Source organism: Macrobrachium rosenbergii, chromosome 52 (genome assembly GCF_040412425.1).
Source record: "Macrobrachium rosenbergii isolate ZJJX-2024 chromosome 52, ASM4041242v1, whole genome shotgun sequence".
In the NCBI taxonomy this organism is placed as follows: domain Eukaryota; kingdom Metazoa; phylum Arthropoda; class Malacostraca; order Decapoda; family Palaemonidae; genus Macrobrachium; species Macrobrachium rosenbergii.
In genome coordinates, this window is record NC_089792.1 from 15,482,090 (window position 1) to 15,554,178 (window position 72,089).

At 35.4% G+C, this 72,089-nt stretch overlaps 1 protein-coding gene across 4 annotated transcripts; it reads left to right on the forward strand.

The window, feature by feature from the left end:
* The first annotated feature begins 18,025 nt into the window (after window positions 1-18,025).
* On the forward strand, window positions 18,026-53,249 carry LOC136833713 (phytanoyl-CoA dioxygenase, peroxisomal-like). 4 transcript variants are annotated; one of them, XM_067095921.1, is made up of 8 exons: window positions 18,026-18,199; window positions 27,455-27,560; window positions 34,544-34,710; window positions 42,374-42,542; window positions 45,595-45,731; window positions 46,275-46,401; window positions 47,065-47,199; window positions 51,329-53,249. In XM_067095921.1, exons 2-8 carry the CDS (start codon window positions 27,498-27,500, stop codon window positions 51,521-51,523), a joined length of 993 nt encoding a protein of 330 aa, XP_066952022.1. In that variant the 5' UTR covers window positions 18,026-18,199; window positions 27,455-27,497; the 3' UTR covers window positions 51,524-53,249. The 4 variants fall into 4 exon arrangements, with proteins under 4 accessions (XP_066952022.1, XP_066952021.1, XP_066952023.1 ...); XM_067095920.1 differs by lacking the exon at window positions 18,026-18,199 and adding an exon at window positions 20,935-21,143; XM_067095922.1 differs by lacking the exon at window positions 18,026-18,199 and adding an exon at window positions 25,841-25,898.
* The last annotated feature ends 18,840 nt before the right edge of the window (window positions 53,250-72,089 follow it).

A 72,089-nucleotide genomic window follows, 5' to 3' on the forward strand; every position in this document is an offset into this window, starting at 1 on the left:
TAGATATATATTTATAATATGAGTGGCATTTGACCATGATTTGTCATTTTAATAACAGTTTATTGAAGAATATTGCTTATTGTTTATTCTTTACAATGATGCTACAATTGCAACCACTTCGCTTGCAAAACATGGTGCAACTTTTCTAAACATTGTCATAATAATTTTTGGTTCCGTTTTGTTAAAGTATTGTAGAAACTGAAAAAATAACTCTTTAACCCTCATGACCATGTGTATAATATCACCTTCCTTCTGCAAGGGAGAAATATTTCATTACAAATTCAAACAAAGGGAGCTTAATTCCTATCCCTTCTTGGCACCATTACACATCTAAAACCTGATAAACAGTATGAAATCTTCTACTTACACATATCTTCATGGCTAATCTCATATCTTGATAAAATGAAAACCAGTGTATTTTTTGTGGGTCACTGAGAATATTTTCATTACTGTATCATTAATGAGGGATATCAGTCATTACACCAGCTGTTCTTTTGCTATGATTTTGGTATTGCATTTCACTCTACAGTTTGTGCATTTTTTTTCTCATCAGTGTCCTTCCAATAATTTTGATGTCAGAAAACATGTATAAGATAGCCTTTAGGACCCTCCTGTGCTTTTATGTCAGCACTAAATAGGAACGTGCATTTGTGTAGCAGTTGCCCACCCAATGGCTACACTACTACCAGAAGATGACATACAACATGAGACAGACCAGCAATGATGCTGCAGATATGTCTGCTTTGGCTACTATGTTGTTTTCAATGTAATCGTAATCTTCCTCCTCCTTGGTAGTGGTAAAGGAACACCGGGCTTCAGATAATTAGGCAGTCCAGTCAGTCACCCAGGTGCAGCCAAATCTAGTGCTGGCCAGCTGAGCAAACTTACCAACTTGTCAGCTAATCTGTCAACTGCCTGATCACCATACCTACCTGTGCTGTGGAGGACTCTTTTGCTGCTTGCTGGTAGGAGAAATTGCTCTCTTTTGCTTCAGAACCTGATGCAACAGTAGTGAAGGGAGTTAATTGACTCCCTTCACTGCCACTACTGCAGCCAAGTCCTTCATCACAGCCTAGGCTCGTAAATATTCTGCCCCAGGACCCAGCACATCAACTCTCTTATATTAATGACCAAATTCATAATCTCAAATCAGGTAGCACATTAGCTGTGATAACCAGCAACCCAATGATGGTGACTACATAAGAAATCATGGCAGCACCAAAGCCCAAGCACTATATATCTAGCTGTGCACATCTTTCTGTGGGTAGAATCAAACAACTTTAAAGTAGTACCAAGGTTCATTTCAGCAGGTACATCTTGGCAGTCAGCAGTCTCATCCAGTAGAAGTTGGTTCTTGCATCAGAGTGATTGCTTCATCCAGAAATCTCCAAGAACTTTGGTTGAAGTGCTAGTGGGACATGTCTTTAGCGGAACTATTTACAGTGAACCTCAATTGCAAGTGATATATTCCTTTGCCCAGCAAAACCAAACAGCCAGATTATTAGAAATACTAATGCATTTCTGAGACACCTAGGGCATTCACATTCCTTCTGTTCAGATTCATCAGGCAGGTCCCAGACAAAGAATGTGATAATGACCTTCATTCATTCTCTTCTCTCCATTTAGCTGATAATCCAAGGGTATTGCTGTACAGCAGCCTTTTTTTTTTTTTTAGCAGCTTCTTCTCCATTTAGACAGATAATCCAAGGGGTAATGCTATGTGGAAGTTGTGTTTTCAGCAGCCTTTTTCCATTTAGACAGATAATCCAGGAACTGTGGAAAAGATGAATTGAGAGATGCAGCATCTAAAAACTATTAAGAAGTGTCAGAAGTAAAGTGTTTTTAGCAGTAGCAGCCAAAGCCATTGCCAGACCTTGCAGAGCTCAACCACCAACCTCAATGAACCAACTGAAGCAATTTCTGTATTTAGTGACAGGCATTAATCCAGTCTATTCATGTTTCACTTAATTGTGGTTGAATTTCCCATGGTGCAGTAAGAGGTTGATCAGTCTCAAATATCAAGGGCTATTGGATCATCTAAACCTCTGAGCTGTAACCTTTTCTCTGTCTTGATATAAGCATAATCTTACTGCTGGATCTCACACAGAAGACTGTTTTTCTCTTGGTATTTGTAAGTTTAATGTACTTTCTGGTTAAGTATCACATTTTAAGGGTAGAGCTTATAGAGATTTGTTGTTTTCAACTGATCCAGTGGAGATGCCAGTCTACTTTTGCAGGGTTTTAGCTTAGGACTTAAATGTGTAGTTGAATGGATAATATTCATTTGGACTAGGAATAATATTTTGCCACATTTCACTCAAAGGTGATACCTTAGAGGAACCATCTTCATCTTCCTAATTCTCTCACTCCTTATCCATTATAGCTATTGCATCTCTTATGTACAGCAGTAAGTGTCTTTGTTTTCTCAACTCAATTGATGCCTATACAGATACAAGTGCCTTACTTCACATTCTAAAGGGTCCCATCCCTATGTACAACAAACTCCAAGTTACCAGACCTTTGTTTCCTGACCTGTCTTGGTCTCCAAGTGCTTTTCTGTCCCCATGTCTTGGTTATAGCTCTGGAGCATTCAGCAGCTCAGTCCTTCCACCTTAATTGTGGTTCTTATAGGGTAACATAAATGTGACTGTGTTGAAAAAAGTGAATGTTTTTATAAAACAAAACTAGTTTTTTACAGACAAACCCATCACTCATGTATGAGTGTCCTTCTAGCCCCTTTGATGTTGCAGCCTCATATCAATAAAGGTGATTGGTGGGTACCTGAGGTATCAGATGGCACATGTGCCTTGCTACAAAACTTGTCTGTTGGACAAAAGAGTGCAGTGTCTCAAAATGTTTGAAGAACGAAAATGTGGGCATATATAAGTAATGGGTATGTATGGAAAACTATGGTGTGAATTTGTTTTACCTGTATATAAAAAAATCTGATTTTAGCCAAGTTCCTCTTGAAATACCAGGGTATGTTAATAACTACATTATAGTTTTCCAGCAGCAGTTCTGTTCTGTATAGTGATTTTATGTAACATTGTTCATGTAAGTGTTGGTAGCGTAATTGTAATTATGCACAGTCATGATTTTTGTATGATTTTTTCATCTGGTGCTAAAAATTGATGCAGAATGTGGTGTGGAGGAATTTTATGAAAAGGTCAACAGTGTGTGTGTGTGTAAAGAAACAGGAATATTGCTAATGTGTAGTCTATGGTAGTTTGGACACACAAGATTGTACACTATTCTGTTTTGTAGGTAATCTCTAGTAGCCTTAAGTTAGAAAATTGAATTTTGATTTGATGGTAGTGTTCAGTGTTAGGATAAATGTTCCCTTAAAGTCCTTTACATTCTGATATATATACACCAAACAAAGCTCTTTTGAATGAAAATAAACCTTGACCTTTCCAGTAAGCAGTAGATTCCAAAAATAATGGTTGTCATGCCTATAATTTTTTTAACTGGTGGTTGATTTCATGATGTGACATTTGTTCAATGAAAACAATATTTTCTGATTTGCCATTGTCATTGCTCTGTTACTTTATAAATGGTTCAAGAATTATTTTCGGTTTGATGATATTTTTGTTCTGTTCCTGAAATTTTGAATGGATGAAATATTGTTGCAATTGTTTTATTTTGTGCTTTGACAGATCAAGGCATTGCTCCTCTCTGCAGTCATAGTCAAATATTTAAATAGCATTCCTGTATTTTGATATAAGTTGATACCTATACAGGATTTCTTTTCAGAATTTGGAATCAGGAAATTAAATTTTATTCCTAACTGAAACAGAAAGTTCCATCTTTGGCTGTTTTTGTAATGTTAAGTATTGATAATTGTTATGGCTATGCGACTAAATTAAGTAGCTGTACTTACGAGTGTTATTTATTTCCTTGCAATTTATATTACGAAAGCAAATGCTCCTGAACCTCTTGACCAACATACAATAGCATATAAGACGAAAGCTCAAATTATGCAATTCATACAGCTGTCTCCAAATCTTAAGGTTTAGGATTTGTTGCCATATCATCTAAGCAAACAAAGCAGTGTTCATCACCTGGCAGTCCTTCTCCCCGCTCCCCACCACAGAGACTCTAGCCTGTCATAAGTGAGGGAATCAGAGAACAACCATGCAAGTTTGAAGAACATTACTCAGGTTTTTGTAACTGCTTTAGGTAGTCTTTCTGGTCTTTTACCAGCTCCCTTATTTCTTTCTTTTATCAGGATTGTTCCATCCCGAGAAGAACCCTAAAACAGTTCAGAGGTCTGATTAAACAAATCATTTATAACTAAATTATCAGGATTGACCCTTGATTGCTCTTCAAACAAATATGGAAAGAGGATATTTGAACAGAAGAAACTATCAAGACCCCATAAGGAGGTAATGCTGTCAGTGCACCTCACATGGCGAACTGTAAACATTATTAAGGGTGTTTGCAGCATCTGTTCGGCCCTCACCTACATCTACTTTTTAACTTCTACTTGATCTCCATTCCCAATTCCTGTCTTCCATCTTGATGTCCAGTCTCTCTTAACTATTGCCTCTTAGTGTAACTTTGGGGCGCTCTCCCAGTTTCACCTTCATATTCTTGTACGTTATCTCGTTATCTGGATTTCGTTATCTTACTGTCCAACCATTCCAGCTCCCTCTTTTCACTGCTAAGTGTTGAATGGTTGTAAGTGCCTTAGTGCTTGGCTTTATAGCATAAATTTCATGATTCATTTGTTCAAATTATGCCAAAAAAAATAAATAATGAAACAATACATAATAATAGCTGTTGAGCAAAGAAATGCATAAGGAAAAGAATGCTTTTGCATTGCACCTGGGAATAAGTAGAAAAGAGAATAACCTAAGAAACTAAGGCTGAAAAAAGAGCTCAGGTGCCACTGCAAAGGCTGTACTACATACCTCAGCTCAACTCGACTACTGCACTAAATAATACAGATAAAACTTATGAAGCCTGTTGGACACAGGAGGTCCAAAAAAAAAAACTAAATTTATTGGACTATTAGAGTTAAAGGAAATCACAGTCATGTGCAGTAAAGAAACAGATTAAGCACTAACATGACCCTTATAAATAATAATGTTTGTGGAAAGAGGCAGTGACTCGAGCGATAGGTATAAAAATTTTTATACCTTTTTCAGTCAAAGATGTTTAGTTCCAGAATTTTTCATGGTAGACTGCTCAATTTTGGTTCATTTTGCAGCTGAATGATTGTTCTTTACAATGGCATAAAATAGGCCCCCCAAAAAGCATTACGTACCGGGTGTTTCAAAATTAGAGCCCCCCCCTCCACAGAACAAATGGAAAGTTATGAAGTTTTCTGCTATAGCCTATCTCCAAGTACATTATTTTAAGTTTCTATTAAGCTATTTTTCATTTTACATTTCTTGTATTTTCAGACGGAGTTAGATACAGCCATGGCTAACGACTCGGAGGAAGTCTTGGATTGACCAAATCCGGGCTATAACCTTCAAAGAGGCAGGGATTTCACATTCCTGGATAGCTAAATACATTAAAAGAGTTAAATCCTTTGTTAAACTGGCACAAAAATCCATATGACTGTCATCACAAAAAGAGTGAGAATCTTGGAAGGCCTGAAGTCCTTTCTCAGGATTCAAAAGACATCATAGCGGAGGCAGTGGGTAGACCAAGAAAGTCTTTATATAAATTGGCGGTTGAACTAGAAACAAAAAGAGGAAAGAAGAGAAGTTATAGTGTTGTATATCATGAGTTGAAAAAATCTGGTATCAAGCCATTTCATGTTGTCAGCAAGCCCTTGGTTTCCTCCGGAAACCAAGGGGGTTGGTAGGGATGGGCATGGACATCCTTAGGGTGGCACTGAATGGATGGACAACCCTGGTTCCTCATCCACCTGGAAACGCCACTGCCATTTGATTTGTTTCCCCTCCCTCTTCCTTGCAATGCTTTACTTCCCTGATGCAGTTCAACTTGTATTTTAATATTTTATTTACAGTTTTATTTATTATTTTATTAATTTATCATACTTCTAATAAGTGATCTCCTCTTTCTGTTTCCCATTACCTTCTGTTACTTCTTTTGAATGGACACCATATTCTTTGGAAGCTTGAATTCCAAGTCGATGGCCCCTGTGGGCTTGTTCCATATGAGTAAGGTTCATTTTCTGAAAATAACAATAATAATAATTAATTAATTTTTTGTATGACATCTAAATCCATCAGCAGTAAGTCAAGGTGCTGAGGTGTTTTTACATTTCAGTATTTCCGAGGTAAGCCAGAGTTGATTTAACACAGAGAGTGTAATCTCAAAACAACCAAATTTATGCTTGTCAGTGTATATGTCATCAAATCATAAACAGAAATATTATAAGCACAAACTTGCCATTGATTGTAGTCAAGTCAAACCAGTCCGTCATTAAGTCACTTTCTTTTGGCCTTATACTAATTGCTTTCCAAAACTCTTTGGTTAACCCCCTCTCTCTCTCTCTCTCTCTCTCTCTCTCTCTCTCTCTCTCTCTCTCTCTCTCTCTCTCTCTCTCTCTCTCTCTCTCTCTCTCTCTCTCTCTACATACATATAAGAAGCGCTCGCAGGAAAAGGTGAAAGGAAAGATCATGTAGACGCTTGAGCTTTCGTCTTTATTTCAAGACCAGATCAGAGTAACAGTTGCTGTGATCATGTCTTGAAAAAAAGACGAAAGCTCAGGGTCTACGATCTTTCCTTTCACCTTTTCCTGCGAGCGCTTCTTATTATGCCACGGGACCATTGTGGTGTTGGATGAACACATACATACATACGTGTGTGTTTGTGTGTGTAGAGAGAGAGAGAGAGAGAATTAACCAAAATTAATAGGTTTAAAAAAAAAACAGAACGATATACTACAGTGAATAAAATCAAGAAAATCTGAAATGAAAGCACAAAGAAAACGGAAATAAAGCACCAGTTCCAGACCGGCTAGTTCCAATGCAAAGTCCCGTACTTAAAAAACAGAATAGCTGAAAGTCTCGGTACTTTATTAGAACTAGTGACGAAAAAATTGGGTTAAGTGTCAAAAAGTCCTCACGTCAATTACAGTTGAGGGTGTTAGACTAACAACATTGTCAAATGTATCATATAATATATTTATGGGAATCGTGCAGACAAAGCTAAATATGCACATCACAAACATTGCAAAAATACACGAACTTCTATCAGGTTTTGCAACACAAGGAAGAGGCATATATATATTCCAGAATTGTGTGCTTAAGAGACGAACAACATTTTGTTGTAATAAACGGATGTTCAAGAGGAACTTGACTCCGTAGACAGAAAAAAACCTCTAGAAGATATGATGAACTGCAAATTACATGAAGTAATATATAGAGCAGAAAAGATCTATACCAATGATAAAACCACACCATGTCAAAATAATATAGATCTGGAGGAACTACGATAATTGTAGCCTAAGCTATGAGGTAGAAACTCGTGGGACAATGACGGTATATTTTTATTATTTACACACATGGTATAAAAGCTAGAAAAGCAAAGCTAGCATCTAATAATGGCGAACTGATTCCAAGTCAGTTTTTAGAAGAGACGTCTTTATAACCGAGTGTAAATTAAATATAAATACAATATGATACCTAATGACTAATACAGTAGATATAGATGATGTATAAGATATTCAATAGCTGACGGCGCAAAAAGATAAAAGATAGAGCCAATAAATACTTGGTAGCTGACGCAGTATAGATATCTAAGTATTCAGTACACCGACGGCATAAAAACACTGAACAAATAAAATACATAGGTGTTTCTATTAATAACTCGAGTCTGCTTTAAAGAATACTTTACAGAGGCCATAGAAAGGCAAAATAGCAATCATGGCAAATTATATGATTGAAACAGAGTGCAGTTGATAACGCTAGGATGAAAAAAAAAAAACTAACAAATGGAGTTAAGCAAAAATGGGTAGCCAAAAGTGTAAAACAATAATGGCATCATCAAGTAGGCTGCAAGCAAAGCCCTAAGAACTAAGATATGAGCGCTATGTAGTTATCCAATGTAAGTATATATATGTCAAAAAATTGCCATTTATTCCCCTTGAATAAAATTTCCTAGTTTTCTTGAATACTTATTTTGATGTATTTCCCAGTTTCTATGAAAAAATACGTTGATGTGATTGTTTTGCTCCACAGAAGAAGTTTTTTATTATATTAACTATAGCAATGAGTTTGTATAAATTAGTACATTAATATTTAAAGTAGTAAAACACCTTTTTCGCAAATTTTATCCATCTCTATAAAATTAAATGACGTCTGATTGCAGTGTTGTCAAACTTCTTCCTGTGGAGAATGTATGTGTTATTTCCTTGTTGTAAGGGCACATGCCAGTAGTTTAAGCTTGCCTTCTGGACGAAACCCTTTTTTTTTGTATGTTGGGTTACGATTAAACAACTTAATCTTTGTGTTTTAGTTGATGGTTTGTTACGTAACCCTGTAGTTTTGTAGATGTGACAACTGTGCTATCCAATATACTCCTCCCGAGTTTTCTTCCAGGGTGAGAACATGAAGCTCTGCCTGTTTCGCAGCAAACTCCAGAAAGGCAAGTTAGAGAAGAAGTTCTCGTAAAATCCAGCCCCATCACCTCGTGAACTGTCGTCGCCATTGCAGTAATTTCTTCATAAGAATATTCTGAAATCCCCCCTTTTTTTTGGCTATTTATGTTTTTCCTCTATCGAAGTAACGTAACGTTTTTGTCAATGTTTGCAGTAATATGTTAATGTTTTCTTGCTTCTTAATGTAACTTGGATGATTGTTGTGTCCTTTAAATATTAATTATATGTGTTAAACTTTTTAATTGCGTATTTGTGAACCCGTGTGGCATCACCCAAAAAGAATTGGTGCAGGAAATATAGTTGATTGTTTCTCAACTGCACTTTGTTGGAAAGAATATAAAGTTTCTTGACTTCATGGTACATTTAAGTAAGTTAGTAAACTCCTCAGCACTGTAACTTGGTCTCATTCAAAGCTAGGGCAGGAGGGCTTAAGGTTGAATGAAATCGTACCGAATGTGGGCCTAAAACTTTAAAGTTTCACCACATTCTTTGCTAGTTATAGTAGTACTTTGCTTTGGTCCTTCGAACGAACCGGATGCCATAACGATTCACAAAGGATTTTTTGGATGTTAAAGATAATTTACGATAAAGTTCACGTTGGTGATGGATGGCTATAAAGTCATTTTAGTGTAGCTGGCACGTGTCCAAAGTTATTTGGTGAGCAGGGTAAGGTATTGAATTACTTGGAGTGTTTTACCAAGTAATCTATTGTTTATGGAACATTATTGTTCGTATTTAGTGATTACTCTGTGAAGAAATTCTTGTTGAATTTCGTAGCTATTTTGAACTTAGGTTTTCGTGACCAGATGTATTTTGTGAAGTGATGAAGAGCACGTGGTCAAATTATCTATCATTCAGTGAATGTTATTCGACCTATGAATAAGATTAGTTATATTTTCAATCAGGTTTAGATAATTTGCCATACATTTTTTTGATATTTGAGCAAGTTTCTTATTGATCCATTAACAAGAAAATGGATTCCAAGATTAGGGTAGTTATTGAAAGGGAAATTATTTCCTTACAGATTTGCTTGATGAGACAGATAACTGCATTGGTGATACTGATACACCAAAATCGACCCTTGTAATGTATGAACGTTGTCTTATTGAGGGTCTACGACGTTTTGAAGATAGTTGGTCACAGAATGTGACGATTATTTCACAGGATAGTGAATATGATAGTTTATGTAGAAGTTATAGAGCAATAACTAGATGTGTAAGGAAAGCTATTGCTACTGCACAGAAAAACTATGAGCGAGATTGACACGGAGATATAAATCAACAGCCCGCTTTGCCTCCTCCTTCGGCTCCCATTAACCCTCTCCCTCCCCCTAAACTCCCAGCAATTAAGATACCTGAATTTAGCGGTGGGGAAGAACAATGGCTTGCATTTTGGGATATATTTAACAGTTTAGTTCACGATCGTATGGATATTTCCAATGTGATTAAGTTTTCTACCCTCAGAGCTAGTTTAAAGGATAACGCCTTTAAAGCCATAGAAGGTTTGCCTGTCACTAATGCCAATTATTCAGTAGCTATTCAGACCCTTAAGGAGAAGTATGATAATAAGGACAAATTGAAACGTAGACTTATGTCCAAATTAACGCATTTAGTCCCTCCCAGTCATACAATAGAGGATTTGAACACGTTCAAATTGGAATATGAGAAGATTATCTTACAAATGAACACATTGAATTTAGATGTAGAGGCCATGAACCCCATTTTCTCTAGTATAATATGCGAGAAATTATCACCTGAAACACGTAAGGCTATAGCTAATAAACATAATAGTATGTCTCTTGATTTAAAGCAAATTTCCTCAGGTTTGAAATATGTTTGTGAATTAATGGAATTTTGTTACAAAGGTGAGAATTCTAATAAGAGAAAACGTGATCAGGGTAACTATTCTAAAGTGATTCCCTCAAATGTGCAAAACGTGCAGAGAGCACAACAAAGTAACAGTAAGCCTAGTAATAGTAGTTCTTACCATAATTGTGTGTTTTGCTCATCGAACCATGCCTCTCGCGATTGTAAGACTTTCAAAACCATTGATAGTAGAAGGGACAGAGTTAAATATTTAAGATTGTGCTTTGCTTGCCTCAAAGGAGGTCATTTATTCTCTGAATGTAGAAACAAACCGAAATGTAATATATGTGATGGGCCTCATTACCCGATGATTTGTAAGAAAACAGAAAACCCTGTTAATCCTGCTCCACCAAAGTTGAGTGTAAATAGTACTAATGTTAGTAAGTCAAATGTTAATTCTGGGAAATCTCATAATGATTCTAAAGGTGCTGTAAGTAAAGGTGATTCCCAGTAGTTATGACTGCTTCTTTGGGTATTGATCATTCTCAGACTAATAAGAGTTCTGTTTCGACTGCTCTTCCTACTGCTAATGTAATTGTGTCAGGAATGGACATCGTTCCTTTGGGAGAGCACTCTTTGATTCTGGTGCACAAAGAACGTTTATTGCAAAGGAATTAGCTCATAAGCTTAGCCTACCGTCCATAGCAACAGTAGCCTTAAAGGTAAAACCATTTTGGCAGTGATGCCATGAAGTCAATTGTAATATAGTAAGAGTTGTGGTGAGACTAGGTAAGATTCGTACTGTCATTAATGCCATTGCATTCGATAGAGTTAATTCCAGAATTTATTCTCCAGGTTTAAGTAAGTCAGCTGCGTTCTTGACGAGTAAAGGCATAAAATTAGCAGATAATGATTTAAATTCAGATGAAGTGAATGGTATAGAATTGGTCATTGGAGCTGATTACTATGGAAAATTCATTCACAACCGTCAAATTTGCTCTGGAATACAGATATTGAATAGTTCTGGCGGTGCACTAATTTTGGACCTCTTCCTAGTTGGTCTTATGACGATGTAGAATCTAATGAGATTACTACATCAAATGTATGTTGTTCAAGAATAGAAGTAGAGGAAATCCTATTAATTCTTGTTGTGAAGTTAGAAAATTATGGGATTTAGAAAGTGTTGGTATTCGTCAATCTGAAATTAGTCCTGAAGAAAGAGAATCAGTTAAGTGTTTTAAGGATAAAGTAAAAAGGGTTGACAATAAGTATGAAGTGTCCTTACCATTTAAAGATGAAAATAGACCGCCTGTCAACTATAGAATAGCCATTGGTCAATTAAATTCCTCGCTACATAGATTCAAATCTGACCCCTCCTTGTATGCTCATTATGATAAGATTATCAAAGATTACGTTCAGTCTGGGTTTATAAATTAATTCCCTCAGACTCCCTATTATAGGGCATTATTTACCCCACCATGCTGTATTGAAGGATTCAGAAACAACTCCCATTCGAATAGTTTTTAATGCTTCTTCCAAGGCTAAAGGAGAACTTTCCTTAAATGATTGTTTATTAACTGGTCCCTCATTAACTACTAAACTTTTTGATGCCCTGTTGAGTTTCTGTACAAACCCAGTAGCTGTGATTTCAGATATCAGTAAAGCCTTTTTTAAGGATAGGCATTTCACCTGACTGTCGTGATTATTGCAGATTTCTATGGATAACTGATCCCTCCGATTTGAAGTCTACTGTAACTTACCGGTTTTGTGTAGTTTGTTTTGGAGCTACATGCTCCCCCTTTCTCTTGCAGCAAACCCTTTTGCATCATTTATCTTTACATGATAATCCCCTTGCATCATCTCTGATGAAGAATTTCTATGTAGATAATTTTAGTAAAACTTACAAGGATGTGTCAGTCTTGATGGATGAGTATCCAGTAATAAATGAGATTCTTGAAGATGCTAATATGCCTCTACAAGAATGGGTCAGTAATGATTCAGAGTTTAACAGAACCACAGATGTTATCAAAGAAAGAGTGAACGTTTTGGGTTTAGAGTGGTATCTAACACAAGATGAGATGTCACTGAAGGAAGTAAATTGTGAGTATAGAGGACCTTTAACCAAGCGAAAGGTTTTATCAGTAATAGCTCGAATGTTTGATCCTCTAGGATTATTGTCACCAATACAGGTGAGAGGTAAATATTTTCTTAAATGTTTGTGGAGTAACTACGGGTGGGATGACCCTTTGCCAGAATCATTATGTTCAAGGTTTGATGAAATTTGCAAATGTATTAGAAATGTAGAAAGTTTAAAGTTTCCTAGGTTTGTTGTACATCCTGAAGGTTCCCACTTACATGTATTTTGTGATGCTTCTAACAAGGCATATGGAGCTGCTGCCTATGTGATTGATTTCAGGAGAAGTGTAAGCAGTTTACTGGTCAGTAAGTGTAAAGTTGCACCAAACCCTAAACAGACTATTCCGCGTTTGGAATTGACAGCCTTGTCCTTGGGTGCGAAACTTGCTGGAAGATTAATGCAGAATGATGATTTGAGATTGAGTTCTTGCACTCTCTGGAGTGACTCCATGGTTTTCTATTTGTTGGGTGAAGAACAATAATAGTAAAATTCCCTATGTACGAAACAGAGTCACTGAAATTAATGAATTCAAGTCTCCTCTACGGTATACCCCCCTCTAAGGATAATCCAGCTGATATTCTATCCAGAGGTAGTACTAGTACAGATTTAGCGCAAAATTCCTTATGGTGGAATGGCCTAAATGGCTTTTAACTGGTGATTATCCCCAATCTTTAGCTACAGAAACTGTGCATGTTAATGAAATTCTTTCAGAACCTAAGTTTGTTAACCCTCCAACACCATTAATTGACATCCCACGTTACAGTAATTTAAGTAAGCTTAAACGTATCATGAGGTCAATATTGCTTTTTCTTAATAAATGCAGTAAAGGTTCTAAGTTTGTTGTTAACGAAATGAAAGCACTTGTCCTCCTTGAACAGAAGCAACATTTTTCTACTACCAGAATGTACCTCTGTGATAAGAATTCACATGGAGTGTCCATGGATATTAAGAATTTCTGTAATCAGTTGAACTTATTTGTTGATGAGGAAAATCTAATTAGGTCTCAGGGTCGCATGAAAAACACTTCCATGTCTTATGATACTCAGTGCCCAATGTTATTGCCTTCCAGAAGTTATTTAACAGTGTTGATAGTTGAACATTTGCATAGACATCATCACCATTGTGGTGTCAATTCTGTACTGGTATTGTTGAGAGAAACTTTTTGGGTACCGAAAGCACGACAAGTTATCAAATCGATTCTGTCAAAGTGTGTTTTGTGTCAGAAGTTAACAAGAAACGGTTGTGTTTGCCTCCTCCTCCACCATTACCCACAGAAAGAGTGAGATATGATAGATCTTTCCAATCAGTAGGAGTTGATTATACTGGTGCTATTAATGTTTTGATCATGAGACTGGCTTGGAGGAGAAGGTCTTTATATGTCTATTTACCTGTACTACGAGCAGGGCAGTTCATTTTGAATTGACTCATTCCATGACTGCTTCCGATTTCCTACTGGCTTTTCGACGCTTTGTAGCATATCATTCTCTGCCGAGTCTGATTATATCTGACAATGGTAGGAATTTTGTTGGATTTAATAATTTCCTGAAGGAAATTATGGATGAACCAGAGGTAAAGTCATACCTTGAAGAAATTGTGTTAATTGGAAATTCATTACACCGCGAGCCCCTGGTCTGGAGGCTTTTATGAACGCCTTATTGGTGTTCTAAAGGGATGTTTGTCCAAAGCCTTATATCACAAACGTGTATCCTTTGAAGAGTTGAGAACTCTACTTGTTGAGTTTCAAGCTGTGATAAATTCTCGACCACTGACTTATCTCTCCTCTGATCGAGATTGTGAGGCTTTGACTCCCTCCATGTTACTTTATGGGCGAAATATTTGTATTTCCCCTCCTCTTAACAATTCAGCAACTGATGACCCAGATTTCATGAGTTCAAGTGATCTTAGAGAACAATATTTTAGATTATCATCAGTGCTAAGAAAATTTGAGAACTCTTGGAAAAGAGACTATTTAGTGTCCTTGAGAGAGACATTTTAATTCTAGTGATTATCTCTCTGCAAATGTGAAAGTTGGGGACATAGTGATGGTAGACTTAGATGATCATCTGGGGAAAGGCTATAGATCCCTCCTCTCATTGGGTAAGGTTACCCAGCTGTTTCCATCGTCTGATGGTGTGATTAGGTCTGTAGAAGTGAGAGTGAATAATAAACTATACATGAGATCAATCACAAAGCTCGTTACTTCTGGAATTACCTGAGAGGGAATTTGATAGTGTCGTAACTCAGGAGCCAGATAGTGTGCCTCTGAGTGGTACTAGACCTCGGCGTGCAGCAGCAATCCGCTGTGATCAAGAGAGAAAGGATTTAATTTCTATGGATGTACTCTAAAATGTATATTTGATTTAAATTTTTGATGTGTTAAGATGGTCACAGCTGCATAGCGTTATTCAATTGAATTCGCTCCTGGGTGCAGTTGTGATTACTTCTAATTATGATTCTTTCTTGGGGAGAATGTCAAAATTGCCATTTATTCCCTTGAATAAAATTTCTAGTTTTCTTGAATACTTATTTTGATGTATTTCCCAGTTTCTATGAAAAAATACGTTGATGTGATTGTTTTGCTCCACAGAAGAAGTTTTTATTATATTAACTATAGCAATGAGTTTGTATAAATTAGTACATTAATATTTAAAGTAGTAAAACACCTTTTTGCAAATTTTATCCATCTCTATAAAATTAAATGACGTCTGATTGCAGTGTTGTCAAACTTCTTCCTGTGGAGAATATATATGTTATTTCCTTGTTGTAAGGGCACATGCCAGTAGTTTAAGCTTGCCTTCTGGACGAAACCCTTTTTTTGTATGTTGGGTTACGATTAAACAACTTAATCTTTGTGTTTTAGTTGATGGTTTGTTACATAACCCTGTAGTTTTGTAGATGTGACAACTGTGCTATCCAATATACTCCTCCCGAGTTTTCTTCCAGGGTGAGAACATGAAGCACTGCCTGTTTCGCAGCAAACTCCAGGAAGGCAAGTTAGAGAAGAAGTTCTCGTAAAATCCAGCCCCATCACCTCGTGAACTGTCGTCGCCATTGCAGTAACTTCTTCATAAGAATATTCTGAAATCCCCCTTTTTTGGCTATTTATGTTTTTCCTCTATCGAAGTAACGTAACGTTTTTGTCAATGTTTGCAGTAATGTTAATGTTTTCTTGCTTCTTAATGTAACTTGGATGATTGTTGTGTCCTTTAAATATTAATTATATATGTGTTAAACTTTTTAATTGCGTATTTGTGAACCCGTGTGGCATCACCCAAAAAGAATTGGTGCAGGAAATATAGTTGATTGTTTCTCAACTGCACTTTGTTGGAAAAAAATATAAAGTTTCTTGACTTCATGGTATATTTAAGTAAGTTAGTAAACTCCTCAGCACTGTAACTTGGTCTCATTCAAAGCTAGTGCAGGAGGGCTTAAGGTTGAAAGAAATCGTACCGAATGTGGGCCTAAAACTTTAAAGTTTCTACCACAATATATTTATATATATATTGCCTATATATATAGAGACCTATATATATATATATATATATATAGGTCATATATATAGACAGACAATATATATAATATGTATATATGCAATATATATATATATAATATATATATATATGTATATATATATATTATATATATATATATATATAAAAATACATAGAACTGGTATAGGTTATCAAATCAATGAACAATCAAATAAATATACTGTAACCATTCAAAATGATGTAAAATTTATATTGACAGGAAGGATTTTTCCAAATTAGAAAGGTGCAGAACAACGACATTTTGACCATCTTAGGATCCAAATGTTTATCAAAAGACTGTACCGTCGTTAAACACTCAATCGTCTTCTATAAAAAAAAAAATGTTTATAACCTAGTTTGGGCAACTGGTTTTTCTCACTCTGTTTTTATTTATATATGTTAAGTCTTGCTCTTTCTTTCATAAAATTAGGTTTTTAAAGATTTTACAAAACTCCTTTTACTTATAAAGAATTTGTCTTTGAATGTGTTGTCTAGTTTTAAATGTTTTTACTTCAAAAGAGTTGCAAACCATTGCATTCTCCATAAATTAGAGTTATTAATTTCGCAAATTATATTTTTATAGCCTTGAAAATGCGACTTGGTTATTTTTCATAGAAATTACATTGTAAATAAACTGAAAATGATGAGGATGCCTTTGAAGAATCCTTCCTTCCTGGTGTATACTTCGAGCCTCATCTCCGGCCCTTATGTTTCATGTTTGACGTAATAAATTGATTGATATATAAAATATTATATATCAACATTATACATAAAACTACAAATATTGCATCTGAACAGTGTTTAAATGAAATCAATTAATTATTACCGAGAAAATTCAGTTAAAATCCTCCTTTTTATCTTAAAGATAAAACTATGATTCAATGCTTCATGCAAAAAACTTATCATGAAAAACAAGAAACGTATCATGTATGGGGGAACAGTTGACATTCTGTGGTGTGATTTCATTTCTTTGAAGTCAAGATCAGATAGTCTGAGAGAGGTTGTGAAGAACATGTACGCAAGTGGTGATGGTTGTCCCAGAGGAAAAGTTGCCAATAAAGCACCTCATGAAAATGCACTGTAACGGCAACAGGTTCTTTGAGCGTTATTTGATCCCTAGCTGCAAAAAGTTATTCTTTTTACTTTAGCTCCATTCATGTTCTTTCTTTCATCTTAACAGTTTCCATCCTCTTTAACAATTGTTTTTTATGCAAAATGCAAGGTTTCTTCCTGTTACACCTTTGTAAACAATGAAAATGTTTTCCTTTCAGCTGCTGAATGACCTGATAAGAAGAAATGAGGGCCTTCAGGCACCTAAATTATCGCTAGATATATTCATTCGATTCAGTTGTAAAGTGGTGGTCTACCCTTCAGTCGGAATTTGAGTCGATTCTTGCATGCTTCCCTTGTAGGACTGAAAATGTACTGAAAGGTTTTTATTATAAAGTGAGAGTCTAAAAATGGCAGAACTTTTGGCTCAAGTCTCTTTGATATATAAGCTGTACTAAAAAAATGTTACGTTACCAACATTAGTCATGCTAGCCAGAGCCTATAACAGTTTCGTTGAATTATTTTTTCTAGATAAATCAAAACTTTGCTCCTTAAATAACGATATATACATAATAGAAACCATCAGATTCAGAGCCCTGCCTAAAATCCAGATCTCTTATGATATTGGTCTGAAACTAATTGATTCTAGATAGCTCTTAATATCTCCCGAAGTTAAATTGGAAACTGTTTGTCTTTTGACGCCGCTTCATTTTTAAACAGTGATCACGGAAGACCCAACCTCAATTAACGTATTCAACTACCCCCTTAGTCGTTATCGCCTGCGTGGGTCTTCAGCTGACGTTGGAAGAACCTTGACGTTAGCGGATTTAGCCGGAACAGTAGAGGAACTAAAAATTTATAGAAAATAAAGGATACTGGTAACAGAGTGTTTCTCTGCTAATGTAATCTCACATTTTATAAAAATGGAATACATCATCCAGGAAGAAACTATGCCTTTCGTCGCGATCTTTCTCCACTTAAAGCCGTCGTCCCAGGATGAATAGGGGCGTCTCCAAAACTCAGGGGGAGTTTTTCTATAATTCCAAACTCATTTGCACGGATGATGCTGATCCTATGAAAACTGTCTTCCAGTCACGTAATTATTTTATAAATGTGTCCGAAAATTAAAAAAATTTACCTAAAGCTCGTAGGCTAAATGTCGTTCATGTATATCATAACTTTTTAGTGTCCGTGGACGTGGTTTTTGTGATTTATGCTTTGTACGTAAAATTTCCAAGGTATGAAATTGACAGATTATTCATATTGATGAAGACGGCCAGAATAGCACAAAGTTAAGTCCATATTTCTTAAATTACTACGTTTACTAAGTACATTCTTGTTAAAGCAACGTTTAATCATGCGCCGGCATTTGCTTTTCTTTGTTCTATTCTCCAGCCAACTTACGATTACTATATAAATTTAGATAGGATATTTATTAAATTGTTATATTGCCGAAATGTTGCCTTTAAGTCTCATTTTAACCTAATATTTTAATACTATGGTATTTATATGCCTATATTGTTTGGGGAGAACCGTTGTATATTTGTATTTAATACCATTTTAACAAGTAGAGATTTTTTTCATCAGTCTGCAGTTGGTGACGTTCATCATAAAGTCTTTATTCCTTGAATATTCTTTGTTAAGGTATTACCCTAACTGGCGACTGATTAATTAACGCCTGTCTTTGATGTTATTTTTTAAGGCAGGTTATATATATATATTATATATAGGGCTATATATATATTATATAAATATATATATAACTGATCATAAGACCATATATATATAATATATATATATATATATATATATATATATATATATATATATATATATATATATATATATATATATATATATATATATATATATATAGTACCTATATATATATATAACTAATATATATTCAAAATATATATTATATATATATAACTATATAACATATAATTATATATATATATATATATAAATATATATGATCCCTTAAGAAAAACTATATATATATATGAAAAATCAAATATATATATATAATATATAGGTATATATATAAACTAGATATATATATACTAGATAAGCGGATGTCTCCATAAAATTCAGCGCCTGGATGTTTTCAATCGTTTTTAAAAACATTGCCTGTTTTTCAATGCGCCTAAGATTATTATGTTTTTGAAAGTTAGCTTGTCTTCCAGGTTTCCCTTCTTTTGGAGGAAGGAAAATTTATATTACCCTAGAAAATAACACAATTTCAATTTCTCCAGGTTTAATTTAAAACAAAAGAATTGACCCAAGTGTTGCTTTAGCTATGTCATTTTAAGTGTTCCTCAAAGTAGTGTTCTCAAGAATTTGATTTAAAAGAAATACTAATGAAATGTGTCAAGGTCTAAAGAATAAAATTGATTTTGTTAAATGATAATGAAACTCTTCAAAATGTTGTTCCTTTGTTACCTTACATCTGTGGTTGAGAATATAAATGTTTTTAAATGGAGGAAAACGAATCCTAACCCCTTCTTCAACCCAAATGATAGTCAATTCAGAACACTTGCCGTTGCATCCTGATTTACGTTTAAATTCTGCGGTTTTAAATGTCAGTGCCTCTTTTATGGCTTTTAAGTCGCCTTTGATAAGAGAATATAGAGTTTAGGCCAAAGGCTAAGCGTTGGGACCAATAGGCTAAGGTCATTTAGCACTGAAACGGAAATTGACAGTAGAAAGGTTTGAAAGATGTAACAAGAAGGAAACCTAGCAGTTGCATTATGAATCAACTGTTAGGAGAGGGTGGAAAGTAAGATGAAGAAAGGGAATATGAACCGAGATACAGCGAAAGGAATGAAAGGGGTTGGAGTTAGTGGCTGAAGGGACGCCGGAAAGAACCTGAAGTGATGCTTACAGTGCACTGCATGAGATGCACTGATGACACCACCTTTTTACGTAGCACTTGAGAGAAGCGTATACGTAAAATGCTCATGAAGGGTGGTATTTTAACGCTTTTTACAAAACATTATAATTGTTTTAACTTCTTGTTTGGAGTCTTTCTCTCAGTGTGGTCTTCAGAAATCAGAACATCAGGTGCTGATTCTCATCTCAAACTCTAGGACAGTTAGGTCATCAGTGAAGATTTGCCAATCCCAAACTTCTCTAATAACAAACATCCTCTGTACTCTTCTTAACTTGACAATTGAAATGAAGTTTGCCTGGTGGAGTTGTGGACGTCTTCTTACTTCCAAATATCAAGAAAGATACTAAAGTACATTCCTATTTCTGATTGATGTCTCCTGAATTATCTATCTAAGTTATTTAATCATTAACCTTCTTAGGTCTGTTGACTGTCCATATGGTCATTTCAGATTTTTCTGGGTTTAACATAACAAAAAGGTTGAAATCTTAAAATTATGGGAGGGGTTGCAGCAAGGCCTATCATGTGGGGTTATATATATGTAAGCAACCCCTATAGATTTATAAATTTGGAGCATTTTGAAGGCATATATATATGTATTGAGTTAATATATATAAACAGGTGTACAATTAGGAACTCAAGATCATTATTATTATTATTATTTTATTATTATTAGATTATTATTATTAAACAGGGTAAGATCCTTGACAAACCAACACCTGAAGCTCAATCTCAGCCCCTCCCCCAAATAAATTCCCTGCATAAGGGTTTTCAGCAAAGCAACAAGGCAAAAGAAATCTGAAAACTGAATTCATGGGGAGAACTTTGTGTGGCCTGTCTACAGTAGTACTAATAATCAATTTAGTTTTCGCCTACCTAACTAGCCAGTAAGATAAAGAGAAAGTAAACAGTGATGACAAAAACGTTACTGCTTTTCCTAGCTCTGTCTGAGAGTAGAGAAACTAGAAAATAAAAAGTTTATCTAGATCATATATACAACCAGTTTAATACTAATACCTTGTATGAAATACATACATTGCAAACTATTAACTAAGGATCCAATCTTGGTTTTTACGAACGCCTAACAAACACTGAACTTTCCAATTCTAATTCCTGCAAGATTATATCTTCTACGTTTAAGTTAACTGTAGGCGTACAACTGACGCCCTTAAAAGTACAACGTCTCCGACGCACGGAGAAACTAATGACATAACAAATATAAGTTAATAAAATAAAGTGGGCTTGCATATTCAACTGGAGGGCCTCTCCCGACTCCAGATAGTCTAAGGCAGAGGCAGGAGAGAACAGAGCGTATCTTAAATGTAAGCACAATGGGCTACATCTGTACAAATGCTGAGCTTCCTCCAGGTAAAGAAGAAAATGTCATTTAGATATTTGCAAATTTAGGCACAGACCAAACCTAGCAACAGGCCCCTAATCCACTCCAGCTTCAAACTATGGTCATATCTAAGTCACTACACAAGTGACGAACAAAGTTGCAGTGTGCAAATGAGCCGTATTACCCCAAAGGTAAAGTTGTTTGCAAAAAAATTATAGCACACTGGTCCTTATGACATTTTTGAACAGAACAACGAGATAATGGGAGCCCTCGACAGCTCCGGGAGAGGCCAATATACTGGCACAGACGGCCTGAATGGCCGAACCCCATCACAAACATAAGATTAAAAACAAACTTCATGGGTGGAGTATCAATATAAAACAATAACAACCCTTGAGAAGGTAAAGACCCAAAATCCAGCTTTACCCTGAAAAGGCAAAAGAAACTGGATTTACCTAAACCAACTTTGGATGCCATTAAAAGGGCCAGCAAAACTTAATAAATTACCTGGAATTTCTAAGACCTCCCATTTGTATTGGAAAAAAAGAATGTTTATATTTATATAATAGCCTTTTTTTGACCCCGATAAAAAAAAAAAGAGTCCAAAACTCAAACTAATTACTTTAAATACTAGAACTAATTTTTAGTTACTAATGCAGAGAAACAGATAAATTAAACCATCACCTGGAAAGAAAAAGTCATTAATGCCTAACCTTAAGACCAAACCAAGACCCACTCCCTACCTCCTAAAAGGACCTAGATAATGTCAGGAATAACATTGTCCCTGCCAGCTATATGCCTAAACAGAAGATCAAATTCCTGCAAAACAGACTCACCTAAACAACCTCATATTTTTGTCCTTAAACCGTTGCATGAATACTGAGGATTAAAATCTGTGTAGACCAAAATGGGATGAATTTTTTTATGAACTCAAATAGAATGAAAAATGAGATAGGGCTTTTATTAAACACAAGGCTTCTTTTTCAATGAGTCCCCATCTTGTCTCTGCCGACGATAACTTCCTCGAAAAGTATCGGATTATCTTTAACCATCCCTGCATCATCTTCCTGGAGAAGAACCACTCCAGTGTTAACGTCGCCCTTCCGCCAACTAGGCCAAGGGAGATCAAAATTTGGAGATTGTAGCAACGGATAATTAGTTAAGACTGGCTTTAACTTTTCAAAGGCCTCCCTGGCACTTCTGACCATACAAATCACACTCCTTTCTTTTAATAAATTTGTCAAAAGTTGCAATTTCAGAGAAGTTCTTTTATAAACCGTCGGTAATGTGACCATACCTGAGAACCTCCACCCTCTTGTTCTGAGGAGCAGAAAGCCAGCCACAGCCTCTTACATTAGCTTTCTTAGAGCAACTCTGGGACCTACTCATGCCCAAGATACAAAACTGTGTGTAGCTTCAAGGAAATTGCCTTCTCAAATTAACCACCAATCCAGCTTTTCTCAACGCCTAAAACAAAGCTTTTCCAGTCTTTCCAAATGGGTCTCCCAATCATCACTATATATCACTAAATCATTAATGCCACAGTGCAACCTTCCAGTGTTGCTATTATTATTAAAATAGTTTAACAGACCACTGAGCTGACCATCAGCTCTCAGGGCTGGCCCGGACTCCATTAGGATGAATGACATCTTGGCTAGAAGCTTCCAGCACTGGGACCCAATTTTCACTTTCACCTTTTAAAATTTCTAATGAAAAATGTTTAAAAGCTTTCAAAAGGCATGCTGAACTGGAACACACTCACACAATAAATACATTTAAACTCATGCTGGGCCATACTAAAAAGGTATTTAAAATTCCTAAACCCAATTAAGAAAATCATAAAATTCTCAACTTCCTTTAAAATCTATACTATACTGGGAGGAATTGTTTTTTCTTATTTTTCCAATTAATTTGAAGTCATGAACATTAAATGGGCCATGAGAATGCTAAGATTCTGACTTATTCTATCGGTACAATTTCAAAATTTGATAGTCGCTGCGCGTTATATTTTGCTGTTCCACAGGGCCAACTGGTATAAGGTGCATTGCAAGGCTCTTAGACTTGGTCCAGGACCCCTGCCACTACCTGTCTATTATGCATGAGTGAAACCACTATGGCATTCCAGACGTCAGAATTACTTGTGCTTTGTCTCTCTTTGATATGACGAATTCCATTTTCCAACACTGGATTTATCTGTTTTAATTTATTATTTTCAGGTTCTTCGTTCCATATACAGAGCCATTTTTTTACAAGGACTGTTTTTATATATTTTGTATAGGGCAGTGATAGGATGTCTACATTTGTTCTTGTCATTCCTCTTCAAATACTTTATCAGCCTCTTCATTTCCCTTAATCCCTACATGGGCAGGGATCCAAATCATATTTCAATATTTTTTCCTTATTATACAAATTTATGGATTGAGAACTTTATATGTTGTACAATTTATTTTGGGATTATAGCTTTGAATAGCTTCTATTCAGCACTTCTGGAGTCGCTGGATAAATTACAAAATTATTATATGAGACTTCTCTAATTATTTTTATGGCCGATACTATTGCACAACTCAGCTGTAAATACAGAGGCTTTGTCTGGGAAGAGAACTGATGATTTGTTTTTGGGATACCGTGAGCATATCCCACCTCTTATTGTGATTTAGATCCGTCAGGTATAGCACCTAAATGTGACCTTTTCGGATTATATGCTCTACTGCATGTTGTCTTTTATTCTGGAGCCATATGAATTATTTTGATAAATATTTCAAAGTGTACAAATTCTCAGTTTATTCATTGTCCAAGGAGGAGCTTGCAATTTTAACATTACAGGCAAATTGTGTATACATATTTAGTGACTTAACAATCTTCTAGCCTAATTGGGAAAGAAGGTGGATGATTGTTTATAAACACATCTCTTAATCCAAATAATTTTTTGGTTGGAGAATCATTTGTCAATTCTCAGAGCACTGCTTCATCGTTACTAGCTCTCAATGGAGAGATAGAGGTAGTTCACTCTCTTTCAACTTGTAAAGAAGATGTTGTGATGATCGAAAAACTCTCTTTCATATTCTAAGACCCTCATTATGAATTGGGTCTACGTTTTCCAGCGTTGCGTTTGATGCCGAGCCATCTATTTAGTTCCATAATCAATGATAGACAGCACTGTTGCTTTCCAATAAAAAAGTAAGGGTATCAGCCTTGGCTCCCAAGTAGTGTCGACAGTTTTTTAATTAGGTTTAATGCTGCTTTACATTTTGATTTCATGTATATGTTATGTGGGCTTTCCAGTTCATGATGAGTATCAAATACTAATCCTAAAAAATTTTTGTTTGGCCAATTGGTTAATGATAGTTTCTGATTTTAAGTCTATTTCTTCTCCTTTTTCCATTTTTTGTTTTTATAAAACATGATTGCTTGTTGGTTTTATCTATGGAAAATTTAAAGCCTACAGATAAAGCCTATTCATCTATTTTTACTATGCTTTATTAATGATTAATTTCTGCATGTTTTATTCGAGATGCTGAATAATATATGCAAAATCATCCATATACAAGTTACTTTTAATACCAGTAGGTAAATTTTTACTGATATCATTAATTGCTAACGTAAACAGTGTGCCACTAAGGACGCTTCCCTGTGGAACACCATTTTCTAGAGGAAATGTTCTAGACAGAACATCATCAATTCTCACCTGAAAACTGCGATTTGTCAAAGTTTTGTATAAAAACCTAGGTAAATGTCCACAGATGTTGTTGTTTTGTAAAGTTTTTAATATAGCATACCTCATGTAGTGTCATATAAAACTGAAGTCAACCCCTTGTTGCCAAAGATCACCACCTATTTGTGTTTGAAAAATTTAGCCTGTTCAGTAATGTTCCCTAACTGAGAGCAGTCCATATTAAATCAACACAGTGGAAGTATGAGCACAGTGTTCTTGGATAAGAGAGTTATATAGTATATTCCATAAACAAAATTTTTTTTGGAATGTTGAAAAATACCAGCTGTCAGTTTTAAGACTAGGCACACTCAAGTTATCATGTTATAGCCAAGTCTATGAAAAACTATCAGTTGCTATTTTGAGAGCAATTTGATTGCATATACATGAATGGAATGGATGGTGTTAAAGGTCATTGGCAAAATGCAAATACCCTCTGATCATTTTGGTGCTGCTTTTGATGGTAAGGCATTGTAATAACAAAAGAAGCCACCTTGTGTGACTCCTTATTTATGCTTGATCTGAATATGGAGTGGAAGATAGCTATTGTACCACATATTGATAAAGCCTGCCTAGAGTTTTAAACTTAGTTAATTATGGTTAATATGTGTACCATTCTTGTTATAGTCAATTTAAAAATGTCATTTGGTACAAAGAAATTAAGTACAGTACATTGTAGTTTATTATTGGTACAAAGAAATTAAAGTACAGTACACTGTAGTTTATTATGTTACACTGTAGTGTATTATGTAAAACTGATAAAGATAAGGTGTTATCTGTGGTGATAAAGATGATTAGTCAAGCACTGGTAATGATTACACTTGGCATGAGTTATTCAGTTCCCTGACACTGTGGTAGGTATGATTTTTGGTTGTACAGTAGTTTTAAAATCAAACCTTTGTTTTGATAATTGTGTTCTTTAAGTGCATATTAGAGATTTGTTTGTACCAAATGCCTTCAAGGCCATGTTTCCCACAACAGAGTGCTGTATTACATTGTATGCAAATGAAGTTGCTGAACGTTATAGCATGTTAATCCTTAATTCTCTTTCTCTCCTTTCTGTCTCTCACCCTCTCTCCTGATAGTGACAGTTCAGTGGTTAGAGATGAGTTAGTCCTTTTTATTGGCCAAGTCGAAAAAATCAAAGTTTATATGTACTGTAATTGCTTAGTTGTTAGTGCTGAGAAGTACAGGTATTATAACTGTTGGTTTTTACAGAGGTGTGTTGGTAATGACTAGTTAAGAGTGGTTATGGGTGTAATGAATTTACATTGTCACCTAATCCAAAAAGAATAGCACTCCATCTGCTCCCCTCTGCCTTATGGATTTCCTACTTGAACACTTACTAGGGCCAGCTCTTCCTTTATCCCACTTTGTTGATCTCGTGGGTTTTCACGGGTCATCATCCTACTACTGTACTTCCATATCTGCAGCTTCACGGTTTCAGTGTATTTTCCAGCCACTGGGCACCAAATCTATTTGCCACTTCCTCATTCATAACATTAAGTTTCCATCAAACTTTGGTGATTAATCTTAACATTATATAGTCACACCATATCAGGATCTCCATTTTCTTTACTCATACCCATAGAATCATGGATAAGGGGACAGGCAAAGTCCTTGACTTTATGGCACATTTCAGGAATGAAGTCCACAAGACAGAGGAGAGTGAAGACACATAAAGACAATTTGTTTTGGTTAAATAAGAGTTTAAGTTTATGAATCACACTAACATTAGTAATAATTTTTCTTAAGGCCTGTATAAAGATGTTATAGTTTAATGTTTTTTTCTTCTGATGTTTCAACTAGGGCTCTGGTGGTCATTTACAATAGAGTTACCAATGTGAATGAAGGTACACAGGTGTTAATAGCAGATGGACTGGGTAGTTGATGGGTGGATTGGTGTGCTGAACTTTGATTGGCTGTGTGTTGATGCTGTTGGACCTGGGCCTGGAGGTGACGTGATCTATTTAGTCTAGTCAGCAGGGTTAGTTGTAGTTATTTTCTCATGGTCCAATTTTGGTGTGAGTCCCACTGGGATAAGGAAATGATTTCTGCTTTTATTTTTCACTCTCCTTCTACTGTAATAATAATAATGATGATGAGGAGGATGGTGATGATGATGATGATACAGTATTAATAAAGTCAAAGTTGACGTACAAACATGTATGATGATGATCTATTGTTCAAACACTCCCTGTAGACAGCTACATTTATAAAAAGTATTAACGTTAAGGATATACAGTACAGTATTTCAAATGATTGATTTGTATACGAGGAAGTATTGAAAATTTTTTATTTAATACTGGTTTAGTTGTACTGTACAGTAATACATGGCAATTGAAGTTTTATATGCACTGTAGATATAGACCTACCATCCAACATTACAAGAAAAAAATTTTTTTTACAGGAAACTTGTGACCCGGGACTTGGATCACTAACTAGGATTAGCCATGGCGCAGGCGCGCATGAAGGTCATCTTTGGCCATATAAATCAAAGGGACCGTCATGCTTTTGTATCCTTTTAAGCAAAGTGTTCACAGGAATTTCATATTAATTACTATCATCAGCAACAGTTTAGTTGGGTCACATCATCTTTTCTTTCGGGATTTTATTGAATAAACCTTAGTTGTATGGATTAGAGTAAAAAAGCACTTTTTATTTTACTGAGATATAGTTTTTATCATTTTTGTTCTTATATTTGTACAAGCCCTGATGTTTTACATGTCCTCTTCTACTGATGGCATTGAAAAGATCATTTAGAATTAATATAACTGTTGTTGGGGTATCCTCCTGTGGTTACTTCGATAGTAGGTAAACTGCTGCCTGCTGGTCAAGTCCCTTGCTTATCAGCTAGGAGTGTTTTTCCATTGTTCTCTCTGATTTCTCTGTTACTAGATGAAGCATTCATCAGTAGCTTTCAGCTTCATACAATATTGGCATGATTGTAAAATAAGAAAGTTCATATTTCTCTCATTTTAATTTGGAAGTGTTGTATTTATTGTACGTCTGTAGCTCTACTTCTGTAGACAGTAGTTGTTAGGCTTTGTATGTATGATTGTAGGAGAAATTATGATGTACCATAATGTAAAAATGGTTCAGAGATCAAGGACATGAATTGGAGTGAAAAATAGTTTTATTTGAACATGACTTTTATAGGGGTAAAATTATTGGTGAGCATGAATGAAATAAAAGATTTAACATGTAGATCTGTTCATGAACTGTTCCTATGATAAGTATCATAATTGGGCACAGGAAATACATAAAATAAAATCAAAGGAATCAGTATTGTTTGAGTCTGTTTTGGAATCTGTTACAAGTCTTGTCAGTTTCTCCTTTATCCTATTTGTTTGGTTCTAGTCAGATGACTTTGATGCCTCCAACAACTGCTCCAACTAGTCTGATTTTCAGTTACCTGGAAGTTTCAAGCAATTAACCTGCAATAAATAAAAATTACATAAACTATTTGGCAAGACTGTTTGCATAGTTAAACTTGGTGGTCCATTCTCTGAATCCAGTTTTTGCAACAGTGAACACAACCTGACTGTTTTTCCCCCATAGTGGGCTAGCACTGTCAGTGCATCTCATGCAGTGCATTGTAGGCCTTACTTAAGGTTCTTCGCAGCATCCCTTTGGCCCCTAGCTGCAATCCCTTTCATTCCTTTTACTCAACCTTCGTTCACATTCACTTTCTTCTGTCTTACTTTCCACTCTCTCCTAACAGGTATTTCATAGTGCAACTGCAAGGTTTTCCTCCTGTTACACCTTTAAAACCTCTGTACTCTCTGTACTCTCAATTTTCCTTCCAGTGCAGAATGACCTCATAGGCCCCAGAGCTTGACCTTTGGCCAAAATTCTACATTTCATTCCAGTCTGTTTTTCATGTGTACACACACACGGAATCAATCAAAATAAAATGAAATGTGATGTTTAAAAATTTTTTGAGTTAAATCCCATTACTTTATAATTACCTATTCTGTGAATTCAGAATTCCAGCTACACGGATAATTGGTAGAAATGAGAAAAATACCACCTGGCTGTGTATGCATCTGGGATTACTGCCCTTGATTGGAATCATATTTGATGAAATGTAAGGCCCCAGAGCCTATGAGACCCACTCATCCTCCCTAATTTCAGAAGAAAATACTGTATTAAGGAAAACAAATTTTGTGTGTGCTGGTACATAAATATTTAAAGTTGTCTAAGTATATAGCCACAGTATGGCAGAAAAACCTTGGACAAAACATGCTCATAGGACAGCAGGATAAATAATTTGAATAATATACTGTAATTTACAAGAGAAAACAATAGCAGCTTGAGTATAGCAGGAAATATTTTATAACACCCTACCATTGATTGATATTTCTGAAAGTGACAATGAATTCATGTATGATTAAATTGCAAAATTGAAGCATTGATTGATATTTCTGAAAGTGACAATGAATTCATGTATGATTAAATTGCAAAATTGAAGCAAAAAACTAAATTGTAGGTTAAATATATGAAATTATTTGAAATTTTGTGTATTAAGGTGTTTTAGTGAATTTAATTAACTAAAGCAGCGTACTGTACATGATTGTGGTTTTGTTAACGTAAAGTTGATGTGTAAACCTAGCCCATAGGCTAGCCTGAATGTGCATGCGCATGTGAATCGTGTGGGTAATTCCAGTGTGTTTGTCTGCTGTCTAATGCATCAGTGTGTGTGCATGTGTGTATTGATTTAAGCACTTTTCACACTGCCCTGAGAGTTGGTGAGCACAGGATTATTTTGGGTGCGAGATGTTAAGGGTTATTCAATAATAAAACTGGGAAATATGACTTAGGAAATGATTGTTCAAGATACACATATACAACACTTGTAGGTGTAGGAAAATCTCCACTTTTGAGAAATGAAGCTGCCTTCAGCCTCAATCAGGACATGGACTGGATCAGGGAATGGTGTAGTCGGTGAGGTATGAGGCTGAACTCTAGTAAAACTAAAACACTTGATTAGCTGATCTTGTACAGATTTCCCATGCCATCCTCCCCTTCAGATGGTTGGAACTTTGCTGAACAAGTCTGAAGCTTTAACTATTCTACTAACTTTCAAGAAACATCTAATGAAAGTGTCAGCAAATGCCACACGAAAGTTAGGTATTGCTCTTAAGGCCTCATATATTTATAAGTGGTAAAATCAGTGCAACCTGTTTTAGGTCATTTGTATTCCCTTTACTTGAATACTGTTCTCCAGTGTGGATGTCTGCTTCTGCCAGATATTTATCTCTTTTTAGAGAGTGGTTCGTGGTGGTAGGTTTCTGTTTCCTAATAGTAATAGTTATGACTTGGGCCATCGACGGATGGTCTCTTGTTGGTCACTTTTTCATAAGTTGTATTCCAACAGAGATCTTTCACGTTCACAACTGATCCCTTATCCCCTGTATCTGCCGAGAGCAACCAGATTCGTTGAATAGCAGCACCAATATGCAGTAAATGTGCCTCGCTGTCGAACTTCTCAGTTCCAGAGGTCCTTTATTCCTCAAACTGTTGGAGTGTGGAACTGCCTCCCAGAGGATGTCTTGCAATTGGAACTTCAGAAGTTCAAGTGAAGTTGCAATGCATTAGTACCATAATACTATTCTTCTTGCATTTTAATACTGTACATTTTTATCTTTAAGTTATTCATTTTTTTTTTTTAATAAGTTAGATCTCTTCTCTCTGTGTTTTCCTTTACGTCCTCTTACTACTTCCTAATGAACACCATATCCTTTGGAAGCTTGGATTTCAAGTCAGTGGTCCCTGTGGGCTTGTTTCATAGGTTTCATCTTCTGAATAATATTATGGCATTTAAGAAGGATATGTATTGTCCAACTGGCAACCCTCTGGTCGTAAGGGATCTAGTAATGAGGGATTTTGCCATATTAATGATACCTCAATTTTGCATACTGCTGTAGGTCTCGCTGATATGTTGTGAGCCATTTAATTGGGGGTTGTATATGCCATAAAGTGCATTAAATTGTTCATTGTGTGTGTGCTGCAGGCAGTCCCTGGGTTACGGCAGTCTTGGGTTATGGCGTTCCGACTGTATGGCACTTGGCTTACAGCACTGTAACCTGGTTTTATGGTGCTTATGGCACCATAAGTGCCATTTATTCCCATTATTATTATGATATTATGGTTTATGGCCTTTTTTGGGTTACAAAGCCACTGGGAACGGAACCCCCACCGTAAACCGGGGACTGCCTGTCAGTGTATAAGACACCTAAAGTTTTTATTCTCAGAAATTGTCATACTGTGTCTGTGTTCATATTTCATTTTCTTATGTTTTCCTCAATTGGCATTAGTTATATATGCTTTGGTGATGGCTTTTGCTTATATTTTTTTTATTTCTTTAAATACATTCTTTAAATACTTTCTGCACCAGGGTGAATGTAGTTTTTCTTTGAATTGTTGCTATTTATTTTTATAATTTATTTTGTCAAGTGGAATAATTTTCTCAGCCTTTTTGGGTGTAAAGTTCAGTTTAGTGCACATGATTCTTGATTCTCTGTTGTCTGTGTAAAGTCAAGGAACCTTTATAACTTTGCTAATATATTAAGAATTTTTTATGCCAGTTCTGGTTGTGATTGTCTTTCAGTGTTTTAATGTATTCACTGGATTACTCGGTTTTCGGAAAGGCATATAATTTTGGTGCATTTTCCATTTGTTTGCATTTCCAAAGCAAGGAGAAGCGTTGGGAAGCTTGTTGTAATAGGCAGAAGGGTAGTAGAAGCAATGGATGGAGTAAGGTGGGAAGATCATAATACAGTTAAGGAACTGGAGGTTTTTGGTGTCTAAAAACTGGAAAAAAAAAAGGCGGATCTCAAAGATTGGGTTTGGTGAGGAAGAACCCCTAAGGACCACTGGTACCAGATGTCTGTTAATCACTAATGGGAGTATCTATGGGTGATCCTGTCATAGTAGTTGCAGCTTTGGCTGTTTTATTGGTTCTTCATTTCCTGTAATGCTTACATGGCTAGGAATCCAGCATATTCCTCAGAACTCAAAGGATGAACCAAATTTGCCCGTAAGTCCTCCAAAATTCTTAAGCAAGCAATGTTCCATTTGTGTAGAGTACCAAAAGGTAACTCCTTTAGCATCCCCATCGTTGATGAATTAGTTGATGACTTGGAGCAGTAGCAACAGTAAAGCAGGAACCACATGAGGCTGACATTGAGATTCAGATGCTGACAACACAGCCCCTTTATCTGTTGTTAGAATGCTCAGAGCATCTCTTACTGCTGTACAAAAGCCACTGAGCCTGAGACCAATTCCTACATACATTACATGTAAGTTAAGGTCTACTTACTTGACTCTTGCACTAGAACAGTAAGGGTCCTTCTTCATGCTAGACATTAAGTTATGGAACTGCTTGCTTGGGGGCACCATTACCTCTATGCTGAAGCATTATTCCAAAATATCAAATATAAACAAAATCAAGGTACAGTAATACTATTTGTGTTCTCCCTAATATCTGGTCAGAAGATATGTTAAATACAGTATAGGTTTGTGAATTTTAAGGTTTTATTATTTCTAAATGTTAGATTTCAAGCTTGTGGAAGAGCATGAACCTTTTGCTAAAGTGTAGTAATAATTTGGGGTTGTGCAGAGAATGGTGAATAGTAAATAATGATGATTATTTGCTTAAAGGCAAGACCTTGCCATTTCGTTGTTTTGCCAGTTTTTCAGTAATTTGTTTTTACTGTGGATCTTCCCCTTTTTGTTATTCAGTGTATGCAAATTTTATTTATAATAATTCAGCTGTATGGATTTTGTATATTACTTCCAGATATTTCCTGCAGTGTTCAGTTTTTGTATAATGTTTTGTTTCCCAAAGTTTTTTTGGTAATTTCACAACCTAAACTACTTATATTAGTGCTAAAATTTTATTTTGAATAGAACTTCTTATAATTTTTTTTACTTGTTGGTAAATTTTCAGAGTCCATATCATTGTAACTTATGGCAGGTCCGGAGTGCATCAATATCAGCTGTAACATTTACCGACAGCTCAACAAAACATACTGTAATTAGTCATACAACATGTAGAATAAATTTATAATTAGTCATTAGGCAGAATACATTTAATCTAGAATTATCTCGTTCTGGTAAATGAAAATTTTACTGGACGTGGATACACACTCCATACCTTAAGGTTGTTACACTGGGCATTATTTGTCATCACATGTTGCTTTATGAATCAGGAATAAATATTATAACTAAACATAGCCACTGAGCCACAGGGCAAGACTAAGAGAGCTCTCCGAAAGGGTTTTATTCCAAAGTGAGAATTGAAAACAAGGTAATAGTTGTGGACATTAAGCTATACAAGAGACAAAGGGAATGGATAGAAAATACAAGGCAATTCAGGTGGAGCTGAAGGGATACTGCAGAGAACCATTACTACATTTATAGTATGCTGTGGACAGCATCCCGTAATTGGTCGGTATGAAACAGGTACCTGAGGTTGGCTCACCCTTTGTAATGGCAAGAATACAGAAGACTGTAAGGTATAGTCTCTGTAGCATTGAATGATGGGACAGATTTTTAGGTGTAATTAGGATAAGGGTATTTGCAGATGAATTATTGGCATTAGAAATTCAACCTTCAAGTTAACTGACTTTTAAAAGTTTAGGCAGTGAAGGAAAATTATGTGAGCAAAACTTTTGCAGCTCTTTAAAGAAATAAAAGAAATTTATTTAATTGATTTAATTAGTGATAAAAACATCTGCAGATCTTTTATTACATTTTGATTTTTTTTGTCAGGATTATCACTTTCTGAATTGAAAAATGCTCTTCAGCACTGCTTCATAGGCTTGAGTGTCAGGTTCTCAGTTTTTAATATAAATTTATTTACAGCAGTGAACAAAACTTTGCCCTTTAACCTTTGAATCCCAATTCTGTAGCAAAAGTATATTTCAGTATTTTACTAACTGCCCACTCTCATTTGCAAAAATGTATATGATTGTCTCCAATGTAATTTATACTTAATATTCCTTCCCTGTAAATACAACTGTGCTTTCAGGACTTTACTCTTGTCGTGGAGTATAAATAAATGTGATTGTGATCAAGGTATTTGTATTATTTTGTGCAATATTTAATGCTACATGATTCAGAAGGTTCTGTCAGTTGTATTTATTTTCACAATAAGACTTCTAGTTAAATTAACATTCTATGGGCTTACTCCTTTTTAAATTAAATGTCAGCTATGATCTGCTGACTTTATATGCTCCATATTCAGATGCATCAAGAAATTCTATTTTGAAAGTAGGAATAAGCTTCAACTTGTATAAAATTATTGAATGACTTATATTTCCAGCTGTAATTTCTCATTTCTTACAAACATGGGCATGAAAAAGCCATGTTGAAGAATTAACCTTGCAAATTTAAAAGCATTATAATTATTATTAACTGTACATTCAACTTTTCTCTACGTGGCTACTTAATGATTCCTGCTATTACAATGTTTTCCTTAACAATATCTTAGTCATTAAGCCCTGTTGCAGCAGGACTAAGTGTGCAGCCACAGGTTACTGATTTTCAGTATACTCTTGATAATCCTCGTTTGACCTACGCCCAGCGTGCCTTTTATGAAGAAAATGGATTCCTGGTCATCCCCAATTTGGTACCACATGATCTTATTGATAAATGGAGGTTAGTGTTTTCAGTCATTAACACTCTTACCTCATCATCAGCCCTGTGTTTTCAGGGTGCTGAACCACCGATGTCTTGCAGCATAAAGATATAGGTTGTACATGTATATGAAAAGTCCTGCAGGGCTGCATGCTGTATGTATCAAAATTTCTTGATTTTGTATTCTTTATGCAGTTAAAAATTTAATGCTCAGATAGTGGGAAGAAAAATTTTTATAAAATTATTAATTACTTACGCAAAATTTGTTTACCCTTTGATAATTAAAATTGACTGTACATGCGTCAGTGTTTTCAAGTTCTGTGTATTGTATGAATAGAAAGTTCAAGCTTCTAATTGATTATTATACTGTATGTTGGTTTTAGAAGGTTAATCATTATTATTTTATAATTATTTTCTGCATTAGTGAAATGGTATGGGCGTTACGAAATATATAAAAAGCACATGCTTTGTGTGTGTGTGTGTGTGCGCGCGTTTGTTTTGACGTCATAGGAAGTGACGTCATTGGACGACAAATGGCGGGAGGGAGCAAAATGTAAACAAGTCGATTATACTAGGCGGGAGTGTTGAAAAGTGTTTGGTGCTGTATAGAGAGCTCTCTGTTGGTTACGTTGTTAATTTTGGGTTGTAAGTCTGTTTTGTGGTTTAAGACAACGCGAACAGGTGGGTGGATTGCATAATTGTAGCATTTTTGGACAGGTTGGGCTAGAAAAACTTCCAAGTGGCAGCAGAGCGTGGTTGGTTAAAAATGGACGGATCTGATGATAAAGTTTGGGAGATGAAATGGAGAAGAGACTGTCCCAGATTTAGCGGGACACAGGGCGATTATAAAGGATGGAGAGGACAAGTCGAAGATTGGCTTGTGGTGTGTGGTGAAGAAGTGAAATATCCGGGGATAGAGATAAGAATGAGCTTAAAAGGAAAAGCTCTAGAAGTAACAGAAGGAATAGATAGAGATGAACTTAAGGATAAAGAGGGCTCAAAGATAATCCTATCCAAACTAGATGAAGTGTATCTAAAAGGTACGTTAATGGAAAATTACAGTCAAATGAAAAACTATTTTAAAATAGAAAGAGAATCCAGTGAAAAGATGAGAGATTTTATAATTAGGTATGAAAAGGCAGAGTCAGAGTGTAGTAGAGCGATAGGGAAAAGCATGCTTGAAGGGGAAGCAAAAGGCTTTCATGTACTAGAACAAGCGAATCTCACAGAAAATCAGAAAGAAAGGGTATTAGCAGCTTGTGGTCAAGGAAAGCTGGAATATAAAACAGTGTCACAGATAATGAAAGGAATATTTGAGGGATTAGGGAATAAAGAGGAGGGGGAATGGTTGGGATCAGGTTATGCGAATTTTGGGAAAGGGAGGGAAAACCAAAGATATTGGGGAAAAGTGAATCGAGGTAGAGGTGGAAGGAATCCTATAAATAGAGAAGGGAAAGTAACACTTTGTGCAATATGCAATTCAGAATGGCATTGGGCTAGAGATTGTCCTCAGAATTTTCAAAATAAGAAGACATGGCTGAATGGGAAAAAGATGCTCCCACGTTCATTGCCGAAATTTTAACATTTTGTTGGACAGTAATAAAACTGAAAGATTGGATGTAAAAACTGCAGATCTACAAGGTGATGAAATACAACGAGGGGTATATTTAAAACCACCTAGTGAAGATGGTTAGAGTGGATTATGGAAATGGAAGACACCTGTTTATGGGCTTAAGGATGCAGCAAAGGCATGGTATTGTAAGCTGGTAAAAGGCAAGAGAAGTAGATTAAAACCTAATATATTCTTTTGGAGGAAAGACAATAAATTGAATGGTATTTTATGTACACATGTAGATGATTTTTGCAATGGAGGAAGTGAAGGATTTTTAAAGGAAACAATTGGGAAATTGAAAGGGAAATTGCAAGTAGGAGAACAAGAAAGTAAAAGTTTTAAGCATGTAGGAGTAATAGTAGAGCATAAGGAAAATGGAATTTGGGTTAATCAGTGGCAGTATATAAATTCTATAAGAGAACCAGAAGCTAGAAGATTTACAGGTAATGTGTTTGGACAAAAGGAGTTAACAGAATATAGATCATTGGTAGGAGTGTTGAATTGGGTATTGCTACATAGCCTACCATGCCAGAAATATCATATGTTGTTAGTGAATTAAGTATGCGGTAGATCTAAGTAATAGACACCTGGGTATTTAGTGAGAAATGGCAGTTTCTTATAGTATTTTGGTTGCTTATTTACAATTTGTTATTTTTGGGGGTCGGCTGTAATTAACCTGTAATTAACCCCTGAAGTCCATCCAAAAAGGGGTTTCCATACGTGATCTTCACAAGACATAGAGCATGGCTACGTCTGTTTGGAACGGTTCATATCCCGTCCGGCAAGTGCAATAACTTGTTAACTATGTAGCCCCGGGCCAGTACTAAAGAATAAAGGGACATTCCATTTGGCGATAACAAACAAATGCACTGCCAGTGTCAGAAGCCCTAAAAGTGTGAAAAACCAGTTTTAAGATATTAACTTTGCCGGATATTTTATTTTTCTGCCATTAGTGACATGGTATGGGCTCTGTTTGGTGAAGATCGTATAAAACCCTTGTTGGATGGACTTTTATTAATTATAGGTTTTATACAAATCCCCAAAAATAATGTTAAATTGTAAATAAGCGACAAAATACTATAGAAACTGCCATTTATCGCTAAATACCTGCAGTTTATCTATTACTTTGAAATACCAAGCTTTTAAAGGAGGAACTCTCAAGATGGTTAAAAAGCTGATTAAAATAGTGTTGAAAAACTAACTGTTTCAAGATATTTTGAAAAAGCTGATTAAAATAGTGAGAGAAACTAAGAGCATAATGGAACAAGTGATAATAAGTGAGTTAGAAGAAGGAAGATTTATTGGAAAGCCTCTGCAGAAAACTTCATTTGGGAATATTGAAGATGGTTTTAACAATTAGGTTATGTGATGTATTTGATAGATGGTAAGAGAAGTGTCCCATATGGTGGAAATTAGAAGAGTAGCAAAGTCCACCATTGAAGCAGAGGCTCTAAGTGTGGGGGAGGCCATACAAGGTTGCTATATTTCAAGCATTTGTAGGAAGAGATAGTAGGAGGAAAAAGAATTAGAATTAGTTAAGTAAGTTTAGATAGTAAAACCCTAATTCCTGCAATAAAATCAAGTATTGGGTAAGTAGTAAATAGATTAAAGGGTTTTAGAAATAAAGGAGATTAGACAATTCAAGACGAGACTTTGTTTTAGATCTGGACCAATTCTGGTGGTAGATGGATAAAGAGATATAGCATGTTATTAAATGTTCTGTTGTGATGTATTGAAACTAAAGCTGGAGTTGAAAAGAGGGAAAGAGCTAAATTTTAATTTTGGCTTGTAGGGTAAGTTAGTGGATGAGATAAAAGATTGAGATTGGGATTAGGATTTTTAGACTGAAGAGGGTTGGAGTTGGAGGAGATGAACTGTGATTATAGATAGTTTTATACCATTAATTAATTTTTATTATTTTCTGCCAAAGATAATACAGTAGTGTTGTTAAATTCTTGTGATCATTATCCCCATGCTGAAACCGACTAGTTTTTGTAAACCGAGTTTGTTGGTCAGATTAATATAAGATGTTTTTATTGCTCTGGTCATTTTTATGTTTTTAAAATTTTTTTAGCTGTTGTGATGAGATTAGGATTACAAATTGGCGGGAGGGCAAAGATAGGATATTAATCTCATCCACCAGCTCTCTCTCTCTCTCTCTCTCTCTCTCTCTCTCTCTCTCTCTCTCTCAGGTCACCTTTCATATAGTTTAGGCACTTACTGGCAAAATTAATTAACCTGCAGATATTTTAAAAGGAGATATTCATGATCATCAGGTTGGCAGTCTTGCTGTTTATTACAGAATAGCTTTTAGTATTCTTTAGAGTGGTTAGCTTAGAGAAACTTTCTTCAGTGATCTTTTTAATGTCAGTTTACCAAAACTAATCATCAGAACATTAGAAATACTGTACTCTATGTTTCTTGAGAATTTTGGAATGTGCAGTGTGTTCAAACTTACCCTATAACCTACAATGTATAAAAATAGTACTGCAACTCTTTTAAATGAATTTGCAAATTAAGACAGTCAAATATTGCTGATGCTCATGTGTTTGCCTTCTTTATCTAAAGTAATCAGTCTGCATGTCACAGTAAGTTTCGTCATTGTTGGTTATGGTGAATGAGTGCCAGACTTGGAATGATGTCTTGTCCTTTGATGGCTTACCTCTTTGACTCCTGCTTTGTAGCTGTAACCACTGATGATCACTTTTATTTGGCTCAGCTGTAAGGAACTTTGTGTATTTAATTAGTGTATTAATGACATTTGTAAGGAACTTTAGTTCTCTTTAAGCTTACACAGTTGATGATTGATGCAACTCCTTGGGCATTGACTGCTCCTCTTCCAGTATTCAGGTCTCCAGTAATACCTACTGTACTGATGATAGATTAAATACATGCCATGACCATTTCTCCTGGTCTCAGTTTGTGGCTTGAATAGTATGCTACCTTGGACCTATCAAGCAACAGATTTTTATACCATCAATAAATTTTTATTAATTATGCATCCACCAGCTAGTGTTGTTAAATTCTTGTGATCATTTCCCCATGCTGGACTAGGATAAGCTATTTGTTCACATAAACCCAGATGCCTGTGGCTCTGGTCAGATGTCTAAATGTATGATTACTTACTAAGATGGTTTCTCAATGATAGTGACCATGACTCTCTGACCACTCTCTCTCTCTCTCTCTCTCTCTCTCTCTCTCTCTCTCTTAAGTCTCTCTCTCTCTCTGAGGAGAGACTCTCAACTCTCTCTCTTCTGAAAGGATCTCTCTTGAGCTCTCTCAAAGACTCTCCTTTTATTTCTTCTTCTCTTTCTTCCTGGGAAAACTTAATCAGCATGCAGCTTCATTTTAGGAAGGAGATATTCTTGAATCATTGCAGGTTGGCAGTCTTTTGGCTTTTAGATACAGGAATTGGACTTTGCCATTCTGAGGCTTCCTAACAAGAAGTGGATGAATGGCTCTGCAAGATTTTCTGGATTGAAGGAAATAAAAAGCCCCCCAAAAAATAAACCCTCAGTCATCAAACTTATAAGTAACTCAGCACAGGCAATTCTACTTAGCACAGACAATTCTACCAACTTTATTCAGCCTGACTAAGGCCACTACTGTCTTGGACATTGCAACTCTTTTAAATGAGGATTTGGAATTAACAAAGGAACCAGCAAATACAAGTGATGCTCATGTGTTTGCCTTCTCAGCTTGTTTTCAGTCTGCATGTCAGTGTTTATCATCGTCATTTCATTCGATTATAAGAATGTTGCCAGACTTGGGATTGTCTTGTCATTTGAAAAGGAACTATACCTGAGCACCCTCAGCTTCTTTTTAGCTGTCACCACTGATGATCACACAACCATGAGCTCATGACAGCAACTTTGTTTATTTAATTTTTTTCTCCAAAAAACATTTGTTGGGACCCATAGTTCACTTTAAAGATGAACAGTTGGCATCAGAGGCAACTCCAAGACTTGGGATGATCCTGCTTTAGTATCAGGTCTCATAATTGTGCACTGTGATTGATTAAATGCCTGCTGACAATTTCTCCTGATGAAGACAGATTTGTGATTAAAGATTCTGCTACCTCACCTCTTGTCTCACTTGATTGCCTCACCTTAGCATTCTGATCCTTTTGACTTGTTCTTGTTCCTGGAGAACATTGTAAGGGAGCTTTCCACATTGACAATCCTGAAGGACAGCATTCTTCACAAAAAAGTACCTCCTCATCAGATTGTCTTTGCAAGAACAGAAAGTTAGATTCTCCAAAAGGCCAGGACCATCTCATCTTCTACATTTAATGGTATCTGAGAGACCTTTCAGCTCTGGTAAGGAGGATGGCCCACAACAAAGTCCCTGAATGGATGATCTTGAGGAATCGGCAATTGACCATCCTTTACTTCTTCTTCCTTTCTTCCTGGGACAACTCTTAATCAGCATTTGTACAAAATCATCCAGGAATTGAAGCAGAGCCATATAATGAATCATTGTCAGTCTGATATTGATTCCTTTTGGGCACTCAGAGGCCCAGGAGGTTGATGACTAACAAAATGATTCCTTTTTGAATAAGTGAATGAATGTCATTCCAACTTATAAGTCCTCATCCTCAAGATTCTTACGAAGCCTCTTTTTATTTTTGCTGGACCTAACACTGACAAAGATAATTCTCTGGACATTTGGTCTGTTTTAGACAGCTTTTGGAATTAACAAGGTTCTAAGAAGGTCACACTTGCAATTCTGGTTACCATTAGATTTTTAGTGGAGACCAGGTTTCATAGCAAAAATTGAAATGACTAATCTAGGAACCATTGCCATCCTTTGTCTTCTCTTCATTGAAAAGAAACTTTGTCCAGTGACCCCCTCAAGTTATGTTTCTACTGTCAGAAGACAGACTTGAGGAATGACACTGCAGACTGTCCCTCTCCAGAAGTTAGTCAGAAACATTTTTTTCAAAAAGAACACTTTCATTGGCTAAGGCAGCTAGTTCACATGTGGCAAAGTATTATGTAAATCAAAGGCATCAAGAGGAAGTAGCCAAGACTTAGAGCCTATAACTTTGTGTTTCTCAGGATAATCCATTGTGCCTTTGATTTTGTGTCGCCTGCTGACAAGTGTGGTTAAAAATACAGATGATGTGATTAAAATCATCTTGACCTCTTGTCATGATTGGATGTTGAATGATTTGTCAGGTTTCAGAAACTTTTGACTTGTTCTTGTTCTATTTGTAAGGTTTCAGGATGGAAATAATCGACATACAGTGTATGATTAAGTTATTGGTTTTGTATTAAAAACTCTCACGTAATTGTTTTTCTGAAATGTATTTCTGAAATACCTTGTTTAATTCACTGTCCATTTTCTTTAGAAACAGTTTTCAAGTAATGGTAATTTCAGCAAATTTCAACTTGCTGGTTACCCTTACATGGCTCCTTGAAATTATGATTCATGATACTGCATGTACAGTAGGAACTTAATATCCAAATACTCTCTAGAATAACATGGTATATAGGTGTATGAATGCTGAATTGTATTACCAGGTTTCTTAGGTTGATAACAAATAATTCTCCCATAATAATCAGAATGAGTCTGTCATCAGTGATAAGGATTTTTTGAGTTCTTAAAATACTGGAGACCCATTTCATAAAATATTGTATATAATTTATTAGAACTTGCATCATGAAGTAAATCAGATTTCCATTTAAAATTATAGTGGTCCCAATAATAAGAATGAATTTTGATTTCTAAGCTACCATAGGGACAATGATATTGTCACAAAGTCAGGTAGATCTGTATAACAGTGTTTTACCAATTAAGTTCAATTCCTGGGAGGGAACAGATATCTTGGCAGATGGAGAAAAATTTCAGTGAGGCTTAAGATGATAGCTGTTTATAGTTTTTCATGCTTGAATTATTGCAATGTAATCATAATGAACATACATTTACTGTATTAAGGGTCATGGATAAATACAATTTTTATCTTGTAAAGAAGATAAAAATTGCATGTTTACCTTTGATTATTTTACTCTTAGGCAGTGATTGCACTTGAGAGTTTGTGAGATCTAGAAAATTATCTGTATCTTACAGGGATAGGTTCCTTGACCTGGTAGAAGGTCGTGTTGATACTGCAGGCATGACGAAGATGAAGGATATAGCACTGAAGGACAAGACAAACATAGCAGCTGAACGTGTTGTCAACAAACTTCAGGACTTTGTTTGGGACGAGGTTCTCTCTGAGCACTGCATGTTACCTCAGGTACATAGCATTTACCAGTATTCATTGAAGGTTTTTGTAACTAATGTTGAATTACAGTTATTTGAATCACAAGGTTTTGTGCAGAAATTATTCTACCCAGTAATCTTTTCACTTTTTATTGAAGTCAAGATCAGTTGTGACAAAATCAGTGAGAAGATAGGCAAGGCATTCCAAGCTCACATGGCGCTTTCACACTTTTACTGTAAAGACCAGATAAAAAACCAGTAAGAGGGATTGTTACTGATATACTCTGTGTAATTAATAAGATTGTATTATGAAACTTAAAATTTTTTTGTGCATAGAACAAACCTGTTGCTTATTAACCCCTTAATGGACTCACCTGAGATATCTTGTGATCAGTGTTCTAAAACTTTTGGACTTACCATGAGATATCTCTTAAAAAAGTTAAATGTTAATATAGGACTAATACGAGATGTCTCTTGATCCACAGTGTTGTTTTAAGGCTTCCTAGAGATATTTCTTGCTATATCATACATTTTGGCAGTGGTACTTGCTGCTGGAAGTCGTGAGTTTTCGAGACTGACTTTTTGGGTTTTTTTTGCACTGACTACACGTCATTAGTAGCATTTCATTGGCCATCCTGGTCGTTTGTTTGTTTGTTTTTGGCTGCTTTTCACCTTTTTTAGGTAAGTTTGTTTTATTTGACATTGTCATGTTATGTTATTGATTTATTGCGTTGATGTCGTGTAATTTGTTAGTCTCTTGACTTTATTTTAGCCCAGTTATGGCAAGTTACCATGCCGACAGTGATACCGAAGAATCATTTACTGATCTTGAAACGCATATTTTCAAAATGAATAAAACTAAGCATAAGAGATATCTTGTGATAGACCAAAATAAGTATAATTTGTACAAGATAACTCGTTAATGATCATACAGAGGTCTCAATTGAGTGTCTAAAAAATTAAGTACCCATTGGATTAAAAACCCCAAGACCCTGAAGACCATGGCACAAAAACTGTGGCTAGGTCAAGGGTTTAGAACAATAAGTTATATAGTATGCCACTATATTTGATAGTGAAACTGACACTATTTGACCTGGATGTGACATAGAAGCATAGGTACTTCTATTTTCCATATAAAATATTATGTCGGTGGTATCTCTGGCAATGTTCTCTAAGACAAATGTCAGATATCAAGTTTGAGGAACAATTCTGATTCCTGTAAAACTTGACACTGATCTGACAATGCAAGGTGATTGGAGCACACACAAAGTGCTATTAACTACTACTGGAACAAATGGTCTGCCAATGAATCATGAGATCATTTTGGATGGCAACTAAGGACTTAGCCAAAGGAAGAGTTGAAGTTCTTGATTTCAGACTCCTGATCACCACTCCTTAAGTTGGCAACTGAGGCTTCACTAAGGGATCAAGAGGCATGGTCAATGTTATACAAATCACAGGTCCAGTTGTGGAACTTTGTGGAAGTGTTATTGTTAGGAAGCGAGCACAGATCTTACATAGGATCATCTTCTGAGTCTTCAGCAAACACAGCACTATCCTCAGCAGTCAAATCTAGCCCTCATAGAGCCTGAGGAGTGGTGGGCATGCTGGTGGGTTTCCAGAGTCCAAAAGGTTCAGGCAAAGGAGTCTGGGAAGAAGCCACACTTAAGGACGAGTCAAAGTTGTAGGGCACAGGAGGTGACGAGTAACATTAAGCTCTGCGAGCAGAAACGTTATTACTGGATAATACTGAAGAAAATTGCAAACAATAGGATGCCAGCACTACTTTCAATCAAGAGCTGCCAGAAGAGAGCTAATATGCAAGTGAACTGATGCAGAGGGACATTAAGCAAGAGAGTAGTCCCTTCTAGAACCACAATCATATGGGGAGTAGGACAGCAACTTTCAACATGTCAGAGAGGACTTGCAAGAGCTGCTACTACTTCAGTGAGAACTCAAACTCAAGACTACACCCCAGGCAGTGTTGCATACATGAATGTTGATGGCCTGAAACAACAGAAGGCTTGATAGAAGGTTCAGCACTGGTCTCTCTTTTCACATGTTCAGAAGATCCTTCACAGCAGCTGTTCAGAGTACTTTAGGGTGGGGTTAGGAACTTGGCTGCAATTAAGTTAGTGGAGGCCTCTCACTGTTGAGTCTACAGGAGAAGAATGTCATCAAAACAAGGCCCACAACCAACAGCAGTGGACAAAAGACCAGAATCAGTTATCTTTGGCATAGCTACAGGCAAAGCTGTGGTCAGCAAGGATAAGGAGGCTTCAGGTGGTGCCACAGCAACTACTGTACTATTATTACCATGGATACTGTAGGAAACAACAACAAGACCATGGGCATCTTGTGTGATGGAGGCAATTCAGATCATGCCAAAGAGGATGAGCCTGCCGTAAATTCGTCCACAGATGAAAGTACAACTAAACTGCATAAAAACTGAAAAAAAAACCTTTTACATAATTTTCCTTGTCTGCACTCATGTTTCTGATGCCTAGTGGTACAAGGTCTAGTGTACCTGATACAAGGATCAAATTAGTATACTCAACAATTAATTGTTCATACAATAGGTGCAAGTAACATGTATCAGAATTACAGGGTGGCATAATTTTGAAGGAAGTACTGTTACTATATACACCATTTAGAAATTTTCAATAAAGAAATACTGATTACTGTATGAATGTATCTTACAATGGGTAAAAGATCCATAGTAGTATATGTACATAACAAATGTATGTAATGCATATACAGTGGAAGAGGCACAGAAGAAACTTGCAAGTTCCTGTTAATATAATAAATATACATAGGTATATGCAACTGTGGATCTTTTAACCATAATAAAAAAGCATGACTAGTGTTCTGTTGGCAATGTACTTTAAAATCTCCAAGTGCTACATAATGGATGCTTGAAATGTATGATTATCAGAGAAATATGCAAAGAATTAATCTTTTTGTTTATTTAGTCTTGAGATTGCAAATGACAAAGCCATTGAATTGTGCATAGTTAGAATGGAGGAAAGTAATTTTAAAGCATTACATTGAGAAAATCTGATTCTGAACAGAATCCCTTTTTACAGGTTCTGGACTATGTTGAATGTTTTACTGGTCCCAACATCATGGCTATGCACACCATGTTGATTAACAAACCACCAGATCCAGGTACTCGGACTTCCCGACACCCTCTCCATCAGGATTTACACTACTTCCCATTCAGGTGTAGTAACAGAAAGTCTTGCTGGTCTTTTCTTTTGCCTTTGACAATACTGGGGAATTATAGTTATTTTCCAGATTTTTCCTATGAAAATTTGTGTTGCTTGGATATGCCCAAATCACATTAGTTCCAAGTGCAAAATCATTTTGGGCGTAGAAAAATTTGCCATTGCAAAATAAAGAGTATCACTTTAAAAGTAACTTACATAGACCTCCAAGTCATTTTACTGTGAATTGACTTATATTTCACAACTCTGGTAAAGGTATACTGCTTTATGCTCCAGTTCTGAAGGGGAACTGCATATACTCGAGTACTGTACTTTGTCACTCATTGTAATACATACCTCACTTTGTTCTAAATGCATTTTTATTGATGCTTGTTAAGTTTCACTGGCATATCATATTTCTACCATTTCCATGTGTGAATTATATTTTTTGTATGCTGTAAAACTATTGTGCCTGTCTTTCTGCCTACTTGTAGCATGTATATAATGTATATTGTCATTCTATGCAAACATGATGATACCTTACTTTCTTCCTCCTTCAGACCAGAAAACAGAATTGTATGTGCTTGGACAGCCATGGAGAAGATCAACAATGACAATGGGTGCCTGTTTGTCCTCCCAGGTTCTCATAAAGGAAAACTTGAGCAACATGAGTACCCAGAATGGGAGGTAACAAACACTAGTATTCTTTAGCTTTTTTTTTTTTTAATTACCATAGTAATGCATAAAAATTAGAAATCTTGGCTCATAAATTTTCCTTGAGTATGTAATGAAACAACTGGTGTTGAATTCCTGTGTCTGTTCTCTCTGGACAGTTTACAAAACTCAAGAAGGCTGCAAAATACAAAATATTTCATTAGGGTAATATACAGACTTAGCTTTTATAGAACTCCAATACTTGTAAATTACAAAGTATGTGTAAATCAAATTACAAAGTATGTGATGTGGTTTCATTGACATGCATGGCACTTAAGTCATTGATATGAAGTTACAATTGAATATTTGTGTCCATCTCCTGCAATAAACAGGGCTACATGCTGACATGAATACCCTAACTGTATGGCTCTATTCAACCTTAACTGTATGGCTCGGAATACCATGACTGTATAACCAGGGCTTGTAAAGGGGAATTTAACTTCACAAGCTGTAACTTTCTTAGTAAAAAATTGCATATCCAAACATGTACTTTTTTGGTACAAAGTCAAATACACAGTCTAGCTGAAAAAAACTTTAGGTTACAGCTGAAATTAGTGGTTGTTTGTTTCTAAGACTTTCTAGTTTTCTCTTGGTATTTTAGATTCATTATATTATGATTCTGTATTACTTTCACAGGATGGGGTAAACAAGATGTACCATGGAGTTCGTGGTTTTGATGATGAGCCCAAAGCTATGTTATGCATGGAAAAAGGTGATACAGTTTTCTTCCATCCTATCCTGCTTCATGGTTCTGGAGATAATCGCACAGAGGTAATATTAGAGTAACCAAATTCAGTGTTTCTTTACTTTGGGTGGAATTTATAAAAATTTTTAATATTTCAAAGGAACAACAGTGTCACCAGTACATGGTGTATGTTTTTAAAGCATCTTTGGGCTTGTGGTCCAGACCTTTGAAGTTTAGGTTTTTCTCTTACCGAGAAATCTTAAAATTATATTTAATTCTGTCGATTCTGTCATCAGTAAACTTCACTAACCCCTATTCCCACCAACAAGAATAATATACAGTTATGAATAAAGCTGTATGAAAAGTGCAGTATAACAAAAAAGTATTGTATGGTATTGTCTGTCTTTTAAAAAATTCAATAAAAATGAGAAAATACCCCTTTAAATACTCATTAGAAATATGAACATACACATCATTAAATTTCCTGTCACTATATGGTTTGTTATTTGGTTATATAAAATTTCCATGTTAACTGTTTATTATGGTATCTTTAATTTTGTTTAATTAAAGTACAAAAAATATTGCATTCCATTGTAGTAGTTAATGTTAACCCTTAAACGTCGAGCCTCTATTTACAAAAGTGTCTGTTGTATACTGGGCTGCATTCGGAAGTTAGCGCCGAAGCGGAAAAGGTTTTTTTCAAAAAATCACAGCATGCTTAAAACTAAGATTAAGAGTTCATTTTTGGCTCCTTTTTTTGTCATTGCCTTTAGTTTAGTATGCAACCATCAGAAATGAAAAAAATATCATTATCATATATAAATATTGAAATATATGACAGAGCGAAAAAAAAAATTCATATATAATTAGTAAATACAAATCGTACTGTGAGCAAAGCGAAGGTAAATGCTAACAGAATGTTATTTTTTTCTTTGTATTGTACATTAAATTGACGATGATTTTGGTATATAACAAATTGTAAAACAATCAAAGCAACACAGAAAATATTATCACAAAATGATGCATGAATTTTCATAACTGTTGGCGGACGTAAAAAAAAAAAATTTTCAAAAAATTCACCATAAATCTAAATATTGTGCTAGAGCCTTCCTGTTGGTTGCAAAATGAAGGTAATTGATTGAATATTACTATTTAAGTGTTTTAGCTTACAATTGCAGTTTTCGACCATTTTGGTTGAGTTAAAGATGACCGAAGGTAGAATTTTTTGTACTTATCGTGATTTATATGAAAATATTTCAAAACTGATAAAAGCTATAACCATGAGTTATTTTTTGTTGTATTCTACATGAAATTGCACACATTTTCATATATAAAACTTTATGGTAACACTATTATAAAACAGTGCAAACATTATGACAAAAAACGAAAGAATTTCTGAGATGTTCGGTTGAGTTACCCCGAGAACATAAGCAAAAAGTTTTTTCAAAAATTCACCATAAATCAAAATATTGTGCTAGAGACTTCCTGTCTGGTTGCAAATGAAGGTAAATGATTGAATATTACTAGAATGTAAGAGTTTTAGCTTATAATTGCATTTTTTTTTTCGACCATTTCGGTCGAAATCAATGTTGACCGAGGTTGAAATTTTTGTAGTCGACGTGACGATACGCCCACTGGCACCCAACAGACAATTTTAGTCGACGTACGATACGTCCAGTTGGCGTTTAAGGGTTAAATGCTTATATTAACTATCCAGGGGGAGTGTAAAAATCATATGTTAAATGTTTATATTAACTATCCAGCAGGAGTAAGAATTATAGACAAATATTTTGTCATTAATGCCAGTAATAAAATGCTGTCGGTCCTACAGAACTATGAACCATTGCCTTATATATGAATATATTCTGCATAAGCTGGAGCCATTATTGGGGGGTAAGTGGAAGGAATACCCCTCACTTGCTGTGTCACGATTCACGGTTTCTTCTCCACCACGAGTAAACGACACACACTACCCTCAGTCTTCCTAGCTTTGATTGTTGAATGCATTTGGCCAAGTTTTTTTTCTTGTTTCTTCATTCTTGCATTGTGTTTCTTGCCTTTTGTTTTTTCTGAAATGGAGGAAAAAACATGATCAGACCATTGCAATGATTGTGGGCTCCCTTTTGGGAAGTTTTTCTTGTGTAATGGTAGACCTGCACAGGTGGTGTGCTCCTTTTAAGGGAGAAGGTATGTAGCATGCTTCCCCCTTCAAGGAGTGTGCTGGCCAATCTATTCTGTAGTGGGAGAAGTTTGGTAAGAGGATGGAGGAAAGAACCATTCACTGGCCTTTAGTAAACAGCAAGGCTCGTAAGTCAAGCACACTGGGAACTACGAACACGGCTGTTTCATAAAGTTTTGACTACCCCAATTTACCCTTTTTAATTACTTCAAATTATCTATCAATGTTAAAAGGATATTGTATAGTAAGTATCAATAACAAAATGATCTAATATTGCCTTATAATAATGGTGTCACTAGGGATTCACTTGAATTTCCTATGGTTTTTACTGTTATTACAGTCATTTTGTTTACAGTGTCAATAGTTATAACAGTAGTTAACTATTGACACAACTATCGAGGTTATCCCATCATTAAAAATCTCAGGGATATTTTAAGGTTAAAGGTTGCCCTATACACCGGCATATATAGTAATTCAACACTATAAAATTCATATATTAAAAATTGAAAAAATCTGTTCATGAAAATACTGAAAAACCAGCACATCAAATGATCATATAATAAAAATAAGTCAAGGTACTTAATGCAGGCAAACAACACCAGTGAAAAATATAAAAACAGATCATCATAACTGCAAAGTGTTGCTGATCTTGGAAGACCACTGTGGTATGCATCTGCTGAAAGTGAATCACACAAAAGAATGAGATGATGCCTCCTAAAAAGTGGAGTAGGCTCCCTGCAGAGTAGTGTGTTAACAACACCAGTGAAAAATATAAAAACAAATCATCATAACTGCAAAGTGTTGCTGATCTTGGAAGACCACTGCGGTATGCATCTGCTGAAAGTGAATCACACAAAAGAATGAGATGATGCCTCCTAAGAAAATGGAGTAGGCTCCCTGCAGAGTAGTGTGTTCTGTAAAGAACTGTCATGTTGGTGTTGCTAGGGAGCTATTATAGCATAGAATAGTTAAGTACAAGACTATTATAATTATTGGGTTCTTGTGAACCAAGTACATGTGTATAAAGTTTTAAAAATCTGCAAGATCATGACTAAAATTGGTCTCCTGTTTATACTAGATCTTTGTCCAAAACTGCAGTCTTTCAGTAAGTGTACAGTAAGTTGAACATCAGTGGTCACATTCTGATGGAGTGCTACCTTTTAATACCCTTTCCTGATATTTCCTCCATATATACTGTTTTACAGTTTTTCACACTGCACAAGGGAACTGGACAGAAATGTGGTATGGCTTGCTCATTCATCTTATTTCCTGGGGTGGCAGTGACCCTGAGACTAAGAAAGTAATTTTCTTTAATGGATGGTGACTGATTTCAACGAAAAAATGAAAATGCACACAAATTTAGATATAGGAGCAAGATACTTTTAGGCCGTTTGGCCAAGAAAGGAGTACCCATTTACCATGTCCTAACTTACTTCACTGCAAACTGTCAGCCTTAAGTAATGGAAACTCCACCAAACTTACCAAATTACCCACCTAACCCATGTTGCTGTTCTGCAGACCAAAGAGCTTTTTGTAGTGGTAACAAGTATGAGTGTTATTAAAGTTTCTCCCACAAACAAAGTTACCAGTTACTTTTTGAAAAGGAACATAGTTGGTGGCCACAAGTTGGCTACTGTTAGAGCTTTCCCCATTCCTTGATCAGTGATAGAAGAGTGCTTAACAGAATTGAAAGACATAAGGAACAGTTCTGTTAATTAACCTGGCCGTAGTCAGAGTTTTCTTCAGCCAAAGTTTTGCTTAAAAGTCTTAAAATGGCTTATGTTGTGGTATATTCATGTGTGTAGTCTACATTCAGGTTATTGAAGTCCCCATCTAAGGCTTCCAGTGCCTATGTGGGCTCCTAATCATCTGTACTTTAATTGGCTGGCTAACTGCTGTTACAAAGCTACTAATTTTTTCCCCTGCATTCTTCCTGCATTAATTTGAAATTGTACTGGAAAGATATCCACTAAAATTTAAAGATTTAACTCTGAAACCTTCCCGAGATGTATAATTTAATCTTACTTTATTTTCAGCACTTCCGCAAAGCCATTTCCTGCCACTATGCAGCTTCAGAATGTAACTACATTGATGTACGTGGGACATCCCAGGAAAGTATTGCCAAGGAGGTTGAAGAGATTGCCTTAAGGAGAGGTGTTACTGGATTAGACTTCAAGGAAATTTGGAAACTTCGCAGTCGTGTAGTTCGTGGGATTGAAGTGAACCTGTAAATGTAGAGTATTTGAATAAATATGATACATTTATATTACATGAAGGATATAACTTTAGCTTAGTTTTGCAATCAGTAGATGTGGCAGTGCAAGTATTATTTAAAGTCTGTTGGTTGTTTGTTAAAGTTTTGTCAAATGTGGAATGTTTTTAAATGTGAGGGTTAAAGCATATGAAGCACAAAGTAAAATTTCACTGGAATTTTTGTTTGGTCTGTAACATGACCCTTAAACTTTCCTTGCTAAATGCAAGTCTGCTGTAAAATTGTAGTCAAGTGAACAATGTTTATCAGTAATAATGCATAATCAAATTAAAAGTTTTTTATTGGTGACTGATTATCATCTACATAATAAAATGGCTTTTGTAGTTTTTTCACTCGGTAGTATTTGATCACATTCACATTTTGGATTTTTTTAAACAGTTCTCAAATAATATACAAATGGAAAACTGCAACCTTAAACTCAGGTTAGGCAGTGCAAATGAAGTCAGGTTTTTCATCATTACTTTCAAGTAACACCACTACTTGAAAGTAATGATGAAAATAATTACAATCTTTCTCCCAGAGCTTGTCTCAAGCAGCTCAGTGATGATCCAGTCCCTTTGGTCTCTCTGTAATGAACTTCAATTTTAACTTTTCCTGGTTCACACTCACCTTACATTTAGGAACAAATCCCTAGATGAGTCCTATGGGTCTAGAAATGTGCCTTGGTGGTCTCCTTAAACTACTGCAGTATAATATACTGTAATCATTTTGGTGCTATTAAAATAAACTATATTTATGCAAATTTTCAAAATGAAATATCTGGGAATTTGTATAACAGTTTTGTTCTTGAATTATTTTTTGAAATATTAATGCAGAAGCAGTAAAATTTGCAAAGAACCTTAACTACATAAAACTCATGAGTATATTTTAGATATTTATGCGATAGCTTGGGCCATAGTTTTTAGCTTTCAGCTGGTATGTTTTCAGAAGTTCCTTAATATATATCCAAAATTTGCATGCATTAGTTGTAATAGAGTTGTGTAAACAACAGAAACCAAATTCAACCTAAAAACTTCCATTTTAGTGCATGAATTTATATGTATGGTTTAACTTCATACTGGATGTCCAGTGCTTCTGAAATTATGAAGTTATCCATAACAGCTGTGTCATTTCTGATGTATGGTGTCTTGCAGTTTCATTAATTTTTTCTCCAGTGGGCCTTTACAGAGTCCACTGGTTGGCTTTCTGTGCCGAGTTATATACTGTATATTTGATGTTGCTAAACTACACATTATTTTTCCTTCATATGAATATATGTGGAAAAATTAAAAGCAGTAGTTCACAACTACCCCTATTAATCATACAATATTTCAAGCTGTTCTGTCCTAGCTCTCAAAATGCAACAAAATGTATGGCTTCATGAATGCATCAAACTCATTCTTTCAGCCAAATGTGATGTAAACTCTTAAGGCAAATATATATATATATATATATTTTTAATATGTATGTAGTGTACACTTTAAAACTCATATCAGCATATACTGTATATAGGTCTTTCAGGCAAGCCATACAGGTGTCTAGAATTGACACTCTGTGGTCTCACTGAAATATTTTTACTAATAAATGGAGGCATTCAAAAAAGTGTAACAAAATAAAATGTGATGGTACTCATGGGTTGTAGGCTACTGCAATATAATGTTATAAAGATAGTCTTTGTTTATTATATAAAAGGGATATTACATGAATGCATTGTTTTCTTAACACAGTGTCCTTTAAGCACACTGCCATTTCAGGTTTTATAAATAAATTTTATTTTAAGTCCTTTAAGCACATTGCCATTTCGGGTTTTATAAATAAATTTTATTAAATGTTATATTCAAAATGAACTGGTTATAAAAATAGATTTATTGGCTTTAATCCTAAAAATTTTCTACATAAATGTGGACAAAATCAAATTTTTGAGAAGGAAACAAACAAAAGTGAACCAATGCTTATATATATAATTTTTTTACTTTGGTATTTTAGCCCATAAAAGGCTATCCATGTCATATGACCTTCTAAGGTTTTAAAATTTGCACACCTTATTTTGTAGTATGGCTACTGTTTATGTTGGATGGGCACTTGGCAAACCTCCAGAAATGCAACAGTGCCCGAGTCTTATGCAGGGTTGCCAAACTGGGCTACTTTTTACACCTTTGGGCACCCAGATTTCACAATCTGCTACTTGCAAATCTTTGGGCTACTTTTGATTTGACTTGGGCTCATTTATGTGATTGGGCTACTTCCATTTATTTTTTATCATAATGATAATAATCACGCCCATGGCCATACAATGTCCTTAGTGCCTTATTATTAGTCTTCATGGAGGAAGATCGTGCTGACATATAAATCGTCAACCACAGCAGAGAAAAGACGCTTCCACTGCCGTGAATGTCATGTTCCACAATGTCTGGAACCATGTTTTGAAGAATAATATCATACTCTTCGAAATTTGTAAAAAAGACGCTTCCACTGCCGTGAATGTCATGTTCCACAATGTCTGGAACCATGTTTTGAAGAATAATATCATACTCTTAGAAATTTGTAAAAGTGCTAGAAAAAAAGAAAAAAAAAAGGAAATGTAGTTTGTAAGTTAAGTTGTATTACTGAATAAAAAAAAACTTTTCTTTAATTTCAACATTGTAAGAGAAATTCATGTAAATTGTTCATATTAAGTGGAAAAAAAATGGATTAGGGACCATAAAAGTGAAAATGGACAACAGAGGATTATGTCTCAGTAGCCAGCAAATGTCCGATTTTGGACCTTTAAACATGGGTTTGTGCCCTTTAAATGCTTTTTTTCTTTCTTTTGGGACCGTTTGGCACCAAGTAAAAAAATCATTTTAAATTTTTTGTAACCTGATGGGGTAAACCTTTACAAGTATGTAACCTCTTGAGGATTAAGGGACACAATGACTGAGAATTTCACTTTAAAAAAAAAATAACTTTTGATTCAAAAGAAAATAGGATTTCATTCATATTGGGGCGTATACCAGCACAGTTTCACCTGCCTAAAATTAGTTTTGCTTTGTTCTCAAGCTGACATAGTTCTGTAATGCATTCAATTTGATGGGAGGGAAGATGGCCTTCAATGCAAGAAATTACATGCTATTGACAGGTTTTACAATGTAAAACCTAAAAAAAAAAAATACTGCCTTACTCGATAGAAGGTAGAATGGACCCTCTCGTGGACTACTAGGCCGAATGAGGGGAAGGTTTAGACAGAAACCTGCCAAAATAAATTCAAAAGTCTCTAAACTTGTCTAAAAAGCAGAAATGAAAGTATCAGACTCACACCTGCAGTGGTTAAGGTCTTCGGAAGCTGAAGCAAAGAGCGAACAAGAGATAGTCAAAGTTCATGCTAATCTCTAAGTTGTTCTCAACCAACCAGACAACATATACTGTATTTGCTTACAGAATTATTTTAAGTGTCAACTATGTCATTCCATTTAGGGGTCTGGGTCAAATTACATTGGAGAAAAGTTTTTAAATGAATTGCACCTTTCTAAAGATAACAAGAAAGCAGGATGAAAATAAAAAAAAATTTGTCTAGAACATATACGAGGGGCTTCAAACAAAATTCCATATCTGTAAGTTTATGGAAAACCTGGTTTTCATTACAACTGCTTCTTGTTTCACTAATAGTCTTTATCCCTGTTGAACAGGAACCATCATATGCATGTGCAACGCTGTACCAGTAGTCTTAAGTTAGCACTCATTCAATGGATTCCAACAACAACGAGGCCAGAACAAACATCAAATTCCTAGTAGGCTGGAAGAATCAAATCATCGATGCTTTGCAGCAAGTTTATGGGGATAATGCCCCAAAGAAATCAACCACCTACAAATGGGTAACTCCTTTTAAAAGTGGAAGAGACGATGTTGAAGATGATCCTCGAAGTGGCCACCCACGTCAGTTTGTGAGGAAAACATTGATGCAGTTCGTAACCTGATTGAAGAGGATAGAATTACCACTGAATTAGTTGCAGAATATCTCTGTTGGCTCAGCACCAATTCTAGTGGAAAACTTAAAGCTTTCTGCTAGGTGGGTCCCAAAGCTGTTGCGCCTGATCAGCAAAAACAAGAGAAACAAATTTTGAACAAGTGGGATCAAGACCCTGAAGCATTTCTGATAGAATCTGTAATGATGAAACGTTCTACCAATATGATCCCAAGATAAAACTCAATCAAAACAATGGCTGCCAACCCCATTAAAGCAAAATCAGAACATTCAAGAGGGAAGGTCATGGCCACCGTTTTCTGGGATGCAAAGGGGATTTTCTAGTTGACTTCCTTGAAAACAGAAGAACAATCAATGCTGATTATTACAAAGGAGTTTTGAGAAACTGGCTAAGAAAATTGCTGGAAAACGTCCAGTGCATTCCATTTCCATCACGACAATGCCCCCCGCTCATGGCGCTCTGATCGTCAAATTACAATTTCGGTGGAAATCATTCAGCATCCACCTTATAGTCCTGATTTAGCCCCTAGTGACTTCTTTCTGTTTCCAAAACTGAAAAAATTTGAAAGGCATCAAACATTCATCAGCTGAAGCTGTGAAAAATGCCTTTGACATGGTTCACATCACAAGGCCCCAGTTTTATGCAGGTGGGCTAAAGGCTGGTACTAACGATTGCAAACATGTATTGACTTAGAAGGATCATAAAAAATAAACATCATAACTTGAATAGTTTCTTTTATTTTTCCTTTTCTATGAACTTTTGAAGCCCCCTCAGTTGATCCCTTCCTTTCATGATGTCCTGTGGTTCATATGTATTGTTCTCGGCTTTGTTTCTGTTATCATGGTAACAGGACTGGTGGACTGATTGTTTAATTCACTTTGTTGCTGAACTATGTTGTTTCGGGATTGTGGGATGACACTGATTGGCTTGGTCTCTTTTGGACACCTGCACTAGACTTTACTTGTTGGCTTATGACAGTAACAAATTTACATCATGTGCAGGAGCAAGGATTGTTTATTCAATGACAGATGTAGTGACAGTTAAATGGCTGGTTAGTGTCATGATTTCCTCTTGCAGCAGAGGTGAAGCCCAAGCCCTTCCTCCCAGTTGATCATACCTTGGCCACACCCTGTGAATCTCCCTCTTCTGGAGGTAAAAGGAAGCACGGTATGTTGGGGGAGAAACTGATTTGTACCAATTGTCTCCTTCCTCTGACCAACCTGGCACGAGTCATGTGCTGGTTGCTCCTCTGAAACAAGCTTTTGCTTCAAAGTCTGTTTTTGAGGACTTGAGAGGGCTGTTAACCCAAGGTGTTGGGGGTTTTACTGCTGCTGCCCCCATATCTCTGTTTTCTGCAGAGGATCCCCTGGTTCCTGAGTTGGACTCTGATGGGGAAGAAGAGCAGGCTACTTCTGATTTTTAGAGTGGTCTTCATCTCTGTGCCACTATGTTTCCTGATTTTTTCGAGGCCCCAGTAATTCTGAGTTCCAGATTACATAGGGCAACCAGCTTGGAGCCAAGAGCTGAATCCTTGCCATCTTCTAAACTTAGCTGGAGCTTTATAGTTTGGACTCTTGCCACAAAATTTTCAAAAGTTTTTTTAAGAGTCCTCCTCACCCTTCATTCAGTTGTTTATGAGGAATGCCTTATGATACAAGACAAAGAAAGTACTGGATCTGTCTTCCTCTCCCCTTAAGGATTCAATTTTTTCCTCTCTCCTTCATCCTAATAAGAGACGGTCTCTTCTTGAAAAGTGGTTTGAATCCCTGCAGAGTTGGAATTTTTTGACAAGTTGGCTTTCCATGTAATGGAAACCATATCTTTACCAAAATGGCAATTGCAGCTACTGATAAGGTTGCCAGGGAAATTAAGTTTTGGCTCTTTCTCTGGAGAAGAAACAGTTGGGTAATAACCTCAGACTTTTGGGGTGTACAGACAAGGCTGTATCTGACAATCTAGGAGAGTGTTTGCTCTTTTATCAATTCCACAGTGAAGCAGTGGGAACAGCTTTGCTCCTTCCTAACCTCTTCAGTTTCCAAGGATCAGAAGGCCAACATAATTGCACAACATCCTTTACCTGCTTCACTGGATTCTTCGGCTTTAGGCACTACCATGCAAGTAGAGAAATTGGAAGAAACTGGGTCTTTGCTACATCACACAGATTTTTAGGTCTTGCCAACCTCAGCAGCAACCTCTTTCTTTTGACTCAAAGCTTTAAAAATTCCTTTAGGCTGGGTAGCAAGGCTTTCATTCCCTCAAACCAACTCTTCCAGGCATCCAGAAGGACGTTAAATGTCCTGGAAAAAATCCACCTACTGTATTGCTAAGTGGGATTCGAGCTCTCAGGCCCCAAAGGAGGGAGCCTTTTTGGAGGAATGTATAAAGGCAGTTGTTAAATCCAGGAGCATTTCAACAAGCACACTATCAGAGGCAATGGTCTGTTAATAGAAGTTGGTGCCATTCTAGAAGGGTTTCCCATACCTGTACCTCTATAAATAACCTGGTTAAATTCTTGACAGACCTTTGCTATACCAAAGGTTTGTCAATCCTAGTAATCAAGGGGTATTGTTCCATGCTAGCTTCAGTGTTAAAGCAAACTAATTTGGATATCTCCTCTAGCATAGACATCAGTGAAGCTATACACTCCTTACACTCCTTCCACATAGATGTTCCTAAGTCTCTAATAAACTCTTTGGGATGGCATTTAGATGTAGTGCTAAAGTTCTTGAACGTGACCTCATTTGAACCACTGATGATTAAAACCCTATTCTTGTTGGCTTGGTCAAGGCTAGCAGGGTCAGTGATTCAAACCTTTTCCAGTAAAAAGGACTTTACATCCAAGGGGCAGTCCTTTCCTCTTTACCAGTATTCAGGGCAAAGAATGATTTAGTCTTGAGCTCTCTCTCATTCTTTTGTCCAGTCAAAACACTCACTTTATGTGCAAAGGACTAGGGATCTCGGACAATGTCAAGAACCTTTTTTGTAGCCCAAAGAGACCATGTGTCCCTATGTCTAAAACCACTATGGGTTTCTTCCTTAAGAACATGGTTAAGGAAGCACATGCCTTCCTTTTTACCTCTATTGAAGGCCAAGCTCCACGATGAGAGCCACGGCAACCTCTCTTAGTTTCCTTAAAAACCTCCCTGGAGGAAGTTGCAAATGCAGTGCAATGGGAATGTAACTCAGTAAATTGGAACCTCGATTCACGAACTTAATCCGTCACATGACTCATTTCGTGAACCGAAATGTTCGCAAACAAACAATTTTTCCCATTTAAATGAATGTAAATACTGTACAATTCCTGTAATCCACTCCAGCCTCAAACATCACATTTTTTCATTTTTAAATATTTTTCTGTGACAAAGAATATATAATGAAATTAAATAACCTTAATTATGGACAAAACACTACATTATGGCATTCCCCGCTTGCTGGCAGGATCGGTTAATGACGTTTCGGTTTTACGACGCTTGGCTAATGACGTCATTAACAAGATTTTCAGCGCCAGTAAGCGGTTTATCAGCGTCGACAAGCGGTTTATCAGCGCCGACAAGCGGTTTATCAGCGCCGACAAGCGGTTTATCAGCGTCGATAAGCGGTTTATCAGTGTCGATAAGCGGTTTATCAGCGCCGATAAGCAGTTTATTGGCATCAATAAGATTGCAGAGCCGACTTCTGCAGTTTATCAGTTTCAGCGCCGATAAACTCACCTTATTGGCACAATAAGTGATTTGTGGGACTCTGGTTTTCCTATCTAGATAGGAAAATTTTGAGATTTTAATGGCAGTATAATGTTTATTTTGGGTTTAGGTAATGGCTTTCATTCTTTTACATTGTCGTTACTCTGCAATGAATTTGCCTTATTGTCATCAGATTGAAACCCTGTGATTTCCGGGGCTCAGGTAAGGAACCTCCACCAATTTCAGAGGTTTATCAGCTTATGGCCTCGTAAACGAATTAGTCCATAACTGGTGGAGTTTGAATTAGTCCTCGACTGGTGGAGTTTGAATTAGTCCTCGACTGGTGGAGTTTGAATTAGTCCATCGACTGAGGAGTTTGAATAAAACGGTACATATACAGTTTGAATTAGTCCTCACTGGTTGGAGTTTGGCATTAGTCCTGGCAGAGAAGGAGGAGTTTGAAGCTATCTCCAACCAGTGGAGCTTGAATTAGTCCTCACTGGTGGAGTTTTTCCATTAGTCCTCGACTGGTGGAGTTTGAATTAGTCCTCCTTTGAGGAGTTCAGCCAATTTTATCCCTCGTTCTGGTGGAGATTGTACAGAATAGTCCTCACTGGTGGAGCCATTGAATTAGTCCTGGGACTGGTGGAGTTGGATGCCATTCTCGACTGTTTCACTAGTATTGAATTAGTCCTCGAGTGGTGGAGTTTCCTAATTAGTCCTCGACTGGTGGAGTTTGAATTAGTCCTCGACTGGTGGAGTTTGAAAAACCAGTCCTTGTTTACAAACAGGAGTTTGAAAATTAGTCCTCACTGGTGGAGTTTGAAAACTTAGTCCTGACTGGTGGGGTTTGAATTAGTCCTCACACCAAAACAGTTGTTCATTAACCTCGACTGGTGGAGTTTGAACCAAAGTCCACGACTTTTGGAGTTTGATTATTCCTCGACTGGTGGAGTTTGAATTAGTCCTCGACTGGTGGAGTTTGAATTAGTCCTCGACTGGTGGAGTTTGAATTAGTCCTCGACTGGTGGAGTTTGAATTAGTCCTCGACTGGTGGAGTTTGAATTAGTCCTCGACTGGTGGAGTTTGAATTAGTCCTCGACTGGTGTGTCAGTCCTTGAATTCTTTTAGTCCTCGATTACTGGTGGAGTTTGAATTAGTCCTCAACTGGTGGAGTTTGAATTAGTCCTCGACTGGTGGAGTTTGAATTAGTCCTCAACTGGTGGAGTTTGAATTAGTCCTCGACTGGTGGAGTTTGAATTAGTCCTCGACTGGTGGAGTTTGAATTAGTCCTCGACTGGTGGAGTTACCAATACTGTTGATGGATTCTAATCATTCAGTAAGTAACCCCTCATTCCCCAAAAAATTTATTTTGTTCTCTTGGGGGTTTCAATTTTCAGGTTCCCATACACTTACCCACCTCCATTTCAATGTGGGAATGAACTATCATAACAGAAAGGTAAGATTAATTTCAAACAAATTTGTATAATTTTTTAAATATGTACCTCTCCACTATGAATCTCCCTCCCTCCTCATGTGGACAAAAGCAAAATGAGAGCAACAGATGCATGAACCATGGTTCACCCTGAAAGGGAGGGGTCAAAAAACAGTATATCTAGACATCTACAAAACATTTAGTTGTTATACTTTTGTCCTCCCACTGACACTGAACTTTACACCTGTCATTATAGAGAGGTAAGTATTTTTTTTTGTTATTATAGAAATTTATATTTTTCATAAAAACAATGCAAAAATAAATATTCATTAGTTAGCACAGCATGTAGTTATTTACTCTATCTGTGAGCAATCACCAAGGTTTTGAGGCAGGCCATTTTATGTAAAAGAAAAAAATTAATTTTACTTGAATAAACTATATTTTTTCATAATTACCCATCACTTATATTAGCCAAAATAGCAATTAACTTGAGAAACAAACTGTTTAAAAAATCCTAATGGGAAAAATGGGATCCAATTTAATGATCAAGAGACTGAGATTAGCTTAAGAACCCAAGGCTATAAAATGAACAGGGAATCCTATTCTAAGGTCACAGCTAAGCTAATACACTGAACTACAGATGTTGGTAACTAAAAACCCATGCAGAACTTAAAATGTTGTAGCTGTCTATACTGTACTCACCATATGTGGTGACAAGCAATGATTGTCTATGCCCTGAAGGATCTCATCCTGAAAAAGAGAAGAGGTTCAAGATGACGAAGCAATAAATCTGTTTACATAGACATCTAAAATCTACCATAGGTACTGGATCAGATGAGATAAGTACTGGTCATCCATCATGATTAAGAATAAAAGTCCTTGAGCTTATCCTTATCAGGTGCTTTGATGGAAGACCTTTCAAAAAGTAGCAAACTCTAGTAAGCAACAAATATCTCCAACACCTAACAATAACTTTATTTCCAGCCTAAACTAAGCTAAAATCTTATCACTCCACTTTGGGATTCATCATTATACGTAATTATGTCTAAAAATTTTCTTGTAGTGAATTAAGTTCTGTACACTGACACCTTAACTTACTATAAGTACTTCAACATATTGGAATTTGTTATTCATAGGTCAGAGTCCAGTATTATTTACATTATTGGAATAATCTGTTAAGTACTCTAGATTTACTAGATGTTGAGATGAATGGGACCATATCTTTCCTGTCTGAATCTGTAAACCTTGGTTATTTGTTCCCATGGTAATATAAAATAAAATTAATGTATTGTGCTTTTTTTAGTACTGGCTGACCAACCTGGCGCTGCCCAGAAAAACACTGAATGACAACCGATAAACACACTCTCTCTCTCTCTCTCTCTCTCTCTCTCTCTCTCTCTCTCTCTCTCTCTCTCTCTCTCTCTCTCTCTCTCTCCTGTTAAGATAGTTGCTTCAATTATATTGCCCAGCATTTTTGACATTTTATATTTCACCCCTTCTCACCCTCCTTCCTATCAGGGCTGAACTTGGGCTTAAAGGGAATTGGGAGTGCCACTATTCATCTCGGCGACCTTGAAAACTATGGATTAGACACTATCATCTGTAGTTTTTGGTTATTTTTACATGTCACCTCCATCCCACCCCAAACCCCTATGGTGCCAGTGATATCTTACCCCACACTATTCTTTTCTAGATAGCGAGTCATGTGTATACCAAAATGAGGTATGATAAACCCATAGAGTTTATTTAGTTACTAAGCCTACAAGCAGAACCAGCCCCATTTCAGGGAAGCCCTTCCCAACCCAACCCCCTTTGGTGCTAGTGATGTCTTACCCCCATACAGTAGTATTCTTTTCTAGGTAGTAAGTCATATATACAAAGTGTGAGGGAAAAGAAATATTTGTGCTTTGCCAATGTCTGCCAATTGGTCTTTAAACCTGGAGTTCATGTTTCATGTCTTTAAGCGTCCTTGTCTGTTTTTTCTGCTTTGTTTGTTTGTAAACTCTCCTTGAATTTTGTTTTCCTTGCGTTTTCTGTGCGTTACCGGATCAGTCTGCTATTAACCAAATCGGTAAAGGAATTTGGAAGTTTTGTAAGTGAAAATTAATCTAATTTCGTGAATTTAAAGTTATATTCTCAGTTTGAGTGTGTTAATTTAAATATTGGTAGTTCTGATCATGTTTTTCAGTTGCAAATTTGTATCATTTCAGAAAGGCTGTCACACTGTCCCCATGTGTGAACTGTTCGCTTGACGTGCATTCCTAATTTGCATAAGACTTCATTACTTCTTCACCATACGATACAGTTCTGTCGACAAGAAGTCGATTGGATCATCGATTTGTGGAATTTACTTCAGCACGCTTGGAATTTATCTACTTCATTACACTTGAATTTATTTATAGCACCCTTGAAAATACTGTTATACAAGGAATGATTATGAAAACAACGCCTTCTGTGTCTTCAGTTTAACAAATTTAAGTACATTATTACTTAGTTATTAGATTAAATAGGATATTGGCCAAGTTATGTAATTACTATTTTAATTATAATTACAAAATATTGAAATAGTTTATTTTCATCCTGATATTGAGAGCCTATTCCCTCACACAAAGTTTGGTTGAAATTACTCAATGCATTTCAGAGCTATGCTGGAACACATACGCACATGCACGCACACAATACAGTACATAAATCCATTTTTATATACAGTATATAGATGGTCTGGTATTCCTATTGACATGTACTCACTGCACTGTTACACATTGTTTTAATCTTCGTCTGTGCATGTCTTTATGTACGCATAGGCATCATATTATGAAACTTTATACTTCCAGTGAGCAATATATTTACTGACTGACTTACTTTCTCTACATATATTTTGTGTTCTGTGTATGAGTGCTTACAATACATATCAATATGCATATGAATCCTGTTGAGATGTTCTGTGTATGAGTGCTTACAAGACATATCAATATGCATATGAATCCTGTTGAGAAAACAACACACAATGTGCTCGCGCTCTCTCTCTCTCTTACAATACATATCAATATGCATATGAATCCTGTTGAGAAAACAACACAAATGTTAAGGTCTCTCTCTTCTCTCTCTCTCTCTCTCTCTCTCTCTCTCTCTCTCTCTCTCTCTCTCTCTCTCTCTCTCTCTCTCTCTCTCTCTCTAATATTTAAGTTTTAGGTTACTTGGTTAAAAAAGAAACAAATTTTAAGGTCTTTTTTATACTGTATGAGTCCTGTGTAGTTTTCATATCTTGTAAGCATTAGTAGACAGAACTACTGTACGGATTTTTAGCAGTTATTTTAAAGATAGAGCACTAATATTGAGCGATCTATTAATGAATCTTTTATGACGACAACTATTTACCCAGACTCCGTGAAACCGCCATGCCTACACAACATGAATTAAGAAACTCATTGGAATTTTCATCTGAATTCCAGAAATAGTCAACAGTGAGTGGGGATGAAAAATGAGAAAATTAATTGCTGTACATCGTACCGCCGATTTGCAAAACATGTATTCCAAGTATATCAGCATTTTAATAAAAAAAAAATTCACCAGAAAATTCCTAACAAGCAAAGTAATTAATCATATGCAAAATTAAACAATATCGACTACCTATGTAAATATACAAAAATTACAACAACTGTACACGCGCATATGCTAGGAACATTTTTTACAGCAAAATGTACCATTCAATAATATTCTGTAATACCAAACACCAACACAGTAAGTTCTATGTCCTGCCTATTAATTCTCCTAGCTAACAAGAAACAATGAAAACAATATCAGCTTCAGGGCAAACTTAGAAAGCTTTGTCCTCACTGCTTCATACACAACTCTTCGACTCATTAGGCAATTTAATCAACTCATTATTATTACTCTTATACCTCAGGGTAAAGACTAATTGCTAATGGTTCATTCATTTCACAGGTTCAGCATTTTCCTTGTGCCTCCTAGCAAAGCGAACCCCTATATAACAAGGTGAATACATTTCTGTACAAGTAACGATCATTCTCTTTACGGGAACATTACTCTTATACCTCAGGGTAAAGACTAATTGCTAATGGTTCATTCATTTCACAGGTTCAGCATTTTCCTTGTGCCTCCTAGCAAAGCGAACCCCTATATAACAAGGTGAATACATTTCTGTACAAGTAACGATCATTCTCTTTACGGGAACATGTCTTTAGCTTTGCCAACCTGCTGCTCAACATATTCGGGTTGTAATTCTGAGGATACTCTACTCGAGTTTTATATTTATTCTCATACAGTCAACTTCTATTGATAACTTATACCTGTCAGTTTATTACATCAAATGATCGAAATGGCTAACACTAACAGATTGGTCTGTTTATTACAGCCATTGGAGGCAATTTTACGATAAAACGTACTCTGTATTTAATTTCATTAACGAAGCTTATTGTGCCATAAACTGCAGACTATAATTAGACATGACTTATTAGACATAACGTACCGGAAAGGAGCTAAACTGACATACTGTATGCCAAAGTCAAGGGACTCAAGTTAGCCAAGTTTCAGAACTACTTAATAAAATTCAATACCAGTCACAGAAAAGGACTACTTTGTTACTCAACAATGCAGCCAGATTACAACTCCATTTGAAATTAAAACTGTAATGATTAACAAAATTGATGAAAAATCTTTGAAGGGACATGGAAAATCATCTGCAGCACAGTTTCTGTATACAATTAGTTGCAATATTTGATAAAAAAAGGCTGAAAAACACAATAACTATTTTGGTCGTCTGCAATATTATCTGACATTAGGTAAGTTTCTAAAAGTTACGAAGAAGATAAAGAGTTATTCATACCATGCGGTCTATTCAAACAAACATTTGTTTTAAAAATAAAGAGTTCATCATAACCATTCATTTGCTTCAAAGCAATCTGGATAATAAATGTACCTAATACAATATCTACTCAGTAACTCATAGCAATACCTGTAAATGATAATTCACTAGGAAATTATTTTTGACAGTTTATTCTGCCAGACACTGTAAATCCAAAATATAAATCTTTTACTATGCAGAACAAAATTTGTCTTAGGACAACGGGTGGCGTTACTCTCGACACAAGCGCGTAAAAACCTTCGTACTTTCTCATTAGGACACTCATCCCGTACACAGAATATTCAGTTATCACCGAAACGCTAGTTTGTTACAACAATGAAACAATATGCCTTAACATAAAAAGTACTATTAATCAGATCATTTATAAATTACATGGTTCTATAAAAAGGAAAATCTTTTTATTGTGAGGGATGGGATTATGGAAATGCTCCCCGGAGCTTAATACTCTTAAGTATTCATCCATTTATTTCAAGTTAATTAGCTGGAGAGAGAGAGAGAGAGAGAGAGAGAGAGAGAGAGAGAGAGAGAGAGAGAGAGAGAGAGAGAGAGAGAGAGAGAGAGAGAGACTGAAACAGCATACTATGGCAATGTCTTGATATTTGAGTTAAGAATATTAAGCTTTTTGAAAGCTTCAGGTTAGAGAAAAAATGATATAACAAGGATGATACCGATGTAAAAAGTTCTACTGTCTTCCCACTGAATGAATGCTGATATTTTGCTGACATATCACATATAATCACAACCGTTTAAAGCATACAGTTTAGTTACATAGAAGAAAGAACCGAATGAATGCAATAAAAAATATCTGAATGACTACAGCCACAAAAAAAATCTAGTTAATAAAACTGAAAACTCATTACGATAAATTTCTTATATTTTATATATTATGACCGGTTTAAAACAAGTCTGTCACAAGCTGACCTACAAATGAGACCCCCATCCCCCCGACCTACCATCAGCACATGAGGCAGCAGAGCAGTATCAAATTACGATAAATTTCTTATAATTATTTTATATATTATGACCGATTTAAAACAAGTCTGTCACAAACTGACCTACAAATGAGACCTCCCCTCCCTACCATCAGCACATGAGGCACCAGAGCGGTATCAAATAAAAAGCAGAATTCTATCCAGCACGGGTAATTGTCAGACAAAAGCTGTGGTTTTCCTAAAAGTAAACACATTAACCTTTCAAAATCCACGATGGAATAAAACCATTACATGCGAAGCTCATTCCATAGAGTCAGATCAAACAGAGCAGTATATTTTAATAAGTTATGTTTTTTCCTTTTAACTTGTACCTTTGATATTTCGGTGCACAACTATGCATATTTTTCAAGCACAATCCAAATTAAGCGCGATACATTTCAGTGGCAGTGGACAAACTTAAAAAGATTACGGCAAGCGACATCTAATAGTTTTTCTGATTATCATCATAAAAATCACTACTACCTCTGCTGCTGCTATTTCTACTGTAGAATAGAATAGAATACAGAATAGAATAGAATACAGAATAGAACAGAACACAGAATAGAATATAAATTTTAGACTAAAGGCCAAGCGCTGGGACCCATGGGGTCATTAAGCGCTGTAACGGGAACTGACATTAAAACGTTTGCAAGGTGTAACAGGAGGAAAACCTCGCAGCAGCACAATGAATCAATTGTTAGGAGAGGGTGGAAAGTAAGACTGAAGAAAAAATATGAACGGAGGTACAGTTAAAGGAATGAAAGGGGTCGCAGCTAGGGGCCGAAGGGACGCTGCACAGAACCTTAATTAATGCCTACAGTACCTACAATGCACCGCATGAGGTGCACTGATGGCGCTACCCCACTACGGGGATTACTAACGCAGACAGTTTAAATACACAAATAATCGAGATAAACCCCGGTATCAGCCAGTCTGACGTCCACTGTCACGTTCCTTTTAAAAATCTCGATAATTCTTTGTTGTAGGCAAAATGGTACTTGGAACCTTGAGGTAATAACAAATGACTACCGTTTGAGATTAAACGGCATCAGCAAAGAAAAATTCAAAGAAAAACAGCAAGACGGTAACATGAGCGTCTTTTAAATGTGGCTCTAATATCACTTGATGCCACAAAAAGTGTAGCATTTCAATTATGTTTTTCCATTATGATCACTTGTAGAGTTTTGTTCAACACTTATGAGTTTAGCCTACATATCTTCTATGTCACTACAAATGCCAAATATATTAAACTGGAATAACTCACAATCAACTCTGATTAGTATGCATAAAATAATAATCGTCTGAACAGCGTCGATTTCACTGAAAACTGCTAAGCAGGCTGTCATGACGAGTTATGTCTATGGTAATGATTCGTGCTAAAATTCCTCCAATTTAAGAAGCTCAAATTCCTCCAATTTAAGAAGCTCACGATCCAACAACGTCTTCGTCATGACATTAGTCCATTAAGAAACTTCCAATACAACAGCCATTATAAATTCATGACAACAAAGAATATACGAACTTCCCTGATGCTTCTGAATGTGGATGAATGAAGTTCCGCTTCCTGAGTAGTTGCCGCAGGACCTGAGTTACTGTTACTTGTAGCGGCATTAGTTACGAGTAATTTCAAGGTACTATACTATCATACTGTTCTTTTGGCTTGAAAGATCAAATAACACAAACTTAAACCGAATGCTGATCCGCAAAAGTGATACGTTATATGATCACGACAGCAACACATTTTGCTAAAAATTGCCATTTCTAGACCAACGAGTTATCCTTAACAACATTTACCTTTGCAAAAAAATATAATTTACTCAACTGAATATCTGTAATAAAATTTTCGTAAAACATTGGGCAGCAGGATAAAAGATACCTCAAGATGTTCCCGAATTATATAAAAATAAATATTCTTTCTTCGTCTCTGTTTCCCTCTTCCCTCTGGTAAGCTTATTACTTTTTCAAAGGTAAAATGTCACGTTACAATATCTGATATCCCATGGGTACGAAATAGGGGTATGGAATTTGAACTGCTAAATAAAAATGACGACGTGGAACTACGTTACGATGGTTTTCACGGGTCGGCAAATCACAAGCTCATCAGCTTTATAATTACAGTCTCTCTTACACCGAGAGAGCAATCTTCTTGGAAACATTAAAACAGGTTTATGATTATCTCTTAGGTAAAAACAAAAGTACGAACGTTCAAGAATGCATAATTAACATCCACATCTGACGTCTTGACCTTTACGATCTACTGTAATTATGAACAACATATAAGTAGTCTTATATAAGGGTATAATAGTTATTCATACTCCTCGTCTCGATTACTGTTAAGGGAACACACCTGCAGGCCAGAATGTGTTACCTGGAAAGAAAAGTTACTGTCATCAGAGATGACAGGAACACGTGAAACAAGTCACGTGAAGTCGGCGGCGGATGTACACATTATGGCTGAGTAATTTTCCAGCAGGATTTTTGTAACTTCCTGAACAATGAACAAGGCTGAAGTACACAGATACAACAACTACTTATGTAGAAAAAATAAATAAGCAATAAGTTTGGTAAATCCTGTTAGAACCAGTTTCTTCCAGATTCATGAACTGATTAAGATTAATAGAATGGTAAAACAATGCTTAAAGAAAAAATTGGAAAAAGGGATATATTTTAGAGGTAAACATGAAAATAAATATTTTCTAAGGGATGTTAATGTTTCCTGGATAAAAGCATATAAACACATTAAATAACTAAACCTCCTCATTACCAAGACGTATTTTTATCCACTGATGCTTCTCTAATATTTAGGTTCTTCTTCCTAATATATCTGAGACCATTTCAGGTCTTCCTTGACTGACTGACTGACTGATTCACCGACAGCAAAATTTCTTTTAAAATTCTGGACTCTTCACAACCCCAACGAAGATAAAAAAGGTCTATGAAAAACAAATATAAATATATAATATAAATATTTGTATATATATATATATATATATATATATATATATATATATATATATATATTATATAATATATATATATATATATATATATATATATATATATATTATATATATATATATATATATATATATATATATATATATATATATATATATATATATATTATATATATATTATATATATATATATATATATATATATATATATATATATATATATATATATATATATATATATATATATATATATATATATATATTATATATATATATATATATATATATATATATATATATATATATATATATATATATATATATATATATATATATATATATATATATATATTATATATATATATATATTATATATATATATATATATATATATATATATATATATATATATATATATATCTCGATGTACTCCGCAATGAAAACACAAGGAGTCAACCAGAGGCAGAAAGGGTAACTGAAGAGGGAAAAAAGGAAATAGTTCTTAATGTCTCAACAGTTTCGCCTTCCATCAGGCCTCTCCCGGGAAACTTTACTGACCAATCAGTTTAAAAAATATATATATACCGATTCAAGTTTATATCTGAATTTAAGACTTGCACAAAATATAAAACAAGTAAAAATGGTAAATGGTACTTACAGCTGTTACATAAATATAAATTGTCTAGTGCATAGTTCGTCCAGCAGAAAAGGTTAAAAGTCTAATAAGACTAAGTAGGTAATTGAGTGAATAATTAAGTCACCATATTACATAATTTTTACTGAATTTTCATATTAAGAAAGAGCGGATCTGTCTTAAATAAACCTACAGTATAACTCCATTAAAGTTATTTTCATTATATTGAATACATGCGGTTTCTGTTAAATTTCTCTCGATAAAATTGTTTCCGAATGAAATTTTTGCTTTGGACCACTGACTTGGATAAAAATATGTTCGAACATGATTACTAATGGCACTGTTTAGTAGAGAAACCGTACTTATTCTGTGCTATCTGTTTTTCAATAATTTTTGCAGATTGCCCAATAAAAAATTTATTGCACCCACCAGGGATTCTGTACACTACCACGTTGTCGTATACAGGGCTATTTCAAATCCTACCAATGGTAATGAGATATATGTATGTGTATACACAGCCTTAAAAAAAAAACCGAGGGGTTCAGTAGGAGAACAGGTATCAGCCCTCAGGCTGGGAAGTTAAACAGTGGTCCTAGCGACACACTGGCCACGTGTCATAGGCACTGGGACCTGTCCCCCACTGGATGTCAGCCTAAGAAACAGATCAGCGCCTGCCCCATGAGCCTACAGAGGCCCAGGAGGACTAACTTTTTAATACACACAATATATATATATATATATATATATATATATATATATATATATATATATATATATATATATATATATATTGTATATATATAGAGCTGGAGGAAGGAATGAAAGGAGGAGCTGACCAAGCACTTTCATGTATCTCCACACAACCTACTTGACCCTTAGGTGGTGTGAGAAATATCATATAAGTTCTAGATAGATATATATTTACATATATATAAATATATATTTATATATATAAATATATATTTACATATATATAAATATATATTTAATATATATTTACATATATATAAATATATATTTACATATATATAAATATATATTTACATATATATAAATATATATTTACATATATATAAATATATATTTACATATATATAAATATATATTTACATATATATATATATATATATATATATATTTACATATATATAAATATATATTTACATATATATAAATATATATTTACATATATATATATATATATATATATATATATATATATATAAATATAAAGTGATATTTACATATGATAAATTTATTACTTGATATACGTAATTTTATATTTACGGCCCTGCATACCATATAAATATATATTTACATATACACACGTAACCTGTCACTTGAAATATATATTTACCATATATATAAATATACCTTAAAGAATAAAGACTTTATGATAAACGTCACCAACTGCGGATATAAAAATATATATATATATATATATATATAAATATATATATATATATATATAAATATATATATATATATAAATATATATATATATATATATAAATATATATATATATATATATATATATAAATATATATATATATATATATATAAATAAATATATATTATATATATATATATATATATATATATATATATATATATAAAATCTCTATATATATTAAGATGGTATTAAATACAAAATGCAATGGCTCTTCCAAACAATGGATTTAAGACACAAAGAATGCAAAAGAATTAAAATGACTTGCTTCCCTAATCCTAGTCTTACTGGAACAAATTGGATGAAGCTGAACAATATAATAATTTGGCTTAATCTACACTTCATAAAAAGCATATACCGTAAATGGTGGATGGAGAAGGAAACAAGGAAACGGAAATAATATATAAACGGAAATACAGTGGAAGTTAAATATACTTATATATTTAGGATGAATTATATATATATATAATATATTCCAGACTTATATATTATATATATTATATTATGTTATATATATATAAATATATATTTATATTTATATATATATATATATATTTATATATTATATCAA

Excerpts from the sequence above, each read along its gene's own strand:
- LOC136833713 (XM_067095921.1), top strand. The coding sequence starts at position 27,498 with ATGGCGCAGGCGCGCATGAAGGTCATCTTTGGCCATATAAATCAAAGG. Across the intron at positions 34,711-42,373 it reads GATCTTATTGATAAATGGAG|GGATAGGTTCCTTGACCTGG; the intron begins GTTAGTGTTTTC and ends TGTATCTTACAG. Across the intron at positions 47,200-51,328 it reads CTGGAGATAATCGCACAGAG|CACTTCCGCAAAGCCATTTC; the intron begins GTAATATTAGAG and ends CTTTATTTTCAG.